The sequence below is a fragment of the Phoenix dactylifera genome, chromosome 7 (assembly GCF_009389715.1).
Source record: "Phoenix dactylifera cultivar Barhee BC4 chromosome 7, palm_55x_up_171113_PBpolish2nd_filt_p, whole genome shotgun sequence".
Taxonomy (NCBI): Eukaryota; Viridiplantae; Streptophyta; class Magnoliopsida; order Arecales; family Arecaceae; genus Phoenix; species Phoenix dactylifera.
Genome location: NC_052398.1, coordinates 15,748,552 through 15,799,458, shown reverse-complemented (window position 1 = coordinate 15,799,458; position 50,907 = coordinate 15,748,552). Strand labels below are relative to the sequence as shown.

General features: G+C 38.2%; 4 protein-coding genes across 7 annotated transcripts in view; 1 reads left to right on the top strand and 3 right to left on the bottom strand.

Annotated features, from left to right (window-relative positions):
- Positions 1–3,577: 3,577 nt before the first annotated feature.
- LOC103707820 (protein LAX PANICLE 2-like) lies at positions 3,578–13,074 on the top strand. Its single transcript, XM_008792485.4, has 4 exons — positions 3,578–4,580; positions 4,806–4,856; positions 5,006–5,078; positions 12,051–13,074. Exons 1-4 carry the CDS (start codon positions 3,934–3,936, stop codon positions 12,204–12,206), a joined length of 927 nt encoding a protein of 308 aa, XP_008790707.3. The 5' UTR covers positions 3,578–3,933; the 3' UTR covers positions 12,207–13,074.
- Positions 11,839–23,326, bottom strand: LOC103707821. 4 transcript variants are annotated; one of them, XM_008792487.4, is made up of 3 exons: positions 22,287–23,325; positions 22,066–22,158; positions 12,951–13,251 (listed from the first exon to the last, which is right to left on the bottom strand). In XM_008792487.4, the coding sequence occupies exon 1, from the start codon at positions 23,210–23,212 to the stop codon at positions 22,349–22,351; it is 864 nt and encodes a 287-aa protein (XP_008790709.2). In that variant the 5' UTR covers positions 23,213–23,325; the 3' UTR covers positions 12,951–13,251; positions 22,066–22,158; positions 22,287–22,348. The 4 variants fall into 4 exon arrangements, with proteins under 4 accessions (XP_026660717.2, XP_008790711.2, XP_008790709.2 ...); XM_026804916.2 differs by lacking the exons at positions 12,951–13,251; positions 22,066–22,158 and adding an exon at positions 11,839–12,319 and having other exon boundaries at positions 22,287–23,326; XM_008792489.4 differs by lacking the exon at positions 22,066–22,158 and having other exon boundaries at positions 12,928–13,251; positions 22,287–23,326.
- Positions 23,327–38,415: 15,089 nt separating this feature from the next.
- LOC103707819 (transcription factor bHLH137-like) lies at positions 38,416–41,049 on the bottom strand. Its single transcript, XM_008792484.3, has 8 exons — positions 40,477–41,049; positions 40,187–40,351; positions 40,023–40,088; positions 39,856–39,924; positions 39,692–39,775; positions 39,414–39,575; positions 39,184–39,311; positions 38,416–38,698 (listed from the first exon to the last, which is right to left on the bottom strand). The coding sequence occupies exons 1-7, from the start codon at positions 40,981–40,983 to the stop codon at positions 39,222–39,224; spliced, it is 1,143 nt and encodes a 380-aa protein (XP_008790706.3). The 5' UTR covers positions 40,984–41,049; the 3' UTR covers positions 38,416–38,698; positions 39,184–39,221.
- Positions 41,050–50,262: 9,213 nt separating this feature from the next.
- LOC103707872 (probable pectinesterase 29) overlaps positions 50,263–50,907 on the bottom strand; it is a 1,651-nt gene continuing 1,006 nt past the window's right edge. The window contains exon 4 of the mRNA XM_017842993.2: positions 50,263–50,490. Coding sequence (XP_017698482.2) covers positions 50,263–50,490 — 228 coding nt within the window. The remainder of the gene's footprint in view (positions 50,491–50,907) is intronic.

Genomic DNA, 50,907 nt, shown 5'->3' with positions numbered 1-50,907 from the left:
TTCTTATTCTAGATGCAAAATGGGCTCCAAGCCTTTCTTTGCTTCATCATCAGAGAGCATGTATCTGAATGGGTGTTTGAAGGCATTGAATGCCTATGATATGCAGTCTCTCCTCAATCGCCTTGAATCGGCAATAGTTTTAGAGCTATCTAGGAAATCTCTTCCAAAGGCTACCATCCACTTTATTCTGCCACTATGCATGGAAGAGGAGGAAGTGGATTACTAGAAAGCTTATAAAACAAGTTCATCTTGTTTCTTGCCCTAATCTTGGTGTAGGACATTTCTTTGCAATGATGGAGTGACCTATTCAAAAGAGCTCTCTCTTTCTCTATCATGTCCTAGACTCATTGCCCAGGTCAGGTACATGACATTGCCGCATGAACCCTAAACAGATTTTCTAGAGATTATGCAAAGTCTCTAAATTCAATATAACCTCTTCATCATTGGATAACAATGATCTCAATTTACATCAAAATAGTTCTATCATCAAGTAACAAAATTATCCAGTTATCAATTCAGCTATTTAATCAGTATCATTGATACTCTAACTATTCGTCCAATCACCAATGATCTCAAATTACAGCAAAGCAGTAAGTATCCTATGACTGAAAGAAAAAAGAAAGAAGTAGTGTGATATTTACAACTCAGTAAGAATTAAGAGATTTCACCATGGAAATCGCTTGGGGATGATTCGATGATGGGAGGTACCTAGAAGGGGGAAGGGCTCTTTATGTAGAGGAACCCTAGGGTTCCTTCCATCCAACGAACCTTAGGACTCTGTCTCCTCCTTGAAGTCCACCGAGCATAAAGACTCCCATCAGGAGTTCATTTCCATAGAGCTTATGTAGGGAGCTTAAGCCTACCTGCTCGATTAGGTTTGGTGGTTTGGCCAATCTAAAAGCTAGGCTGGTCAATGGACCAGAACTAGTTTAGACATTAGGCTGGGCTAAAGGGGCTAGGCCTCAAACTTTCTATCTCTCCCTACTTTTTCTCTCATGTCCTGTCCATGAAGGTACCAAACCTAAGAAGCTTAAATTTGTTGTCACGACTCACCTTAAAAGCTTGCCTCTATTTTTCTGGACTCTAAACGGGGGTAATGGATTGGGTTTTAGGTTTGGGTTGGCTTGACAAGGATGAACTATTGGTTTGAGAAAAATCACAGATTCTTCTATTTGTTAATGTTGCCATAAATATGAAAACAACAAATGAAAGTTGTTTTCTAAAATATTTTTTCTTCTAAATTTCTTGCCAATCCGGTCTATATAGCCAAACACAACCACTCCGCACGGATGGAATGAAGTTACCGATCGGGAAGGTTGTTTGTATTTCTAAATGGAGGAGAAGATGCAGACCGCAAATGGTAATTTTCTTGGCAAATGGTAATCCGCGACGCTTTAAAGCGTCGGAAAAGAGCGACGCTTAAAAGCGTCGCTAAATTGGAATTAGCGACGCTTTTGAAAGCATCGGAAAATGTTTTTTCCACTGTAGCATAGGCGACGCTTTACCGAAGCGTCGGGAAAGAGCGTCGGGATGGTTTCTACCGATGCTTAAAAGCGTCGCTAATGTCCAAATTTCTTGTAGTGCTAGAAGTACCATATATTGCCTCAAGATTCATGGTCAAGGCAAATGAACAGAATGAAGGCCTCATAAGCAAACTCTGGAGAGCGTAATTGATGTTTAAGCATGACCACTTGGTGGGACATGACTCATAGGCGTCCAAAACGACGCCGAGAGCAAAATCCATGCGCGGTATACCGAATGCCCTCATTACTTGTACCCCGTTCTTCTCCGTGTGGAAGACTAACATCATTTGCATATCTAATTCCACTATAACACGTCAGCATGTTGGTTCTTTGTCTTCTCTATAACACGTCAGCATGGAAACACCAGTTTCATTTTTCTCCTAGTTTCTAAAAACATTAAATTTTGGCATATAACACACTTCATTTTCTTTTAATTTTCATATAAACTCAATTATTTGTTCATTTAATTCTTTACAAGGTTTGTAGCTATATTCAATTTCCAGGCAGGTGCATATTGGACAAATTAAATAAAACCAATATTATTTATTTATTTATTTATTGGTAAAAATGGTATTTCATGTGGCTCTAAGGTGAAAGTAAAAGATACAATATTATTTATTTTCAAAAAACTTTCCATCTAAAATATGCATGATCATTTGTTGTTGCAATCGGAACATATGCTTCACGAGCAGAAGAATAAGGTGCCATTGCCAACTCAATGGAGTCGTTGGCAATGTCTAAGTGTCTTGAATTAAAAGACATGAAACCAATGTACAAGGACACCAAACAACTTTCTCTTTTATTTTGAAATAAATCTTGAGATCACCTTAGAAGTATGAAGCAAGTGGAGAACATATATAAAAAGGTAGAGCTTGCTCTACGTCTTTTTTGTAGTAGATGATTTTCTAATTACAAAATAAGCATAATATAAATATGGGGTATATTTGTTGAAATTCATGCTTAACTCATGATTAGATTTCAATGAAATAGCATAGTATTAATGTAAGAAATAAATTAATTATTACATAATAGATGTAATTTGCATGTTACCCAAAAAAATTAGAAAATCAAATTCAAATCATCTAAAAAAAGAGATGGAGACTGAAGGCGGAGCGGCCACGGTGATCGGTTGGTTGCGAAAGGAGCGGAGAGAGGACAGAAATCTCCTACTCGGCGATACCTGGCGGATGGTGAGAGATGTAGTGCCTTTTAGGCACTGCATATATATATATATATATATATATGAGTATATATATATATATGTATATATATATGTGTATATATATATATATATGTGTGTGTATATATATATGTCTATATATATATATATGTGTGTGTATATATATATATATATGTATATATATATATATATGTGTGTGTGTATATATATATATGTATATATATATATGTGTATATATATATATGTATATATATATATATATGTGTATATATATGTGTATATATATATGTGTGTGTATATATATATGTGTATATGTATGTATGTGTATATGTATGTATATGTATATGTATATATATGTATATGTATATATATGTATATATATATATATATATATATATATATATATATATATATATATATATATATATATATATATATATATATATATATATATATATATGTATAGGGAGGCGAACAGAGCTGCTGATTAGATTGCCATCTATACGGCACAGCATTCTAGAGGGGTTCTCTGAACCAACCAGTTGGAAGATTTACTTAAATAATAAAGAGGAAGAATGAGGCCTCTAGTCTCTTTCCAGTTGATCTCATCATTTTCGTTTATCTTGTATCATCCTGTTTCACATATCCCATGACTATTCATAGTCAATAGAATACTATTTCTTCAACAGAACAGTAACACGTGGGTGTTAATGTACGCTTCTAACACGCCAAACTAATCTACTAGGAAACACGAATACTTGCAGACGTAGAAAATTTCTCTCTCTAGCGCCAGTGATTCAAATCACAAATACACCATCCAAATTCCATGAACTTGTTTACATATTACAATATGGATCCAATCATACTTCACTAAAATATAAATTACGTAGATGTAGCTGGACTTCCCACCATCCCCCTCTGTCTCTCTCTCCCTAACTATTTCATCTCTACAAGCCTCTGAAATTGGGGGGTGGAATAATGGAAAGCGAGATCTTCCATCCTTTCTCTTCTCCTTGTCCTCTCCGATGTTCCCCACCAGGGAAGAAGAAAACCTAATCTCACTCTCTCCCTCTTGCAACCTTCACCACTCTTGTGGCTTCTTCTTCTCCTTCTCCTCTTTCCACTACCCGCAAACCTTCTCCTTCTTCTATCGCTTAAGTATCTGCAGCACTGCTACCACCCTCATGGAAACGATCGGACGGCGGCAGTCCCTCGGTGAATCAATATAACATGATGGTCCCGGCACGTAACCTTCTCCGGCAACACTACGACAGCTATGGTGGCCATCTCGACGACATCCAATCGGAATTCCACCATGAAAAGGCTTCATCAGTACCTGGCCTAATGGCTGAGGAGATTCCTCGGGGCAGCGGTGGCGGTGATGAGGAGGAGGAAGGAGGGGATAGGCGGACTAGCTCGAAACAAGGAGATGAGAACTCCCAAGGGTGGCTCCGATTAGGCATCGGTACCTGCCCGTCTGGTGGTTCAGGGCTCCATGATGGCGCCCCAGTAGACCCGATGAGCAAAAGTAGCATACGCAGAAGTAGGGGTGGGCTGCCGGAGCTCAACTTGTTCTCTGATAGGTTACCCGGTCCACTGCAGCCCCGATTGCCAGCTGCCGGTGCTCCGACGATGGCGCCATTGTTTCCGGGATCAGCGGGGCGGGAGGTCTCGATGGAGTGTAGGAGTGTCCGTGCCATGGCGAGTAGTTCCTCAAAGCCGCTGCCAATGTTAACAAGCTATAATTGGGGGCAATTCATGTGCCCATCAGGGAGCCTCAGCCTCTCGGTGGAGATGGGCGGCGTGATGAAGGTGGTTAGCCCGCCGCCGAGGCGGCAGACCGGGGTGTGGTTCGTGCTCCAGCCGGCGCAAAATCAGTGAGTTGTGGGAGACTTTTGAGGGCAAGGATCAATACCTAATTCTAGATTTTGATCATTTATCTATCATGCATGTTCAACTCCTATGCGTGTATAAGTTTTTTCTTTCCAAGAATTGCAGTGTGATCCAACAAGGAAGATAGTCCAATCTCTTTGTTTCCTTTTCTGTTTCTTTATTCGGAGTGTGTGAGATTTCCCTCTCCTCACTATTTTTCATTCATGCAGGGAAAAAGAACCATTTTTGCCTCAGATATCCAAGAGCTACCTGAGGATCAAGTACTTTTGCTACCCTTTTGTCTCATCTCTTTTGTTTTACTTTCCTTATTTTCTGAAATACTCATCTTACCTCAGTTTTTTCTATTATTTTCTCCTCTAGAATACTGGATTTTATGCTCTTTATTTGATAAATATTGGTTGGTTTGCAGGGACGGGAGGATGACAGTTAGGTTGTTGATGAAATACTTGGCCGATAAGCTTGGACTGGATGATGAAACCCAGGTATTTAAACTCCAGCCATTTCGCCATTTGTTTCCTTATGTCTGTAGATAGTTGGTAGCTGATATGAATATAGAGTATTCATTGTTTAGGACTTCAATTGCTCATCATGCTTAGGTAATGAAGCCTAGATTGACAAGAGAGAAGCCCATAGACAGGATCAGAGCCATGCATGAGTTCATCTACATGGTTTTAGGCACCTACTAGGCTTTAAAGCTTCTTACATGGTTGGTGTTGGAGTGAAAGGAACTTGAGAACCCAAAGGATTCTTATGCTGAACGCTTAAGTTGAAATGTGTGTACCTGAGTGGCAAAATATTATTCCCTATGATCAACGTTATCTGACCTTGGATGGGACAAATAGGGTTAGGTAAATAGTTTGTTGTCAGCAGTGGTGAGGGGTTTATTAGCTGTAGGTGTTTAAGGTGAAGATGGTTAGCTTGTATGTGTTCTTGACAGCTTTAGAACCGTACAGCCTATGACCCATTCTAGAAATTATTTTACTTTAAGGTTCGATAAGCCATAGATTAGAGGTAAAGACATGTCTTAGTTAAACCATTTATCTTGTAAAATTTTGGAAGTGAGAAATCCATATAGCATGCTTTGCTTGCATCATGATTAATGTTAGAAATATTACAAATAATGTTCTTTTCGCCATTTACTTGCTTACCAAGAATTCTATTGTCCTTGTTATTAGTTGAAAACTGTGAACTAAGTCTTGTTTTTTTTTTTTATTGAATTGTTCGTAAATCTTGTTAACTTCTTAAATTACATGTTTACTGAATTATTGTTCCAAGGTATAATCAAGATCATTCTACTTATATGAAAGAGTATACAAATGGACCTTAATCAAGATCATTTTTTTTGTTAAACAAGATAAATAGATTCATAAGAAAGTGGGTATAAAATAGAACAAAGTAGTTCCCTATTATCCTTATTCGATCCTTAGAGTAAACATGATTTCTATTTAGGGCATGGATTTGGTTGCTTGGAAAACCGAAGTTTTTGGAAAAGTGAAATTTTCTGACTGTTTGGACATTGGTTAAACTAAAATAATATAGAAACGAGTTTTGTAAATTTGACAAAAAAAATTTCACTTTTTCAGAAAATAGTTTCCTTTTCCTTTTCATTTTCCACAGTTACATGTCCTTAAAAAAAAAAAACATTTATTTTTGCTGAATCTAATTGCCAAAAGAATAAGCATAATAATTATCTTTCTAAACTGGTTAGAGGTCGTGCTCCCCATTTACAGTGCTAATAATCTAATATGGAGGTAGGAATCTGATTCCTCTTAGGTAAGGAAAAATTAAAGAGCTTAGAAAGGTAAGCTTAACATAAAAATGATTGTCTAGACTCTTGCCTTCAAAGATCTCAAGGTTCGGACTAGATGCAAGTTAGAGCTTGCCTGCAATATTCACCTTATCTCCCGTCTTAATCTTGCTTCACTAAGATCAACTCTCTCTGTGTGTGTGTGTGTGTGTGATACCTAAAGACAAGATCTGTTCCTCAAACTAATTAGGTGCCTTCTCACTCTTCTCATTCCTCTTTTTGAGCAGATTTCTTTTTTATCCCTTTAGATACCCATCTTTCTTAGTTTTAGCATTTCCATGCTTAGGAGATTTTGCATCAGAAAGAAACCGCATATCTAATTATAAGAAGTTTGTTCTCTTAGTGTCAAAACCAGAAAATTCTAACACATTTACGAGGCAAGTTTATAACCAAAATTAACTAAATTTATAAAACTCGAAACTGAAGAAAAACTAAAACAAAAACAAATTGCAACAAGATGGAAGTAATTAATAATTGTAAATTCAACAAAATTACATACATTTTTAGTGTTTTACAAAGAAAAAGGAAAGTCAGTGTTTGCATAAAATTGATGTCCTTCTTTCACATGCTTTGGTTTTTGATGGGCAAGTTCTTCTTCGGAGGAATTAAAATAGGAAGTTCACTATAGGTTACCAACCTTTTAGCTTTTGCAGTTGGGTTGTTGACAATATATTCTCTGAATTTAAATATAAAGCCAAGGTAGGTGGAGAACATTTTTGCTAACACACATTTTACCCCTATACTAATCACTAGATGAATATTTTGCGAAGGCTACTCTACTCTTTATATATATATATGTATGGGGTATTTTTTTTTTGCATTATTACAAATGCAAACTTGGGTACGAATTAGAAGATACCATGTTACCTAGCATTTCCCTTTCTTATCTTTTTTGATGGGACTCCCTTTCTTATCTTTATTTAAGTTCTTTTTTGAGGGGATAGTTTTTAAACAAAAATAAGAATAGTTTCTTTTATGAGTAAAAATTAAAAGATGCTTTTGTATTCTTATTAAGGTAACTTCCACAGTGCTACCTGTATACTCAAGAATGAATTTATTTAAGGATTATCATACTTATGGATTTTCTTGCCTTTGTGTCCATAGGTATGCCAGAATATTTAACAAACATATGGCTTAAGCAATGTTTCATTTAGTCTTTTCGCTATTTACAGAATTTTAGCCGGTTGTTTATATATAGAGTCTGTTCCATTGTGTGTTCTTCTCCAAAGCAGATGAGCATGTACTTCAGCACATCGTTTTTAAGTTAACTGACAGGAGTTACTTTAATCTCTCGGATAAGGATTAACAAACATTTTGTTTATACACAAGAGATCAAAATGCTGCAAAGATTTCATAAATATTATGCTATGCTTCCATGACTTCTTAATCTCATCTACTCATAATAGGTTAAATTAATTTGAACTATACTTTGAATTCGGAAATTTAGGTTCTCTTTTACTGGGGAAGAGAATAAAGTATTTCAGTTTTTTGGATTTGTATTCATTTTGTCTGATGACTGCTTGAGGACCAAAGATATCCAGCCATAATTTATTTATAAAACTTTGAACCCTTTCATAAAATTTGACTTTTCACGCAAATGAGATAATTGATGATTTATAATGTAATTTAGAAAAGAGACAAAAGAAAAAGAAAAAAGATTCAGTTGGTGATTTCAGAATTCATCTTGTTTTCTGGGAACCATCTTCAATTTGGACCAGATTAATACACCAACCACCTGCATTCTGCTTATCAATCAGCCACATCTTGTTCTTCCTTATTTTAACATTCTATTAATTGCATGATCCTTATGAACTGTTAACATGAAGATTGGTGTCTAACATATATAATACTATAACCATTCCTGCTGTATACAATTTTACAAGAATATACCTGTTTAAATATATTCATGTCATTCATATATTTCCTATTTGTTGTTTCTAAGGTCAACTCTGGACCATCATTAATCCGTTGCGTTTCTCATAATATCTAGTTTTTGCTGCACTCTGTATAATTAATTGCATTGGTAGATGCTAAAGTGGTGTGAATGAATGGGATGGGGCAGATAAGTAAAGATATTGATATAGTTTCCCATCAGTCACGGCAATGCATTGCGCATTCCTTTCCACACATGCCTTGTCCCTAAACAGCCAATGATTGAAACTATATGAGATGCATATATCACTTGAATGAACAGGAAAATGCTCTCTTAATGATTGATACCCAAATACTGAAGGCACGGTGTGTTAGCTTACCTCATGGCGTGATGATATTTCAAATTTGTCAAGCTGTTCATATTACTCCATGTTCAAAGTCCCCTTGTCCTATTTTTTTAACTGCAAACTAGTATGTTAACATCCTAGAATGACATCTGATGAAAGCTATAGATTAGCGAAAACATGCATGTGAACCACTGTAATGACATGATCTTAGAGATACCATCTTCATCATTGTTGCCATTAGGCTGGAATATGCTTTGACCTTGCAACCCAAGCAACATGTTCAACTATGATTACATTTCAACGTCATGCTTTCGCATGGCTCACGGCAGCTAACACAAGGCCCTACAAGCCCCCCCACCCTTTTGAATAGTCATTAGCATGCACATCAATTCCCTAAGTGGGGCACCTTTTTTAATATTAAAGGCCCCATCGTCTCATCCACAACAAAAACGCATGATAGGCGATAGAGAAAGGCATTGCATGGGAGAGAGTTTTTATCAACAACAAAATGATTCCAAATAGGTGAGGCGGAAAGCATCAGAACATAAGCAAAAAGAACGAGGCTACTTTCCCCTTAACTTGTAGACCGTGATCTGTTGAGCTCATGAGAGGAATGCATGGGAGTTATAGAAGCACGAATAAAGCCTTCTAAGGTTTGAAAACAAGGAGGTTAGGGTTTATGGAAGTGTTCCCATCACTCTGCTTTATTAATTTGTAGTCATTGTGGTTGGAGGAATATGAAAGTGGACGTGAGAGAGACGTGCATGAAATGATCTTTTTGTTTGCGTGTCACGTTTCGTTAGGTAAAGAGGAAGGCGGGGAAAAAAAAAAGAACTTATACGTTGGCTGATTCCTCGGCGTGCTTACCTAAAGGATCAGCCACTTCTCTTTCTTAATTATCCGTGGGACAACAAGAAAAAAAAGTGCAATACATGCATATTTGTACGTTTTGCTTTACGATTGGATTATTCTATCAGCTTAGTGATTTGGATCTGATCCAACTAAAAATTAGTTCTCTCTCAATCCATCTCTCCAACTCGAACAGGATTTTGAAGGTCGGATATCCCCTGCTTAGCCCAAAACTTAAATAATATATTTTCTTTCTTTTCAGAATATCAAGTTTTAAACAGACTTTCTTTGATACTTTTCCAGCACTTTTCTTTCATTGAAGTAGGTAGAGTGTGTCACTCCTTTTTCTCATTGATAAAAGGAAAAAAAGAATCGCATACATGCAATTTTTATAGACCAATATATAAGAAAGCTCAAGTCTATAAAATCAGCAGCAGTCAAAAAAAAAAAATTAAAGTCTATCAACATACACAAACTTTCATGAGGCATCCAAGTCATTCTTTTTCATTTTTCAAATCAATGTTGTGGCGTTGTGAGGGTTAGTATTATCAATTATTAAAGTCAGTTTTTGAATAGTAGAAAGGCTATCTTGGTTTTAACTCTTATCAATTTGTAAGAATCTCTAGACTTATAATAGAAATATTTTGTGGTAACCATGGAAATATTCATCTAATAATGTGATAATTAACAAATAAGCTTATAGATGATAGGTTAAGCTGACGCAACCAGTACACTTTGCACCAATTTATGGTGAAAGGATCAACTAAACGAGCCAAAGAAAACTACAAACACAACTGTATTGACCAACAAAATTAGTCAGGATAAGCCAATAATGACCCAAACCTAACTTGAGGAATTGGTACAACTTTCCTCAGCATTTTAGCTAATCATTCCGAAATTTGCCGCACAAATCGTGCCTTGAACCATGGGTGACAGTACATTTGATGTTAAGCACTATTAATTAGGTCTGCTGCTAATGTTGTATGGTTTACAATAAAAAACCATGCAGCAAAATTGGAACCTACTATGTTCATTTAGTATCTCGTATACCAAAATCTCTAAATGTTGTGAATTTATAGCTGTTAATACTAGTTTTTCTAGTCCCCATGAACATATCTTGTAGGAAAAAAGTTTCTAGATTTATAAGCCATGGGATGGTCTCTATGATCATTATAACTTTTTGCAGCTTTAAAGTAAAAGATGAGCTATGCTTCTTTCAAGATGATTTAATTCTTAATTGTATGACTTAATTTATATAGAAATGTACTATTTGTGATATATAAGTGTGTATAGATAAATGCATTAGTGTGCGTGTAGGTATATGTATATGTATGCAAATGTGTATGTGTGTGTACAGAGATGGCTACTCAATTTCTAGGAAACAAGCTGCTTGGTTATTCCCATTTGTGAACCATAACATATCAAATATGAGATAGTTGTACATGAATGATAATATTTTTGCCATTAGCTTGATAATTTCACTTTCTAGAGTATTATTGCACCTGTCACATGATAAAACTACTCCCATACAAGTACATGCATGCAGTGCAATACATGGGGTTTCTTGCCATCTACAGGTGGGACAACAAAGCTGGTTGTTCTCTAGGAATAAAATGGTCATTTCCCGACGCAGAAACATATATGTTTCAAATCTAAGAAAAAATTGAGATGATATTAATTGTTATCCTAATATTTTCTCATCTTTTGTGAATGATAAGGAGAATAGATTGGGTTAAAATAAAATTATATTTTTGAGTTTTATCAACGATTTGCTCATGTAGGAAGGCTGTATACTTATGTTTGTGAATTATTTTCATTAAAAAAAGTTTACAAAATATTTTTTTGGTGTTGCTTGTTCATGGGACCATAGGTTCCATACTGGTGCTTAATGGGAAAGCAAGTGCTGACAAGGAGATGGAGTTTTGTCCACACAGAGCTGTGGAGTACAGTGAAAGGCTTCGTCTAGGTTAAATCAAGATATCATGTCTATGTTCATTATGTTTTTATGTTATTTTATTTTAAAAGATAAGGATGAAAAGACCCATGATTATCCAAATCTAAATTTTCATAGATGCATCATCCAAGAATTAAACCCACACTCCTGCTTGCTAAATCAAGATGATTACAGCAATCATTCTGAGAATATAGAAGATTTTCTTATAATATCAGGAGAGTAGCTTTATTTGCTTGTAGAATTTATGCAAACTTTATGCATACAAGAATCTAAATGATTTCGATACAACCATAACACAAAATCAGACATTAGATTGTCCCCTAGATTGCTGATTATTTTTATACTTCTGCTAGAAGCTTAATGCTTATGTATGTAAATTTTTCTTCACTAGTTTACCAAGTAATTCCTTCATCGAACTTACAAACAAAACCTCTTAGTGATGCATCATTCTTCAACCTCGTAAATAGTTTGTCAGATTTCAGGGATGACATAGACCATGGAACAAGATTTCAAAGTCTAATTGAGATGAATAGGTGTCCAAAGCTTACTGATTTATTCATGCCTGTTATTTACTACTTGGTCATCATTCTTCTGCCACTCTAACACATCCATGTAAACTAATCAGGTAGTGATTACATGTAGAGGCCACCAGCTTCCTCCCTCATTGACAGTGCAATATGTTCGGGACCAAATATGGAGTTCGAGGGAGGCAGTAGAATTGCTTCCTGACTCGCCCAGCACTGAACATATCATGACCCTTCGATACAACAGAAGTTGCTAATTGCATCCCTCAGGCAGCACTCATCACTCCAATGGAGATTTTTGATCTTCGAATCCTTTGCCTCGCCGCTGGTCCGGTCCCTCTTCTTCGCCTAACTTATCTGAACAAAGGAGCTTGGAGATACCAACTCTAGGTTAAAACAAGGTACAAGAAATTATAAAGAATTATAAAATTAAGTGTAGATTGTGCATTTCCATGTCCACAGGGCTTTCCTATCTAATTAACTAATTTCAGATCCTCCTGTTATTTTTTTTCTTTTGTTATTACTTTGCTCGGAAGTATTACTTCTGTTGGCCAGCTTTATTTTGCTTGCTTTCCTATGGCCTTGCATGAGCTTTAAACCATTGAAGTAGAAAGAGAAAGAAAGCAGGAACATGGCCAATTACATAATTAAAAGCTAGCAGTGACAAAAATAATCAGTAGGACCCAAGAAAACAAAAGAATCTGAAGGGAGACCAGGGCTCAGACAGCAACTGCTTTGCTCAGTAATAAAACAACTTAATTCACTTCCAAGGACACTGGCTTAAAGAGCGACTGCTTTGGTCACTGATAAAAGTATTTAATTCACTTGTGTGCAAAGCAATGACTTGCTGCCCAACGTGCTTAACATCAGTTACGGATCCTTGAATACTCATCCCAGGCAGTCATAAAAGATGTTGCAGCATCTAGAGTATGCGAGCCACAGTTGAGGTTTGTGTAATTGTGTCTATAGCAGATGATATGCAAGAAACAGATGAGGTTTACTGTCATCAACAGTAATGTCAATTGCTTTTGTTCAGTCGCCAACACAGCATCCAAGCTGAAAAAAGAAACCATTCACACATACAATATAACAAGCAGATGCTGATGCACAGCTAGCAGCAGCGGGAAAAAAAAAAAAAAAACAGAGCTATGCTGATGAAAGATATTATCCAGGCATCTGCATCTTATATAACAGGACATATGCTGAGGCACAAGCATCAGCAGCAAAGAATATAGAAGAGCTAGAAGCTTGTCCATGAGGCATAAGAACTTCATCCACCAAGGCGATTCCTGAGAACCTTATCTACAATGAAATTTAGAGTCAAGTTATAGGTCCAAAATTTCTATCTATTTTCAGGACATCATTAACAAAGAATCAAGAAGAATGGATATCACATCACAAGAAGAGAATGAGCAACAACAAATCATCACGGTGACCATTAGGTCACGAAGTGAATTACCAGATGAACATAAGGGTGAAGATTTATTCATTAAAACAAGAAAAAAAACAAAGTGCCTTTGTTGGAAATGAAAACATTGCCACAATAATTTAGAAACTGCAAATGTAACACTTGCAGAACCGGAACCCTTCAGAGTTTTCAAATACAGATTGCTGTTGAAGCCAACCAGAAAATGTCAGATTCTAATTGTTCCACCTAGAAGAGAATGGCAGATTATATTGCTTGACAAATCTGCAGTTTTTTTGGAGTAAAGTACTACTAATATTATGCTCGAAATTTTCACACTTCTGAGGCTCTAAAGCTTGTCCCAGGTAAAAAATTTGAACTCAATCCACAAACATGCATTCCTAATATAACTTTCAGCTTTGAAGCTAAGCTGCCATTCACCATGCTAACCCTCCGTCACCAACATTCTGAATCTCTGATCATTAAAATGCCACGGGTCTTCTTTCAATCTTACACCTTTTTTAAAAAAATCTCAAGGGCATGCAACCATCACAGAGCTCCTATAAGCACTTTGCCCCTTTATCCACCGCTCAAAACAAGCTAACTACTTTGCCTACTTCTATCCTCTCCTGAGATAATGAAAACACTGTCACAATATCACCTCTTGGACTAACAAATTTTTTGGCTCTCGATTTAGATACAAACAAGAGATTCATATTCAGCTCTAGAGCGCACAAAAGCCTTGCCACTGTACTTAACGAACTCAAAGATTGACAACCCTGCCTTCTTCAAAAGCCAAATACACAAGTTGATCATACCAATCAAGTACCAGGAAAAAGAGGGACCATAACAAGAAACAGAAGGATAAATACAAAAACCCATGAAATCAGATTCCCACAGGGACTTAACCGCACCACATAAAGAGCTAAAAACCATCTTCCAGAAGAACATCGTAATTCAAACCTCCCTTCTAAGATCTCATGAATGTACAGAAAAATTAGTTTTATTTGCCATAGTATCTAAACAAGGGCAGTACCAACACTTGGCCTTAAGGGGAAGGCCAACAAAATAGTAATCAACTATAATAGATTTTGAATTTTGTATTGAACCAGAAAGAACATTTTTCTTACATAATTTATTGTGCACATTGATTAACCATCATGAGAACATGCAAAAATTTGGGTTCACGAGTCTATCCGGGCGCTATTTTTTCTACATACTTTAGAGTAAAAAATTGACCTGCTCTGATTAAATTTTATATTTTGAAAGGGACTATGCAGACCAGCTTTTTAAGTTCTGATCTAGTAAAAAAAATTTCACTAATCAACGAAAGATAATTTATAATATCTTATAATCAGAGACATCTATGTACCGGTAGCAATATGCCCCCATGTGCTAGTATTGACATGTGCAGCACCCTAACTTTCTGCTGTGCCTGCACATGGAGCTGCACCATATCCCGATATCACATAATATTTATTATTGGATGGTTACATGAGGAAAGAAAAAGAAATATTATAGGAATTTAATAGGGAGTGAATATTAAGAAGTTGAAGCTCGATGATTCAACTGCTTCTAATTCAATAGAAACAATTCAAAGATAGAAAATCAGCTTTCTGATGATCCCACAATCAAGGATCAACAGGTCGATTCAGCTGACAATCCATTTTGTCTAGTTATGGAAGATCCAATAGACAGAACTGACTATTTACATGAAGCCAATGAAGATGGTCAAGTTCGAATTCCATGATCCTTTCTATCATCCCATCAGATATCCAATTAATGAAACCCCTCAAATTGATGATCGATCATACTATGGTCAACAACCAAGAATCATGGGATCATGCATGCATTCTGTTTGTTCATGTTATTTTTTAATCTCAAATACATTCAACATCATGAATTGATTATAAGGATCCATATAAATGCGTACGTACATACATGTGTACATAAGTATGTTATGCATGTACGTATGTTTATATATCTGTGTATTTATGTATGTACAATTTATGAGTGTACATATAATATATATGTCTATACATGTACACACATATATGTTTATATTTACATATGTATGTATATGTATCTATATGAATATATATACATATACATATAATGAATTCATGATGTCAAAGATATATGATAATAAAAAATAACACAATTCAAAGACAACGTAAATCAATATACAAACACAACCAAGATTGGCCAAACTATCCCGAATTGAATCAATCAAGAACCAGAATAGTTTGGGCGATCTGGATAGTTTGATTCTTAATAAAACCCCGATCCTCCCTCCCCCCTCCCCACGGTCCTGATTTCGCGTCTCTTCCCCCTCTCCTAGGCTTTCGATCTCCACCCCTTACTGGCGTGCTACCTCTCGATCTCTCGATGAAAACCCTCTCGCACCAGAGGAGCCCAAGGGTTCCACCTCCAAAACCCTCGCTCATAAGCACCAGCCGCCGTAAGTCCCCAAGGAGAACGTTGAACGCAACCCTAACCCACCAGAATTGTCCCCCTTCCGGTCAACTCCCATCATTGGAAAGCCCCTCGCCATGAAGAACTAGAGCCTGCTACCCCTACAGCCACTGCAATCCTTGAACCACACCGCCCTCTCCACATGGAGACCTCTCAAGTATGCCACTTCATTAGGGTTTCTCTCTCTCTCTCCTTCCCCATCTCTCTTCCCATCTCCTCCCTCTCCCCTCCCTCCCTCCCTTCCTCTCTCTTCCTCTCTCCTTATTTTGACATGCCGCAGAATGGCATGGTATGGACATGTACCATACCGAACCAATCGTCGGCTAGCATGATCTCTAGTACCGATTTAGCAAACCTTGAACACAACAAATAATTTCAGTCACACTGACAAATAGTTAACAAAATGCATGTACACACATAACACATCCACATAAATAGTCAAAGAATAAAACATACAATACCACAATTACAACCAACCTTCACATATATACACAATACATAGTTACATACAAGGTCCGCCGTACCGGTACCGGTCGACGTACCGGTGGCGGCCCGGACCGGTACGAAACCGGTCCCGTACCGGTGGCGTACCGGTCCGTACCGGTCCGAACCGGTCCCGTACCGGTCCGAACCGGTGGCGTACCGGTCCGTACCGGTCCTTCAACAATAAATTACCGGTACCGGATTTTACGCTGATCCGGTACCGGTCCCAGGCCGGACCGGTACGTACCGGCCCGTACCGGCCGGTACGGACCGGTACGGCAGACCATGGTTACATACAATCATAAACATATGCCTTTTGCCTCCTCCAGGATGCACATAAGACACACTTTGCGTGCGCTTCAATACAGTCACCTCGCTTTGAGGTAGAAGAGGCATTATGGTTGCATCAAGGTCAGCCTTGCATCTTGGGCGCACCTTTGACAAGTCACCTTTCACCACTATTCACAATAAAAGATTAGGTTGAACCTTAACTAGATCATGTCGACTTAATAAATTAGTATAAATCTATAAGTTGTTAAGAAATTAAGGATGAGATTCAGATAACAAAATAATATGACTTGAGAAAACAAATAGTTTGCTTTCAAATTTTATTTGATTTTTACATTTATCTTTAGGATAAATGACAAAGAGTCCTCAAAAACTAGGTTTTTTTATGGTCCAAGTGATTAGAAGTAATATTTATTAGAATGTGAAGTTTTGGGGTACAAGTTTTTATGTTGATTAAAAGTCATTTTGAGTCAAATTGTGTCGAAAGAGTTCTACGACCATACACGTATTTTGAACCATTCTAAAATTAGGAAACATTATGATATATATAGTTGTTAGATGTCAGCTCCAAAAGATTTTTCGATATGACAAAATCTTTCCCATTGGCAAAAAGGGACATGGTTCCTATATTTGGTTTAGAGATCAGAGGCATAATGCATTGCTAAAGCAATTTACAAAAATCTTCGTAGGGATGGATTGAGAAGCTCACATCACCAACTTAGCCAGGCCAAAAGAAAATATTGAAAATCTCTAGCTACCATCTAAATGAGCTATCTCTTTGGAAATTTATAGATGGAACCACAATCCCATTTCATAGGATTAACCAAACACCTAATATGTACAACATGCCAAATTCAACATGATACTCCTATTCATTCAGTTTCTCATTGCAAGTCCTCAGGTCCTATAGAGGAGGAGATCATTATGAAATTAATTTGCCTACTATCCAAGACAAAGATAAGGATTCCACTTGGTTGACTAGCCAAAGAATGTTTTTATCATGAATAAATGCATTGACAAACAAGAGAAAGCCAACTTTGTGCCAACAAATTAATCACCTTCTTTCTATAGGAATATTAAAATAGATTTGTTGGCACACCTTCTTTCTATAAGAATATTAAAATAGAAACTCAAAGCAGATTTTAAGATCAAGCTTCACTAAAAAGCAAGCATAGTGAAAAGAAACAATTACCAAAAAGCGGATTCCCTTTTCCAATTACATGATATGCAACGTGGAAAATGACATCTTTATATGTTCTCTAACTCCTTGAAACCATTCTTTAATTGATCCATGTTTCTTATGATGACCTTTCTACTCATATTATCAAATGTAACAAGTCAAACATTAAATTCCATAATAGATTGGACTATCTCCAAAAGCGGATGTACTAGTTTTTGAGCCACAAAAACATTTCTACAAGTCACCCACATAAAATAAAGACAAATTAAGATGGGGATTTTATTTTGGGAAAGATATTAGTATGCTAATTAGACAAGACCTTTGCAATCATCTTATAGTTGCAATTAGATAGGCTAATACGCAGGCAATCAAAAGACCTTCCACTTTGTCTTTTCTGGAAGACCACAAATATTTGGTTTAATCCTTGGAATCAAGATTTGCCATTCTGATCGGTACCGCACCGTACTGACACTCGGTACACTAAACCCTACCATACCGTACTATGTACCGATACTGTAATAGGATAGTACCGGTATAGGGTCTGGTACTGACCGAGATGGTGAACCTTGCTTGGGACTGCATAAAGATGAGAACAAAAATGCCATAAAGTCATGCTTAATCAACAACCACATTTTCCAACAAAAGTTTAGGATAGAAAAGTAAGCCCTTATATTTATTCTGATAGGAAATGACAATAACACCCCTAAGTCTGCTATGTATTGGGAATTCTGATTAGATTCCAATTTCTTTTTTCCAATAAGATAGGAAGAAATTGAGGATGGAATCAGTCTCTTCACTATCAACTTTAAACCCACAGCTCCTCATAATGTTCTACATATTATTTCAAGATTTCATCTTTCTTTATGACATTGTCACCAAACTAGGATCTGCTCGATCTAATTCAGTTAACATTATATACAAACTATTTGCTGACTTTAGTTTAAGTCTACGAAAAAAATAAAATTAGCAAATGGTTTGCTGACTTCACTTAAGTGAAGTCCACAAACTATTTTCCAACTTCAGTTCTATGGGTTCCAGTACTGGTCGAACCTTGATACTATTTCTCAAGGCCAACCAAAAGAGACTAATCTCTAATGGGATGATCCCTACTATTTTCTTCCTCATTTGATAGTGAATCTAAGATAGGCTTTCTTTTATTTCTTTTCTTTTTCCTTTTAAAGGAAACAAGGAAAGAGTCCTTTGATTGCTTAGAGTCCAAGTTAAAAGTCTGAGAGGGGTTTGGGGGTTTAAAAAGTGTCTTGCTGCAACAATTTGATGATTGATTTACAGAAAAAAAATCAAAGTTCATCTTTCTCATCATTTCTCTTTGTTTTGAGAATTTCGCATAAGCATTAGGATTAGATATAGACCTGGACTAGGCCAACTTCAAATAGTCCATGGGCTAAGCTCGAGGATACCTGAATTAGGATTGGGCCTATAATAGACCCCAAAAGAATTTCAAATTGGGATCAGGTCGATGCTTGGCCCGACCAGGGATAGAACCAAGCTCGAGGCCTGACACACCAACCACTCTCTCTCTCTCTCTCTCTCTCTCTCTCTCTCGCCCTCCTCTCATGTCTCATTCCCCAACTTCCCCTACTAAGAAAAGCCCTACCTCCTTCCTCTTTTGTCTCTGTCCATATCCCTCACCTCCCCTTCTCCACCATCCTTAGGTACTCTCCCTCCTAATCTCTCTCTCCCCTCTCTCCTCTCTCACTCACCAGATCTCTATCGTGCCCAGTCTCTCCCATCACTACTCTCTCCTCCCAATCTCTCTCCCTTCTCCTCTCTCTCCCACTCGATCTCTCTTTCTGTCCTCTCCCTCTCTCCTCCCACCTAATCTCTCTCCTCTATTCTCTCTAATAAATCTCTCTCCCCTCTCCTCTTTCTCCCACCTGATCTCTCTCCCCTTTTCACTCTCTAGCCCCTCTCTCCACTCTCCTTCCTAATTTCTCTCCTCTCTTTCCTCTCTTCCCTCTCTACCATCTCTTCTCTCTCCTCTCTCCATTCCAATCTCTCTCCCATCCGATATCTCTCTCCCCGCTCCGAGCTGGCTCAATCAAGCTTCGAGCCAAGCTTGAGTCGGGCTCAGTCCAGAATTTGAAAAAAGAGTTCAGACCTTTGCCCGGATAGAAACCCAAAATTTTTTCAAGCCAGGCTAGGGCTGCATTGAAACCTAATCCGACCTCCCCTAATTCCAACCCTAATAAGGATTGAGCTGTAGAATACACCACATTGTTTGTGGATTCGACCTAGGCTGCAGAGATTAACAAACAACCAGAAATTTAACAAAATTTTCGTTATTTCTCATATATGAAATTAATTTCAAATCCATACGAGTGTAGATTGATTGCCTTCGATCAATTCTAAGAGATCCTATATTAACAAATATATAACATCTACATGGTTACAACAGAACTTACAAACACATGTTTGCTATTAAACTATTTACAGTCTGCAGCAAGGTGGGTCTTCGTACCGAACCCCGTACCGATGTCACATTAGCACAGTGTCGGTACGGTACGGTATAGAATTTTTTTGATATGCCGGGTGATACCGAACCGGTACGGTATGCCCTATACCACCTAGTCTGTAGTATCTTCAGAACATGAAGAAAAAATAGTTGCGTGAGAAAGCAAATGTACAAAAATACACTCAAAGAAGCCAAGTTTGCAGAAATAGTTAGCACCTTCAAAGAATCTCCCATTACTTCCATCCTAGTTGTCCTTGATTTCTCCCACACTACCCACTCTCTTTTGCAACCTTCAACTTAAGGTCAAGAAACATCCTTGTCAAAGTTCTCTATAAACAACATTGCAAATGTATAAATGACCTTACACTATATTTTCCCACTTTATGCTCCTGACTACCCAACATTCTCATCGTTACAATAATTTCAGCCATACAATAAGATCATAAAATTTTCCTTTCAACCTTAATGGTAACCAACGACAATCACTTCAAAGATGCAAATTCACTTCATTTATCATACTTTAGTATTATCTAAGACATCCTTCCCAAATTGACTAGTCCTTCCATTTTTTGTATTATAATATTGGAATAGCGTCTTTAGCAAATATCTTATCCTTCAATTAAGACTAAATCCTTGACACCACCGAAATCTTTCAAAGTTGCACCGGATAGACTCCACATCACGTCAACTAGTTTCTTAAAGATTTAGCTAATCGAATTTCTCTCTTAATTCCCTTGGTGATCTAAAAGAACAACATCAATATTATCACTACTATATGTAGCAAGGGCTTGCCATTTGAAAGCAGGTCTTCACTTATTAAAAAAAAAAACAAGTAAGGTTGGCTGTGAGTTGTGAGCCACAGTAATCAATATAAGTGGAAAATAAGAACAAAAGTTTCAACCTACCATTTCTAGAGACCCCTATGACTTGACTATCCCTAACACCCAAATCTTTTCTGCAGTTTTTTCCCCTACCCTTATACATGTGGGTGCTATTTATGTATAGGCACTTATCCAAATAAAAATCTTCTTCATGGATCTTTTCCTTTTTCCAATGCAACAGCCTACTTTCTCTTCTCTTCTTCCCATCATCGTTTTGTCTCCCTTGAATCCAAAAGCAGTAACTTCACACTTCTGAAAGATTTTGTAAAGGAAAATGGTCATACATTCATACTTGCAGGCCTAATTTGCATGGTATAAACTGTTATGGTATCAATGTTTTTTTCTCAATATATTACTCTCAGTAGATTAACTGGTTTGTGCATATCTTTGAGCCAGGTGGATATTATGGCAATCCCCTGGCTCAAAACACAAAAGTTCAAGTAGTGTTACACAAAACATCATAACCCATAATCCTCGCCACTCTAGGAGAGTTTCCAATTAGTGAATAACATTAGGCTGACCTGTTGCTGAAGTAGCCTCTATGCATGAACCAAATTTTCAAAGCATCCTCTTGTACAATGTCACTCAAACTTTATCATAGACTATGAGAAAGATCAATCACCAAAGTTTCATGGAAGCTATATTCATTGCAAGAATCAATAATTATATTAGGCTAAGGAAATAAAATAAGCTTCAACAACACACTTCATGCTTTTCAGAAAAGTATAGAAGGTATATGAATTCCAGTTTTGTAACTGAAGGCAGCTTCGTAGTGCAACATTTTCCTAAAAAAATTGACTTCGAAGCTACAATGCATAAATAAGGTCAAAATACATCATGTTAATTGCATCGGAAGTCTTCCAACATATTCTACTTGCAACTGGCAGAGAAAACATTGCCATAAGTAACAATGATATGATAAACTTTTCACCTTCTTCTTTTTATAATCCTATATTGTATTTGAACTTGCCATAACTCAAATCATTCCCATGGTGCTCCATCAAAAGTTGTGAGAAGCTGAGGCCTAACATTGATGACCACAGAGCAGCATCAAAATATACATGAATTTAAGGTGCTATGACTAGAAACAAGTAATTAGATTCTAAGAAATTTTGTAAGTTGATCCATGGAAGATAGAGATCACCAACCAACCATTTCAGGCATCCAAAAATATCCTTTTTCCCTGAACAATGCCGTCCATGCAAGCGAACCGATTACATGACGTTCTTCCTGAGCTTCTGGATAGCACAGTACATCTTCCTCCTCGAACCGACTGCATTAATCCCCATGTCCTTCAGATCCTCCAGTGTCAGCAATGGCAGAACCTCATCATCCACCTCATGGATCTCAAACACCGGAGCGTACCGGCCCAGCCCCAAACCATTGAGCCAGGATCGGACGCCACCATCCCCGACCGAGTGCCACCACCCGTTCTGGTTGTTCCAATCCCTATTGTCCGTCTCCGATGGCAAATCCCCCTCAGCCCAAGGACCACAATCCCTGCTTTCCGAAACCCTAACCCTCGCTGCCGCCAGCCTATCATTCCTATCCGATGGACTCTCCAAATTATCCCTATAGCCCTCATCGCCAGCGTCCTCCCAGCCGCTCGATTTCAAGTCGGCGCCCTCGTTGCCCACGTCGACCTTCGGGATCCAGCTCGACCTCGCTCGCCTCACTCCGCCGCCCCGCCACGCCTTCCCGTCCCGGCTCCCCCGCCTGATCCCGGCGCCGTGGGGGTCGAAGTTCTCGTCGACGGGGAGGAGGACGCGATCGTCGGCGGCAGGGGGGGCGTCGAGGGCGTCGCCATCGGGTTCGAGGGTGGTGAGGGGGCGGGTCTTGGAGGGGTGCTTGAAGGGGTCCTTGGGGAAGTGGGCGCGGGGCTTGGGGTGGTCGGAGGGAAGCTTCCAGTGTTTAGTACGGCGTACGTACGGCTCATACGGGATGGCAGCGGACTGGTCACCGATCTCGCCGAGGCGGACGCTGGGGCGGCGCTGCCGCTTGGAGCCTGGGCCGGGGACAAGGGTTTCCGCCGGGCCGCCTCCGTTCGCCGGGGCCTCCGGCGGGTGGGGATCCGCCATTGGAGCCGAACGAATCGAGAGAGAGAGAGAGAAAGCGAGTGTAGGGGGTTCGGATTCGGGAGGCGAGTGGCAGGAGCGAAGGAGCAGGATGGCGTCGGGATCTTTCCTCAGATGCGAGGTCGGGATTTTGCTCGGCCACGGATGAAATGCCAGGTGGAAGGATTTTCTCAAATGTGCTTAGATGACCGACGGATGTTAATCCGACGGTTTAGTGGAGTTCAGTAAAACATCGTGACCGCTTTTATTATGCCTCGAGTCGTTATCTTTGATAAGAAAAGTTTGGATGTTACAGTTGTCGTGCATCTAAGGTGGTTGGAAAGAGGATGTTGCACCTACTTCTACAGCGAACCGACGGTGGAAGTAACCGACAGGAGGCGCGATTTTTCCGAAATGAGTTGACTCGGCTGACTGTGAATCAAGGCAAGTCAATGGCTGCAGCTGGGGCTGAGTAATGCTTGGCAGTCTAATTGATGGATAGGATCCGACATGATAAGATATTTACTGTTTGCATACCTGTTCATTTTCGTTTGACAAATACACATATTTTGACTTAATCAGAAGAGTGATTATATGTTTTATTGTTTTAATTAATTGTATGACTTTTATTGTGGATCTTAATGATTCTAATAAATTATATATTTTTTTCTTGAATCAACCACATTATGCATTAAAAGAGTGATTGTTAAAATGCAATGGCCATATTAAAAATATCACCATATGGGACATGTCCATGATGTCATATATTTTTTATTTTATTTACAAAAGTGAACTTTGGTGTAATATTACAGTTGTTTCATTATTATCTAAATATTATGAGTTCAAAATATAGAAACAACCTTTCAGCATACATTCAAAATCTTGTTAGCAAAAGATTTGTGCACCAGGGAGTCTTTTAAATATTTTCCTCTAGAATTTATAAACTAAATAGGGTTGAAAATAGGTTCAAGTATTTAGATATCCATAGTTGTATCTTCTTTTTTGGACAAATATCAATGTAGATTTAAAATATAGGTTGGATGCTAAAATTTGTGTTTATATCTATCTAGATTCAAATAAAAAGCAAATCTAGGCAAATACTATCCTGTTAATATTCAACAAACTAAATCTCACATTTCTAACTAATTTTTCTTCGTGTGTAATTAGGCTTGGGATCATCAAATAAATGGATCCTATAATTCACCTTTTAAAAGATGTAATGATTACTAATTTCAAACTAATTTGAAGTACTAAAAAAAATAAAACATGTATTTGAAAAGTTAAATTTGGGTATATTTATGATGAAATTACAGAATGAAGGCATGATAGATCTTAAATTAAGATGGCAAATGGGTCGGGTTGGATGCATGTTGGGTCAAAACTTTGTCAACCTGAATCGAATAATGTATTAAATAGATCAAAAATCTTAATACAAACCTAAGCTTTTTCTTAAACACATAACTTGATCTGACCTACATAAACTATTTATTAAATAGATTGAATTAGGTTAAATAGGTTAAGTAGATTTTTGACGAGTTAAATAGTTTAAACATATTAAGTGTGTTTTTAACGGATTAAATGGGTTAAACAAGTTAAACAGATTAAATAGAATAAGCGGGTTAGATTAAATGGGTCTGAAATGCATTAACTAAGTCATAAATGGGTTAAACGATTTAGATTATGAAGTGAACCAATTATTAAATGAGTCAAAGCATGTTAAATAGGTCATAGGTCCAAAATTGAACCCAATCTATGAAATAAATAGGTCTAGGTAGGTAGACCTTTTTATGACCCAAATAAATTTATGCTAAACAAGAACATGCTTAAAGTAGGTTGGATTAACATATTGGGTCATAAATTGCCACTCCTATATAAAATCATGAAAATATTGTTTTTTCCATCCTTTTCATTCTTTTTGGGAAACAAAATGAAAAACTTAATTGTAGACATGTTAGTTATTCCATGAGCATTAGAAATAATTTTTTAAAGAAAAGAAGGTCAGATACTTAGGTTGGTATGTGCATCTTGTGCTGCAAATAGCTATCAATTATACTTAAGGCCAGCCAATTAAGTTATCATCTTTAATATGATCATATCTCAATTATATAACCCAAAGGGCAAAGAATATAGTGCATTTAGAGAGATTCTCAAGACTCTACATAGTTCGGTTTACCTCTTATTACTGTAAAAGTAATAAAGTTCCCATACTACCCTTGATGTGAAAAAATAAGCTTTTATAATCGATGAGCCTATTGCATCCATCAATCAAATATTCCTTCTAATTAAAACATGCTCACTAAGGCATTCCAAGTAACATAATAATCTGAGGGACTAACCTCAATTCATGGCCTCATATAAATAGAGGAAGTGCCAAATATATGGATGCAAAACATGTTATACTCATCCTTAATATATATAATAAGAAACAACAGCCACCAAAACTCTATTTTTGTTATAAAATCTTGACTTTTCATCTTCACCTCTAGATGGATATTCATCTGAATTCATCCATGACTATTCAACTTCTCATAACCCTCCAATTTCATCATTAATAATTAATTAATGTATTTATGGCCTTTGATTTGGCCTATAAATGGATGATATGTAGTCTTGTACCGTGAGAAAAAAAAAGCAAGAAAGAATAAAAGAGCCATTTGTATCTCATGCTCTCTTGTGTTTTCTTTCTCTTTATTTTCTATTGCTTTATCACTTTTACTTTTAGTTTCATACCACATTATCAGCACGAGACTCTAACCAACTAAGGGTCTTCACTTATTTGTGGTAATATATTTTTCTTCCCTTTTATTTCATAATGTCAAATATCACCAAGCTTGAATTTGTAGCTCTTGACATATCCGGCAAAAATTATTTGTCATGAACTCTTGATGCCGAGATCCATTTGGATGCAATGAATTTTGGAGAAACTATAAAAGAAGAAAATGACGCATCCCTGCAGGATCGCGCCAAAGCAATGATCTTCCTTCGCCACCATCTCCATGAAAGCTTGAAAGCCGAATATCTTACAGTGAAAGATCCACATGTCCTTTGGCGAAGGAAAATATATTACCTACGAATATATGATCTTTCCAAAAGTCCACTACGAATGGTTCACCTACGGCTGCAGGATTTTAAAACTGTAAGTGAGTATAATTCCGCAGTATTCAAAATTAGCTCTCAATTAAAATTATGCGGAGAAAAATTACTGAACAGGATATGTTAAAAAAAAACATATTCTACTTTTCATGCTTCAAATGTGCTCCTACAGCAGCAGTATCGAGAGTGGGATTTTAAAAGATATTCTGAGCTGATATCATGCCTACTTGTTGCTTAGCAAAATAATGAACTTCTGATGAAAAATCATCAATCACGACCAACTGGTTCAGATCCATTCCCTGAAGTGAATGCTGCATCATCTGTTCATCATAGACATGATCGTGGTCATAGTCAGGGACGTGGCCGTGGTAATGGTCGTGGTCGTAATAACCATTGGTATCGCAGAGGCCACCACGGCGTAAATTTTAAGAAATCAGCAAACAAGGAGGAGAAACCACTGAAGTCCTCTAAAAATAAAGAAAGTGATTGCTATCGATGTGGCATGAAAGGACATTGGTCACGTACTTGCCGTACGGCCAAACACCTTGTTGACCTTTACCAAGCTTCACGAAAAGGAAAAGGAAATGGTGTAGAAACAAATTTTGTTGAAGATCAAGATGCACTGAACATCACCAATTTAGATGTCTCTGATTTTTTTGAGAATGCTGACGGAAAGTTTGAATACCTGAGTGGTAATGGAAATGTTCAATATGATTAAATCTTGTTTTTCCTTTTAGAAATCTTCTTTACTTTGAAGCATGTTATATTTAATTTTTGTATGATGATCTCTTTTGTAATAAAATATATATGGTGCTCCATTTTCTTAATTACTAACTTCTATGTTTTATGCATCTTTAATGCTTATATGTACTTTATTTTTATTTTTTTTAAAGAATATGGATTCATTTGGAATCAATGATGGAGATTTGTGTCTAGCAGACAGTGCAACAACACACACCATTCTCAAAAATAAAGCATATTTTTTCCAGCTAAAACTAGCTGAAGCAAATATTAATACAATATCTGGTATTGCAAATCTAATTGAAGGCTTCGGAAGAGCCTGTATGGTGTTGCCTAGAGCAACAATATTATCAATAAGCGATGCCTTGTTTTGTAGTAGATCCCAAAGGAACTTACTAAGTTTTAGAGATATACGTAAAAATGGTTATCATATTGAGACCATAAATGAGAATGATAAAGAATATCTCTATATTACATCGCTTATCTCTGGCAAGAAGCATATGGTGGAAAAATTGCCAACATTTTCCTCTGGATTATATTATACTTATATCAATTCAATAGAATCCAATGTTGTGATTAATCAGAAGTTAATCAATCCAAAGACTTTTGTTCTTTGGCATAACCGCTTAGGTCATCCAGGAGCAATAATGATGAGAAGAATTATTGAAAATTCATATGAACACCCATTAAAGAACCAGAAGATTCTTTTATCAAATGAATTATCATGTGCTGCTTGTGCTCAAGGAAAATTGATTGCTAGGCCATCCCCAACTAAAATTTGGATTGAATCTCCTATATTTTTAGAACGGATTCAAGGGGATATATATGTGGGCCTATTATTCCATCATGTGGACCATTTCGATATTTTATGGTATTAATAGATGCCTCAACACGTTGGTCACATGTTAGTCTATTATCCACCCGTAATGCGGCATTTATGAGACTCCTTGCCCAAATAATCTGGTTAAGAGCTCAATTTCTGGATTATACAATCAAGAAAATTCGTCTTGATAATGCAGGAGAGTTTACATCCCAAGCTTTTAATGATTATTGCATGTCAATTGGGATTACTGTTGAGCATCCTGTGGCCCACACGCATACACAAAATGGTCTAGCAGAATCTCTGATTAAACGCCTGCAGCTAATTGCTAGACCATTACTTATGTGAACAAAGTTGCCTAGTTCTATTTGGGGACATGCTATATTACATGCTGCAGCACTAATTCGAACTAGGCCAACTGCTCATCATGAATACTCCCCATTACAGTTTGTTTCTGGCAAAAAACCAGATATATCCCATCTAAGAATCTTTGGTTGTGCAGTATACGTTCCAATTGCCCCACCACATCGCACAAAGATGGGTCCTCAAAGGAGATTGGGAATTTATATTAGATTTGAATCTCCGTCAATTATTAAATATCTTGAACCATTGACTGGAGATCTTTTTATAGCACGTTTTGCTGATTGTCAATTTGATGAAACAATATTCCCCGGATTAGGGAGAGAAAAACAAAAGCTAGAAAAACAGGAACTCTCATGGAATGCATCATCAATATCTCATTTTGATCCTCGTACAAATCAGTCTGAACTGGAAGTTCAGAAAATTATTCATTTGCAAAAGGTTGCAAATCAATTACCAGATGCATTTACTGATGCTAAGAAAGTAACCAAGTCACATATACCAGCTGTAAATGCTCCTGCTCGAATTGGAGTTCCAAAGGAACAAACTACTAACACATTAGCAAATGAGTCTCTCATATGCCAGAAGCATGGTAGACCTCTTGGTTCCAAAGATAAATATCCAAGAAAGAGATGAGAGCAAAATAAACAAGTTGGCACCACTTTAGTTCTTGATCCTCCTGAAGAGGTTATGGCACAAAATCCAGTAGTAGACATAACTAAAGAAACAACTCCAGAAGAGTGTCAGGCGCTTGAAAATGATGAAAGAATTGCAAATATTGAGAATGAAGAAATCTCAATAAGTTATGTCACTACAGGAAAAAGATGGAACCAAAATAAAGTAATGGTTGATGAAATATTTGCATATGCAGTAGTTACTGATTTAATAAAAGAAAGCGAGGATCTTGAAACGAAGTTCATTCGAGAATGTCGACATAGAAATGATTGGCCAAAATGGAAAGACACAATCCAAGCCGAATTAAATTCGCTTGCAAAGCGAAATGTATTTGGACCTGTAGTCCAAACGCCTGAAAATATACAACCTGTTGGCTACAAGTGGGTATTTATACAGAAAAGAAATGAGAATAATGAGGTCATCGGATACAAAGCATAACTTGTAGCACAAGGTTTCTCACAGAGACCTGGAATTGATTATGAGGAGACATATTCTCCTGTAATGGATGCAACTATATTTAGGTTTTTAATTAGTCTGGCAATTTCTGAGGGACTTCATATGCGTCTTATGGATGTGGTCACAGCTTATTTATATGGATCACTTGATAATGATATTTATATGAAAGTCCCTGAAGGACTGAAAATGCCTGAAGCATGTAGTTCAAAACCCCGAAAAATGTATTCAATCAAGTTATAAAAATCTTTGTATGGATTAAAGCAATTTGGATGAATGTGGCATAATTGTCTTAGTACATACCTCCTGAAGGAAGGATATATTAACAAAGCTATTAGCCCATGTGTTTTTATAAAGAAATCAAAATATGGGTTTGTTATTATTGCAGTGTATGTTGATGATCTCAACATCATTGGGACTCCTAAAGAGCTTGCAGAAGCAGTCTTATACTTAAATAAAGAATTTGAGATGAAAGATCTTGGAAAGACAAAATTTTGTCTCGGCTTGCAGATTGAGCATTTATCAGATGGAATATTTGTTCATCAATCTAATTACATAGAAAAGGTGTTAAAATTTTTTTACATGGATAAAGCTCATCCATTGAGTGCCCCAATGGTTGTTTGATCCTGTGATATAAAGAAGGACCCTTTTCGTCCTCGAGAAGATAACGAAGAGATTCTTGGCCCTGAAGTGTCGTATCTCTGTGCAATTGGTGCACTAATATATCTTGCTAACTATACGCGGCCGAACATAGCTTTTTCTGTTAATTTATTAGCAAGATATAGTTCGGCACCAACACGGAGACATTGGAATGGTGTTAAACACATATTTCATTATCTTCGAGGAACAACTGATTTGGAATTATTATATTCAAAGCAACCAAAACCGGAACTAGTTGGATATGCAAATGTTGGATATTTGTCTGACCCACATAAAGGGCGATCACAAACATGATATTTATTCACATATGGTGGTACTGCTATATCTTGGCGATCTATAAAGCAAACTATCACTGCCACTTCTTCCAATCATACCGAGATACTTGCGCTTCATGAAGCAAGTCGAGAATGTGTGTGGTTGAGATCTTTACTTCAACATATCTATGAAGAATGTAATCTTCCAACAATCAGCAAGAAGTCAACAATAATATACGAGGATAATACTGCATGTATTGCTCAAATAGAAAGAGGATATATTAAAGGTGATAGAACCAATCACATCTCACCAAACTTCTTTTTCACATATGAACTCTAGAAGAAGGGTGAAATAGATGTTCGACAGATTCACTCAAGTAAAAATCTAGCAGACTTATTCACCAAAGCATTGCCTGCAACAACATTTAAGAAACGAGTACAGAAGATTGGTATGTGTCAACTCAGAGCTATTTGTTGACATGCTCACATGAGGGGGAGGCTTATACGCACTGTACTCTTTTTTACTTCGCCTAGGTTTTGTCCCATTGGGTTTTCCTAGCAAGGTTTTTAATGAGACAGTTTGAGAAGCGTATAATGAGAATATTGTACTCTTTTTTCTTCACTAGGATTTTTATCCCACAGAGTTTTTTTCTAGTAAGATTTTAATGAGGCATTTTCTTAAGAGATGAATATCCAAGGGGGAGTGTTATAAAATCTTGACTTTTCATCTTCACCTCTAGATGGATATTCATCTGAATTCATTTATGACTATTCAACTCCTCATAACCCTCCAATTTCATCATTAATGATCAATTAATGTATTTATGGCCTTTAATCTTATGGCCTTTGATTTGGCCTATAAATGGATGATATGTAGTCTTGTACCATGAGGAAAAAAAACAAAAAAGAATAAAAGAGCCATTTGTATCTCATGCTCTCTTGTGTTTTCTTTCTCTTTATTTTCTATTGCTTTATTACCTTTTACTTATAGTTTTATACCAATTTTGCTTTTAAATTTGTTGACATTTGTTATAGTCCCTGCTCCTAATTAAAGCAATTGTTGCATGATCCCTCTCCGATTTTATTTTTTATCCAAAACGCGTCTGCAGGATCTGGAGACACCCGCCTCATATGCCCAGGCTCTAGAACGAGTCTTTCCGATATGGGACTATTGGGCCTCACAATTTCTATAGTCATTATATTTTCTAGCAATAACATTCTAGTAGTGAAAATTCTCGAAGGTTCAAGATAGTAGAATCCACATCATTTCATTATCATCTATCAAACCTCCATACTTTCCAGTGACTAACTGATGCACACCCATGCATTCATCTAGCTAGCCATCTGCTATTTCCTTATTTCTAAAGAGAGGAAAACAAGGTGAGCCGTCAAGACATAGCCTGCAGGCTCCTCAAACGCAAGAACTACTTTTAGTGGGTAAACCAGCCCCAGCCATCGCAAAGTCCCTAAGTTTGCCTTTCAACCACAAGCCCGATCGATCATGGCCCACATGCAAATCTTAGACCAATTAGTTTGAACTTGCAGTATAGGGGTGTAAAGATATTGGAGTAGCTGGACATCCAGAAGTACATGAACTGTGATAAAGGTTAGGTCAAGGTTTGCGCCCGAAAGTCTTTGGGATCCAAGAGCTAAGATGATTAGGGAATTGGCCCATCAAAAATGGGAATGGGCAAGGTCAAATAAACCAAGGACCTACGAACTCTTCAGTCAATCTCAGGACAACTACGAAATCTATGCAGGAATTTGATACGATAATCCAAGGCCAAATGGATGGAGACAAAATGCCGGTTTAGATACTCCAAACACTGGTCAGTCCAAGTGCGAGACTTGTAAATCTATACTAGAATCTATTATAATAACATGCTCCAAATCCGCATATCCGGCATGTTGCTCTAAATCAGGTTAAGCCACCTGACTGAGGCCGAATTTCTCAGCATTTGGCTCGGCTGACCAATTTGATAAAGAATTAGTTAGGCTCTGAATATCGGCTGGTCACAAGGTCAGTGTACAAAAAGTCTTACCTGAAATGGAATGACCAAGTCTATGAGCTCCTTAGGGGACATAAAGTCCCCAAATTCTGAAGATTCTTTGGAGATGATAATCTATCTACTATGGAGCATATAGATCAACTTTCAATCCAATGTGGAGAAGACGAGAGTAATGACTTCCATAAGCTCAAGAGTCTTCGCTAATTCTTACTAAATCAGCCTTCATTTAGTATGCCAACCTACCATCCAAATCTATATATACGTGGCTGGACCTCAAGAGCCAGTTCGATGGATAGTTCTATAGAATTGAGCAAGAGATGTTCCTAGACTATCTAGCTAGGTTGACTCAACAGCCTGGAGAATTTGTTGAAAAATATATTGCCAGGCTTAAAAGGACTAAAAACATATGTTATACTTCGCCATGGAGGCTAAGTATGTCAAAATCGCCCAAAATGGTTTCTGTCTTGAGTAGAGAAAGGTCATATGGAAGGAGTTGTCCAATATGTTCTAGCTCATTACACAAGCTATGAATTACAATAGGGCAGAGGAAAGCAGATAAAGGGATACACATAGGGATGGCAACAGATTGGATATGAGTCAGGTCGGCTAATACCCATATCCACCCCACAATTAAAAATCATGTACCCATACCTGCCTCACACTTGTCTCGGGTTGGATAAAGTAGATGGGGTAGGTTATGGTCGGTCAGGTCGGGTAGACAAGACGGGTCGAGTCGAATCAGGTTGGGTCGAGTTTAGGTTGGATAATTATAACTTATAGCTGCAATTAATAAGATTACAACTGCTATATGATAGATGGTGAAGCTTATAGTTTATTCTCTTTTGACCCAATTTTTGATTCAAATAGAGAAAATCTTAGTGCACATCAATAACTGTAATATATTCTAATAAGAAACATTTCGATGCTTGAGTCATATTAATTGAGGGCTTAGAAATAAAACAAACAAAAATAATCAATTATTGTGATTTTTGTAGAATATATATGTTTTCTAAATTTCAATAATAATAAATTTCTAAGTAAAGTGGGGAGGGATGACCAAGGCAAATGGGGCTAGGAATGAACCAAGGGATGGGGTGGATTAAAGTTATATTATGTCAGATCGAGTTCGGTGTGGGGCATACCATTATTTGTGCCCGACCCAAATCCGCTTCGGGTATTATATCTAAAACTCATACCTAACACCCAGTTTAAACGGGTAGGATAAAACCTGCCTCGTCTGATAGGGCTGCGTTGGGTACCTGATGGGTTAGCTAAAATTGCCACCCTTAGACATACGTGAGGGATCCCAACTATCAGATTTTGACTGTTGATATTGTCCTCAATCAATTGATGGCCAATGTGGATGGGCACAATGAGATGGCTGGGGTCAAAATACTAATTGGCAGGCCATATGTGTGCAAGGTTTTGAGCAAGCCAAATACAGATAATCGGCCATCAATGGAGGTCAATTGCCCCCTAGGAACAAAACTAAACACTTATTTGACATAACCAGTGTAGAGTAGATTTTCGACTGCTTGTTGAAAGGTAAGTGTGTTAAGTTGCTTGAAGGGCATAAAATCTCTTATCCTAAGGAATTAAAAGATAAGAAATGTTGCAGATGGCATAAAAATGGAGTTATAATACTAATAATTCTATCATTCTCTACAATGTCTTAAAGAAAGCAGTTATGGATAGAGGGCTAAGATTCCCTGAGGGGGCTAAGGGAGTGATGTTGGTTGTTGGTGATCCATTCTTCAAGGTGAATCTTAACATTATCCTGAATTATTTATCCAAATTCTCTCCACCAAGATAAAAGAATGATTGGAGAAGAAAAGGCCAGTGCGTTTTCTTTCTTTTTTTTTGGCTTTTTTGTTTTGGGCATTCACTCCTTGATTCCCATAAAATGGGTTTACATTGATATATATAACAAATAATTTGACTGTGAATAGAAGAATCTCTAAACTATTCTTTCAGTAGGACAAAGGTGTAGGATTTTAGCGGGATTCCATCTTGGTTCTAGATATGTAAATAAACCCAAGCGCAGTTAAAATGACCATGCACTACCACCGGTACTCTAAATGAATGCTTGTCACCAACTAAGTTTATTTCTACGTCAGACTTCCAGCTTTAGCATTGATGGGAGGCAAAATGGATCGTCCTGCTCTAGCGTGGAACTACTCAATTCTTGCCGAACAAATTACCTCCAGGCAAGTAATGACGTCCCAGGCCCAGGCTCGGGGTGCCCCGCAGGATCGACTAAGAGCTGAAAAGGCCCCGTCGACCACAGGTATCTACAATGACGCCCCTCGAGTGGGGCTCGGAGCGCCCTACAGGATCGACCAAGAGCCGAAGAGGCCCCATCGACCACAGATATCTACAATGACGCTCCTTGAGTCGGGCTCGGAGCGTCCTACAGGATCGACCAAGAGCTGAAGAGGCTCCGTCGACCGCAGGTATCTACAATGACGCCCCTCGAGCCGGGCTCGGGGCGCCTTGCAGGATTGACCAAGAGCCGAAGAGGCCCCGTCGATCGTAGATATCTACAATGACGCCCCTTCAGCCGGGTTCGGGACGCCCTGCAGGATCGACCAAAAGTCGAAGAGGCCCCGTCGACCGCAGGTATCTACAATGATGCCCCTCCAGCCGGGCTCGGGGCGCCCTGCAGGATCGACCAAGAGCCGAAGAGGCCCTGTCGACCACAGGTATCCACAATGACGCCCCTCAAGCCAGGCTCGGGGCGCCCTGCCGAGCTGACATCCGAACCGAGGAGACTGGGCCGACCTCAGAGTCCGCCAAGCCGACCTCACCGAATATATGTCGCAGCCCCCAAGTCAGCTTGACCTCAGTGCTCACCAAACTGACTTCACCAAGTAAATGTCGCGGCCTCCAAGCGAGCCCGTCCTCGCCCAAGGCCGCATCCACATGCGTACCTACGCGCACCCCTACGCCCGCATACATGGTCGTACATTACAACCTCACCGCCCCATATTTTACTTGCTGGTCACTCCACGACATGTCGACTAGGGGCCATACCTTGCTGCCAAGGGCCGTACGCTACCACATTTGTCAACGCCATGTCATTCACAAGAATGGCCTACTTCGTATGCTTCAAGCAAACCCTGACTGCATGCCACTTGGCCAAACACCATCTTCTCTCATGATGAGGATGAGCCATACCTCTGCCACCTGGGTACCTCTGCCGAGACTATAAATAGCCCTCGTCAGGTAAAGCCTGGGGACTTTTGGACTAACTAAGATCCACTCTAACTTAATCATCAAAGGGCCCTTACCAGGATCCACCGGTGAGGCTTTATGCAGGGTCCACAGAGCACAGAAGGCGCCACCCTTTTTCTGCCCCGGCCAGCGGCTCCTCCGACTTCTCCGGCGTGGTCACTCTCAGGCCAGATTTCAACCACAACAAGCATGATAACAGACTCTAGGTTCAACTTGTATTAGGATTTGGCCTTTTCTCAAATACTATAGGAAGCACCCCCAACTTTGGACCTACATGTCAGCGTTATCTTCGACAAACACGTCCATTTACCATGCAGAGCTGCCTCGATGGATCGAGATGCAGCGAGGTAGGTTCTATCTTCTAGATGTTGGCCATACTCTAGGGATGTATAAGACTTGGCTGGACTGCTATCAGGATACTTGGAACTTGAAAGCTTTGCTCACTACAAAAAATTGGAAATTGCCGACATATATGCCGACGCTAGATAAAAGCATCGGTAATTTAGTTCCCGCGCTAAAATTTGCCGACGCTTCTTAGTAGTATTATAAGGAATTAAACTAAGCATCATCAGAATCAAATATTAAGACGATGCTTATAAGCGTCATCGGAAGCTAAGAACTGATTTAAGGCGGCGCTTATCAGCGTCATACTCTTCAATTACTGCTAATTTTTAACATGTTCCAGATGGGCAATAGAGTCATGACAGAAACTAAATTACTGCTAATTTTTGCTATATTACCGCGCTGAACCACATCAATGCGGGATCCATTTAATGATCCGACATACTCTTCTTATTTCATCAAAGGCATGGTCCATAACAGACTAAAAGTTACTGCTAGAATAAAACATAGTTTAGGCCCTTTGTTTTGCTTTTTCTTTGATATGGATATATTGTAGGCCCTCAAACCAGATAATATGTAGCTATCACCAGAGGTCCCAAGCCTGAAATTCCATTTAAGGCCCCTTAGATACTGATTCTTTCACATGCAGTGCTTGGTTTTACCATCAAGGATTATTTCTAACACCATTCTCACCCAATCATGTGTTCCTTTCATGTCGACAGGAAGGAGTTGAGCCACTGTGGATCACGACCAAATGTTTTTTATGTGGTTTGGTGATGAGCAAAGACAATGAATGCAGTCTCAGTTCAAGACCATACCGCCCTGGAGACAGTGATCCTGTCGCCCGATCCAACAACAATTTGGCAAATGAGCTCTTCCCTACCACTGTTTCTGGTAAGCTTGGCGCAGGGAGATCCCCACCAATTTGATTGAAGAAAGAGCAGGGAGGCATTGAGCATCAAATATTGAAGGCAGAATTTCCTGTGATAGGCTAAGCATTCGGGGGATATCTCTGAGCAGCCTAACCCTACAGAACTACAGAAACTTGATTTGCATGGCTACATTGTGAAACTTTCGAAAATAAGTTATTATGGATACATGATCTGTTTTGAGTAATCATTACAAAAAGACTTATCTTTTTCGGTGGTTTTTAGAGCTTTTTCCGATGCTTATAAGCGTCGGTACTTTCACTGCCGACGCTCTCATAAGCTTCGCAAAAGGCGTCGGTAGGCGTAGGATGGAAATATTTTTTGCTGACGCATTTTGAAAGCATCGGCAAAATGCGAACTTTACCGACGCTTTTAAGCATTGGGTTACTTGGATTTCCATCGATGCTTGTAAGCGTCGTCAAAACTTCTGCTTTCGCCGACGTTTATAGCCGTCGGTAAAACTTGGGTTCATGCTGGCACTAATATAAGCGTCCGCAATGCTTGGGTTTCTGCCGACACCTATAAGCATCGGCAATAGCCCAAGACTCGTCCGACAATTTGGATATTAGCGACGCTTATAAGTGTCAGCAATACTGATATTAACAACGTTTTAAAATGTCATTAGAGTGATTTTACCATTGAGCTACTGATAATTAAAATAGTGGTACTTGTTATTTGATATCCGTTATAATGCACATGATGCACTTCATATCTATTATATCTATTATTCTACATATCATATCTGACCCATGCCATTGAGATGTGTAGCCATAGCCTGATGTTGCATTTGTTAATAATTTATAAAAAATAAATTTATTCATTGAGGTTTGATAAAAGTATAGTTTTCTTGCCCAATCAATGTTATTGTGCTTGTAAATTGCTATTTTGGTTTGTCGTGCGCTTGGCATGTTTCGACCTTACTTTGGTGTATGACTTTACTCACTAAGCTGGTTTAGCTCACTTGCCTTTTTCTCTCTATTTTCATATTCTGAATCGTGAATTATGCAAGGCTAGGAGGAGTCATGCATAGATTTGCTTTGGAGTCCTAGTGTATCTAATTATCTCTGGTTAGTTGTGTTTAGTTAGATTTTCTGCCTATTAACTTTATTTATGCTTATTTGGAGACTTTTATTTGGTTTGGTTGCCAATAATATGTTGGAACATTGTGGCTTTCTATCATCTTGGAATAATTGTTCTCAAGGATAAATTGTTGTATACATTTTTCATTCCATTATTTTTAGAGGATTGAGTGAGTCTTATTTTTATATTGAATTTATAGATATTTGATTGAGTTCATTCATTAGGTAGTTTTGTATGTGGCATCTGTCATATGCTGAGGGCCTGATCAAAAGTTTTATATATGTTTGTTATTGGCAGTTTTACTACTTTTGTTTGTTATTACCTAGATTTTGTATAAACCACCACAAATACATCAATATTTAATTTTTATATGTCATTTTAAATTTTAATTTTTTTAATTCATTAGTCATGATTTCCATGCATTATTGTCACTTCTTACAAAGGTATCTTGAACCATAAAAAAAATGAACGAAAATTTTTGCCAAGATGCCCTGCCCACAACAGTTGAAAATGCCCCCATCACAATAGGAACAGTACATAGAAGATTCCAACAACAACATCCATGAATAATAAAACATAAGGAAAGATATCACATCTGCATTGGCTAGTCATATCAGTCTCCCATTGTACAGCACGGTTCCTCGCTCTGCTCCTCTCTCTCTAGATGACAAAGAGGGTAGCTGATAGCAATAAATTAAGCATTATTTATCACATCCCATACCTTTGCAAGTCTAACATCACCATGACTGGGCCTTTTACATGCATGGGACCAAGTTTATCTGAGCTTGAGCTAGATAAGGCGCAGCTGGTATGGTCCTGCGTTTGGCCTTCCTCTTCTCCCTCAAGGTTCTCCTAGTTGACTGCATTAGGCAAGGAGATGGGCTAAATCCAAATAATTAATTTGTACAAAGGCAGATCAATGAGATTAGACCCCATGGGTTTCTTCTACTGTTGTGGCTGCTTAGGACAGTCATGCATGCTGTGAAGAATGTTTGAAATAAAGAAAACATCAAATTACGTACGCAGAAAAAGACATGAAAACTTATTGAAGCTGATGCGTATTGGAACTGATGCAGTTTTTCAGTAAACTCTATTAATAGCCTACTTTGTTATATTTAGACTATGCTGTTAAATAGCTAATCTTGGAAGTTGTTTTTGTTTAATGCTATGTCATTTTCAAGGTATCTATATAAACTTGTACTTATAGAAGTGGAAAGGGCACAACATTAAGAATCAATCAAACAGGTTGTTGATTGAAGTTTCTCCTGGCAATTCTCTATTTTTCCATTATTTTCTAACAAAATTTGATAAACTCGGGCATTTTATGGCTGTTAGTTGGACATACCTCATGTTTCTGAGGCCATTCTCTTTCTCTTTCTCTCTCTACTGGAAAGAGCACATGTTATTGAACATCATTGGATTGAGAAACCCTTGTCTTTGGTCACCCACTTGCATCAGAACGCTACTATTGTCCTGAGAAGGACGTCCATAGATTAATGTCAGGGATTTGATTTGCTCTTAACTTATTTGAACCTAATTTCCATTGGATACATAGGCCATCTAGGAGTAAGGGACCTGGGAGAAGGCCTGGGGCCCTTGCTGATGCAGTAGAAAAGGCGATGGGTCCATCATGGGGTAGTCTTTGGTGATGTCCCCTCCGAAAGCTACCGGTTGAATGTGATTTCTTTGTGGTACAAATGGCGTTGGCACCGAGTCCCGTGCCATGCTCCCTATTCTCTGAAGTGTAATGGTCCAAGCCCCCATCAACATCATATACGTGTAAAAAACCTGTCCACATGAGCATGTAGAAGACCAGGCAACAGTAAAGATTGGAGATAGGTTCAGTGTCCCACCTGTTGCTGATCCATATGTCCATTAAGATCCACACCAAGGTCATGCATTGTGGGGCTCAAAAAAGCAAGCTTCATGGAGAGGAACTGCACATAAGTAAGTACCAAAGTTTTCATAAAAATCTCCTCCTTTTCCATATGAATCAAATTTGTTAAAATTTTACTACCTCAACTTGATTCTGTAAGGATAGTACATAGTTGATGATCTCATCGAATATGAGGGCCTTTCCTGAGATCTACTCGTAAGAGCAAAGAAGTAACTGTTAGAAAACAATGTCACCCTGCCAAAGTACGATCCATGGAGACAAAAGTTGCATCAAATTTAGAGCTATACCTTGTCGCAACCAGGGACCAGGCTTTGCAGCAGCTTCATCCTCTGACTTATCTTCTCTCTTCTCACCTGAAAACCAAGTAGGAAAGCATGTTCAAAGTCATGACTTTATTTTTTCTCTTCGTAAGTAATGAGCTTGTGGCAAAAAGAGGTATGTTATAGGGTACCCTTTCAGCAAGGCTGTGACTGTCTGTTGCCTGACCTCTCCTTGCTCTAACATGAATGTAGCCTGTTGGAGGATCATCACATGGTTTCCTCTCTTTCACCTCATCGGCTTTGGGTTTCTCACCTTCTTTGGACTTGTGCTTCCTGCTCTTGCTTTCCTTCGTATCCTAACAACAAGCATTGTTACGTTGCAAAACTAACAGTACCTTACGATCAAAGAATAACCAATTAAAGAGGAAGTTGAGGTCTTTTCACTCGTAAAGTTAAAGTTGAGGTCTTTAACTCTTTTTACCTTTGACCGAAACGAGCTCAAGCTTGCGCCATGTCTGCTCTTTCTCTTCTTCTCCGTCGAGCCTTGTAGTGTTGTGGCCCTTTCACCAGAATCACCACCATGGGTTTCAACCAACACTGAAGAAGAGCAGTCCATCTGGGTCTCCCCTGAGTGGAGTATTATAGCACCGTCAAGAGAGCCGCTGCTTTGGAAGGCCCTGGCTTCAGTCGCTGAGGCCTCTCTGATGGCTTCAGGTGTGTTACAATAGAGGAAGCCAGCGGACACATTGGTCATCTCTCCAACTTGGTGTGGCGTGGGAGGCAATTTGATGGCACTGTTTGGAAGGAAAGGAGAGTCTAGGAGGAGAGGATGGTGATGTTGATATGAGAAGGCTGCCATCCTTTCGTAGAGCGAAAAATAACCTAAGAGGCTAAGAAGGAAAAGGTGAGAAGTCATGTAATGTGTATTGAAATGGCAGGCCTGGCTTTGGCTTATATGAAGGTTGGAGAAGGGCAGTAGAGAGGCCATAGAAGAGCTCTGAACGTTTGACTGGTCTTATCAGTGCCCCCTCTCTCTCTCTTCTCCTTTGTCTGCTGTCGGATGGCTTAGGCAAGGATGGAGAAGGTGGGTTATTAAAAGACCCAAGCCAGCATGCCGCTCTTTTTATGGTTTCTCCAGAACTCAATGCATTGCAAGTCACTTTAAACGCCCATAAGCAGGCTTCTGATAGTCAAAAATAGCCACTCAAATGGCATGTATAGGGATACTCCTCACAAAAAAATGGGGCATTTCTGGGGCTCACTGCATTACACTGTTGCAGCAGTAACACTGCAAAATCTGATGGTCCTCATCGTACATAATTGATGCCTCAAATGGTTGGTTCAGATTGAGCTATACAAAACGTATTCTATTTTTCTTTTTTTAAAATAAACAAAAGCACAAGCTCTCCCATTACATCAAAAAAATAAGAAGCACAAGCTATCGTTCAAATATATTTCCTTCTCTACTGAAAGATGTGATATATCCTTATTGTGATAAAAAAAATCATATGTTTACGAACGTAGGCAACTAATTCATTTAGGACCTGATTGGATAGCTATAAAGTCCAGTTACATGTATTTGGGGTTGTATGGGGATGGACCTTTAGGATTTGGAGTTACAAATCCAGTATTTGGTTTATAGTAACTACAGTTGCAGATTCTTACTTTCTAGTATTTTTTCACTTGTAACTGGAAGCTGCAGTTGCAGTTCACCTGTTTGTTTACATGTAACCGGAAATATCCCATATATCCGTGGAGAGATGGGCTTACACCAACCAGCCATACAATTCAATGCTAAAGTAATGTAGTTGAACTTTTTCCTTTCCTTGAACACAATTCAGTCAAACAAAATAAAATACTCAAAACACAAATCACATAACCTACTCAGAAATTTGCACTACAAAAATAATAATTTGCATTTCGGAACAAGTCAATATAATAATATTTTACATGGAATTTATGTACAAGCAAATTGATACATGTTTGCTATACAACTTATACAAGCAATTCGGAGTTTTCCCCATGATTCCATCCAATGCTCTGTATATTTCATTATAATTAGTACAAACGTGATTTTTTTTTTTTTTTTTTTTGTGGTTGAACTGGCAGCTTTGCAGAGCCCTCGAGTAAATACACCACTCGCATCGATCAAAATAATGTCTCAAAAATAAGAGGATAAAACTAAGGAAACCTCCTAAAGCACTAGGCCATAATGATTAGCTAGATATGAAATCATCCAGTCCGTCGCTTCATTTGCCTCTCCAAAGACATACTAGACAACACATGAAGTACCATTCTCTATGATTCTTCATATGCCTAACATTAATGGATGAATAGGTATATGATGCACTGCCTTTGCATAAATCTAGGATATAACTATTTTGGAGTCTCCTTCCAGAACAATGTGATCGGTCTATAAAGTAGTTATTGCAAACAAAAGGCCTTCCTAGGCTGCCCTTAATTCGAACCAATGGGACTTAGAATCCCGAATTATAAAACCTGCTCCACCATATTGGCCTCTATTCTTCACATTGCCATCAAAATTGATTTCAAGCAAATTAGGGGGTGGGGATTCTCTAGTGCAATGAAACATATGGGACATAGAAACTGCTGAAGTGGGACCCAAGATTTTTCTAACACCCAACAATCCTTTGATATTTTTACCCGCATGAAGTCCGACACATGGTGCGAAGCTCTCAAGACAAGAACTTGTGGGCTCTCATTAACATCCTCAAGCAGACAATTATTTCTGGCCACTAGATATGATAACAAGACATTATACAATGCTAGAGTGCCTAGGGCCCATGTGGTTTGCTGGTGCCGGCTACAAGGGTCTCGAAACCCAATATGAATTTTTTCTTATTAGAAAATGTGATGTTAGTTAATTTTATGGAGTTTAATTTTTATGAACTTTCTTTTTAAGAACTTTTGATATTATTAGAAAAGTTAATAGTTAGCATTCTTCGAGTTAGAATAAGATTTAGAAGCCTATTCTAATTTTCCATGATAGAATATGATTTAATTTTTGTGAACTTTCTTTTTAAGAATTTTTTATGTTATTAGGAGAGTTAGTAGTTAGTATTCTTTGAGTCAGAATATGATTTGGAATTTCATATTAGAAAACTGAAGAAAAGAGTCCTCTTGTACTACTTATAAATACCTCTATTAAGGCTCTTCTTATAATCATACTCAAGATAGTTGAGTTATTGATTAGTGAAAATTCTCTTATGCAAATTGTCTTGCCTTCTCTCTGTTCTCTCTCTTCTCTTTTGGTACATTCCTAGGGTATACTAGTGAGTGTGTGAGAGCTATATCCTAGGAGTAGCTAGCCAGGATAGTATTTTCGATCTCGGAATAGAGTGAGTCACCCTTGCTCCTCTTTCAACTATCATCCTCCCATTCTAGCACCTTGCATCGCACGTGTTGTAGTGGGTTTCTTACTCATCACAATTGGTTGCATGTATCTTTCCTCGTTCAAATTTTCCATCTAAGTTCAACACCTTCCCGATAACAGTCGGAGTTACAGCATGGTTTGAAGATGTCGTCTCATCACTGCAATATCGAAGAGTATGTTGAACGTAAGTAAGATTTATAAGACATCGAATTAGATAAATTACGCTACCAGCTTGAACAACTTAAAGAAAAAAATCAGCAGCTTTGTCAATGACAAGAGCAACATGAATATTGACATCACCACAGTTCCAATCATTATCGAATAGAGAGCCCTTTGATGATAAAAGTGAGTGTTCGAATAAAGAAGTGAAAGATTTTAATCTGTCTTCATCGAGCAAAGAGGATTGTCATCATCAATGCAAACGAAGACTATATCGCAATAATCATGACTTCCTACATTTCCAACTTTGAAGGTTGCATATCACCCTCGACTTTAAAGATTGCCTATAACCTAATGAGTTTGTTGATTAGCCCCACATTCTTGAACAAGTCTTCAAGCTTAACAAAATTTTTAATGATTGATGTATGAGGTTAGTTGTCATCAAGCTCAAGAAGTACATATCAATTTGGTAGGAAAATCTGAAGTGACGATGTGAGTATGAATGATGTGACAAGATCCTAGCGTATGATAAGATGCGTCATGAACTTAAGCATAAATTTTTCCCAAAGATTATTTTTGGAACAAATTTTTTAAGCTCCACAATCTTCAGCGGCATGAGATCATTGTAAAAGAGTACACAATGAACTTTGAGCAACTCCTCATGACATGCAACATCAAGTTGCTCGACGAGCAAACTACAACACGATATCTTGGAGAACTGAAATCTGAAATAGAGCAAATTGTGCAACTCCAACCATATTAGATGCCGAATAACATGATACGATTGGCAACAAAAGTCAAAAAGTAGCAACTAAAAATAAATAATTTGTGCTTTTTGAGATGTACACATGGAGCGTCCGACCAAAAGAGTTCTATTTCGAAAACATCAGTATCCTCCAAAGCCAGCACCTCCCAACTATCTCAGAAGACGAGAGTATTCTCAGCAACCCATAAATGAAGTATTTCAGTGTGCTTTAAAATTTGCACAGTTGGTGACCCTTAACTACGCATCATATGTGAAGAATTCTTTGAGATCCATGTAGGAGGATGAATGAAGAGGTTTAAAGTGCTTTGACATCTGAGCGATGGATGATCCTTCACTATAGGCCATCTATTATGCATGCTTTGAGATCTTTGTAGGTAGATGAATGAAGAGGTTGGGAGTGCTTTGAGATTTGTATGGTGGGTGATCCTTGTTTTAAGATTTGTGTGAGTAGATGAATGAATGTGTTCTGAGTGCTTTGAGATTTGTGCAAGTAGATAAATGAAGGTGTTCTGAGTGCTTTGAGATCAATATGGCGGGTGATTCTTAACTATGAGCTATATACTAAGAGTTTTTTGAGATCTGTGCTAGGATTTCACCCCACAAACAACTGATATGAAAAACATTTTGGTCATTAATTTCTTTTATGCTACCATATAATATTCACGTGATACCATTCTATTAACGAAGATGAACGACAAGACCTATTTGGAACAATTTGAAAACTTGAAGGATCCATTTGGAACTTTTTAAAGTCAAGAGAATATCTCTGGGATAGGCCCCAGGTTGAGGGGGTTCTTTTGTTAAAAACTCTACTTCAAAATCTCTATTGACAAATGTTCTACTATCAACAATAATCCCAAACAAGGCCATAATCATTTAAACAAAGAGCTATTTAGGGATATTTTAGTCATTTAAATAGAAACAACCAAGGATGTCCAAAATTTGGATTTTTCTCTTTTAGCAGATAAACGCACCGATTGCTGCCTGAGTTCTTAGAAGGTAATGGAGCTCATAATCTTCTTCCATACTAATTCGCAGGAAACATTCTCTAACAACATTGATCTCAACAATGATCCTTATTTATAAAATACAACTAAATAACACCATTCTTGCCGATGACCGATGCATCATAATTGTTGATCTTCAATTGGAATTTTCCAAAAAAATAAAATCAATACTATTGAATGGTAAACAATTAAGAATAAGTCCCGTATTTTCCTGCTATATGATGATAACAAAATAGAATGTTTGTTTTCATTAAATTTCTAAATAGGACAATGTAATCATAACCTCCAGTGATAGAACAGATTGGAGGAGAGTACATGCAACACACTTAAGGCGTCAACTTACATCAGAAGTGGTGCATTTTTAAGATCCAATACAATTAAATTTAGGGTTGTGCACTGATCCATCCTTCACTATCAATATATGTTATATCAGTCAACTTCTTTAGCTCATCCAGATGTAGTTTCTTCATCAACTTCACCCGGCGTGTTGTATTTGATCCGGGTCCAAAACAATCAGATTCCACAAAAGTTACTGAATTTCTGATGCATTATTACAAACAAAACTTAATCAATAGAAAGGTAAAGAGCATACATATTCATACAAATTAAAATATAGAATACAGACTACAGAACAATGTAAACATGATTGTAGGCATATACATGATTGTTAATCTACTGTCAGAAGAAAAAAAAAGGCAAAACTCTGCAGCATCTTAGAGAAGGAAACCGAGTAGCAATCTATCTTATCGACAATTGAAGCCAAGTATTGATTATATGACCTTTTTTATTGTGAAGAAGAGGATCATATCTGTGAAAACCAGCCCATAAGATAGTGAGCTAATGGGCCACGCCCAACATGGCCGGCCCATATGGAGACCCAGAGGTGGTGATCACCAGCTAAGGCAGTTACAACCGCTGCCACGATCACCACCATTCTTCTCCCCCATACCAGGGCTATAAGAACCTAGGAGTCTTCTCAGAGATGCTTCATCCCTCACCCTCTCACTGCCTCTCATTCCCTTCTCCTTCTGTCCAAAGGAGCTGGATCGGGAGCGACGGAGGAGGAGACAACCTAGCTCGTCACCACAATTGAGCCGCCAGAGGAGATACAGTATTCGTCGGAAAGGCCTCACGGCCTCGCAGCTAGGTAAGCCCATAAACTAGTGTAGCTATGAAATAACAAGACAGAGGTAGAAGGAAAGAATGAAAACAAAAGAAAAAGAATAGGAAGAATAAGAAAAAGAATAAGAAGAAGAGAAGGAAGAAGATGAGGAGGAGGGAAGGGGGAGATTCAACCTGCAGTGTTCGGCCTCTGAGTCAACATTGACACGATCGGCCATGGTCGTGGCCCCGACCATTGATGGCCGAAGACCCTTCTCCTCCCGATCATCTTCTTTCCTTATTGGCCAAACCCTAACCGAGCACATCTAGATTGGTAGCCGAGAATATGGCCGCCGGTGGAGGGGTTCTCCTCCCCCTCTGCTGCGACAGACTCGGAGAACCGTTGGCTCGGCCGCAGCCGCCATTGGTCTCGGCGAGGGTTGCGGCAAGGCCGAGGGGCTCTCCCCTCTCTCAGGTGACTGGTTTCAGAGACCCTATTCCTCAGAAGGGGGGAGAACAGAAGAAGAAGGGGGAAGATGAAGAGGATGGGGGGTCGGCTGCTACAGGCCGAGCCGCGGGCGATGTGGCCGGCCGCCGGCACCGCCGACCTCAAAACCGTCTTCCTCCCGAGCGCTCCACGAGCCTCCTCGCTTCAAGTGAGGAGGAGAAGAGAAGGTGGAGGAGATCGGGATGGAAAGAAGAAAGAAGGAAGAGAGGAAGAAATGGAAAAAGAGAGAAGAAGGTTCGGGAAGACAGGAAAAGAAATAAAAGAAAAGAAAAGAAAAATAAAATAAAATAAAAAAATGCTGTGGGCCGCAATGGGTCTAATTTAGGGGTGGGCTTCAAATAGGTTTGGATTTAGAAGCCTGAAGCCGGGCTAGGCCCTGGTCCGAGCCCAGTATTCTTAAAACCAAAACTAACTGGGCCTGAAGAGCTCAAATTTTAATATAGGGACTATATTGAATATAGTTTGAGGCTAGGTTCTCTTTAAATTAATTAGAACTGATAAGGTATAATTATAAATTAACCAATAGTATTTTTGGGCCTGAATACAAGTGGGCCCAGTAATTAAATCAGGCCAAGGGCCTTATTCAGAACCCAATTAAACATTGGGCCGGAATGCAAATGGGCCCAGACCTGAACTAGAGAGTAATTTGGTCTAAACCAGAAGTGGAATTGGCTCAGACCTGAACCAAAAGCTGGATCAGACCTGAATCAGAGCTTGAATCAGGTTTGAACCAGAAGCTGAATCAGACTTGAACCAGTAATTGAATCAAATCTGAGCCAGAAAATTTATTAGACTTGAACTAGAAATTGGGTCAGACCCGAACCAGAAAGTAAACCAGACCTGAGCCAGAAATTAAATCAAATCCGAACCAAGAAGTAGATTAGACCAGAACCAGAAATTGAATTGGGCCATGGGACTAAACCAGAAATTGAATTAGGTTACAGACCCGAAAATGAAATTGAGCTCTATGGATGGGTTGTAAATGACTTTAAGATTATAAATAAATAGAAATTAAATGTGCAAGTGACATGTAATTTAATGATCTTGCTAGGTATTGGAGAATTGGCATTTGGTGAGCAAATTAAGGTAAGTAACATGTCTTAATCTTATTATGGATCATGTATCACATTTTATAAGATGAAAAAGTATTATTTATGCAATTGGAAATGTGTATATGAATTATGGAAAAAGTAACCTTGATATAATCTTATGTTTTATCAAATACTTGTGACTACTCGATTATGAAATTGTATATGATTATTTATGTTTTCACAAAATTAGGATCAAACATGTGTTAGCAAATGATTACATGATTTTGGATCATAATTATTATTATATTACATACACATGATTATGATGATGTAGAAAGATGCATAGAAAAATAAAGTTTTCAGCATGATCATGAGTTTGATTTAGCATGATGCCATTATTCACTTTCCAATGTATCTATGAGAAAAGATTTATGAAAACATGATATGTTTTAAAGACTCTCAGATCGCTATGCACGACCCCCGCCAGTGGGTAACAGTAACTAGGCATATAACCCCCGCCACTGGGTAAAAGTAACTTGGCTTTACGACCCCTGCCAGTGGGTAATAGTAACTGGAAGATGACCCTGCAGTGGTAAAGGCCTTGCCGTGGGAATAAGAGCGGCCATAGCTACACTACCATCTGAGAGTATGAATTTCAAAGTATGGAATAATGACAAAAGTTTTATGATGCATAGTCATATTTATGAAGTTGTATTAATGGACTTGCATAGTTTTATGACTGGTTGGATTATATAAAATGTTTACTTTGTTACCAGCACAGATTTCAAAGCAAGAATAATGACAGCACAGATTTCAAAGCATGAATAATGATAAGTACGGATTTTAAAGCAAGAATAATGATGAGTACGATTTTCAAAGCATGAAATAAAGACAAAAGTTTTACGTTTGATTTGATTATAAGTTGTATGAACTGCTTACTTTATTACAACTGTTAGTTTCTAATAATAATGCACTAGTATGAAAAATATTATGCTTGATCTGATAAGATTATACATGATACCTACTGAGTTTTATAGCTCATACCAATTTATTTATATTCTTACAGATGAATAGAAGATGTTAAAAATAAGGAGCGCGACGTGCTTCTGGGTTATGGAAAAAGAAAATGAAATATTAAATGTTGCTATTTTTAGATCATTTGTAATCAATCTTTTACTGATGAAACATTTGATGACATTCAAGAATGAAATTGTTCATAATTAATCTGAAGTTTTAAAGTGGCTGCATGTTATTGTATGCTTAATTTTGCAATAGCACGGTCGTGTCATGATCCGAATTCAGGGCGTGACAATATCTCTATGTGAAATATGTCATAAAAGCTAGTTAGCCCCTAACAAAATCAATAAAATTCCTTTGATATGAGTTGCCTAAGTTTGATCTCACATTCTCTATACTGAAGTGAGTAGTTCCAGCAGCTACTTAATTTTTTTCTTCTTTTCATGGGCAAAATGGTGGATAACTACAAATTTCAGAGTGAGTGAAATGAGAGAACAAGGGCAGAGAATTAACCCTTAGCCTGAAACAAAAGAAAACAGTAACAACATATTTGCTGCCTATCCATTACAGAAAACAACAACAGAATACGCCCCAACCAAACCAAGGTTCAGCAAGCAACCACGAAACATTTTTGGCTTCTCTGTTTTCTAGAACCTAGAAACAAGGTGATGTATAAGAGCACAAAGGAGCAAGGTATATCTATGCAGTGACTACATGATTCCTTTTTATCCTATATCAAAACATCTTGGTAGTCTCGAATTCATTCACAAGCCCTCCAACGCTAGCTATTAGTAATAAATACCACACAGCAACTACTGTGACTATGTGTGGTGCATTGCAGCATGATTTCTACCATATCTATAGACCTATTAGAAGCTCACTTTACAAGTAGATATCTGTTGGCATCCGAGTTTCCACATGTCCATCAAAAACACCATCCATAGGGGACTGGATAATCTATGACTCTAGCTTGATTGAGAGTATTCTAAAGAACTGACAACACTACATTATTGAAGGAGTGGGCAATCAATATATTCCCATGAGAACAAATGTACGTAGCCTCTGCGCGTGCGACGTAGGACGAAGATTAAAATTAAACATTTAATGGCTTTCATCCTAGGGCCAAACCTCAATTCCTTAAGTTAAAATGAACTTTTTTCTGTGACAGGAAATTTAGAATGTGGCATAAAAAATTCGCAGTGAAGCTACTGAGGCACTTCATGATAATTATTGAAAAATAGTTCAGAAATCTTATATGTGAATAATTATACCAAGGGGATTGACTTACTTATTGCCATGCCAAACATGCCACCCTTTAGGTCTCACAATGTCTGACATGAAAGTTTCATAAAATATTACCCGTGCATGGCGTCCCCATGCTCTGCCTAATCCGGCTTTTTGAGTCCCAGTCACAAGACAATGCTTGAAGACAAATCCATTCTCCTCGGTAGGGCTTTGCCTTCCCTGAGCCGTCACATAGCCGGATCGTTCAACCGTTCGTATCGTGCATCCCTGCATGATTTATGAAAAGTAAATTAATTGTTGTTGGACTTCAGTGATAAATCGAGAAGAACGATGTTTATAGGAGGTTGTCGGCAATAAAAATCTAGGCTAGTTAGTTTCAGATCTAGAATTCCATGATGATTTGGATTTGAACCTGACTTGTCTACTCAACTGGGTTGGTAAAAACCTGGAGGTACTGCCTGTTCTACATGGATCATATGCTTTCTGAAACAATTTTGGTTGGAGCATACAAATAAATTGTTTAAAAAGTGGAGACATACAGATGACATTCACCTATATGTGTGTTTATATAACATGCCTCATTTCAGAAAGAATGTTGCAGATTCCAATACCAGCCTAACCATTAATTAGGTCTAGATTTTGAGTTGGGTTCAAGAGAAGCAACTGATGCACAGAGATCCATTG

What these genes read in the sequence shown, in the direction of transcription:
- LOC103707819 (XM_008792484.3), bottom strand. Translation starts at nt 40,983, where the DNA reads ATGGCCTCTCTACTGCCCTTCTCCAACCTTCATATAAGCCAAAGCCAG. An exon ending in TGAGCTCGTTTCGGTCAAAG is followed by an intron (nt 40,352 to 40,476) that starts GTAAAAAGAGTT and finishes GCTTGTTGTTAG; the next exon opens with GATACGAAGGAAAGCAAGAG. An exon ending in CCTTACAGAATCAAGTTGAG is followed by an intron (nt 39,776 to 39,855) that starts GTAGTAAAATTT and finishes ACTTATGTGCAG; the next exon opens with TTCCTCTCCATGAAGCTTGC.
- LOC103707820 (XM_008792485.4), top strand. Translation starts at nt 3,934, where the DNA reads ATGATGGTCCCGGCACGTAACCTTCTCCGGCAACACTACGACAGCTAT. An exon ending in CTCCAGCCGGCGCAAAATCA is followed by an intron (nt 4,581 to 4,805) that starts GTGAGTTGTGGG and finishes TCATTCATGCAG; the next exon opens with GGAAAAAGAACCATTTTTGC. An exon ending in GACTGGATGATGAAACCCAG is followed by an intron (nt 5,079 to 12,050) that starts GTATTTAAACTC and finishes TAAACTAATCAG; the next exon opens with GTAGTGATTACATGTAGAGG.
- LOC103707821 (XM_026804916.2), bottom strand. Translation starts at nt 23,212, where the DNA reads ATGGCGGATCCCCACCCGCCGGAGGCCCCGGCGAACGGAGGCGGCCCG.